The sequence below is a fragment of the Muntiacus reevesi genome, chromosome 6, assembly GCF_963930625.1.
Source record: "Muntiacus reevesi chromosome 6, mMunRee1.1, whole genome shotgun sequence".
Classification (NCBI taxonomy): domain Eukaryota; kingdom Metazoa; phylum Chordata; class Mammalia; order Artiodactyla; family Cervidae; genus Muntiacus; species Muntiacus reevesi.
In genome coordinates, this window is record NC_089254.1 from 110,599,481 (window position 1) to 110,669,504 (window position 70,024).

The following is a 70,024-nucleotide window of genomic DNA, read 5'->3' on the forward strand; positions in this document are numbered from 1 at the left end:
GCGGGGAGCGCAGGGAGATGCAGCCTGCCAGGCAGACCTGTCTGCGGGGTGAGAGCGGGTGGGCGGCGCTGGGGGCGAGGGACTCAGGGGAGCCTCCCAAGAGGGCCCAGCCAGGGACGACCCCCAGGGACCCGAGAGCACTCTCGTAACCCAGCCTGCGTTCTGTGTGCAAAGGCCGTTGACGTTCAGAAGTCAAGCACTGGGAGAGCAAGGAAGAGAGGGCATCGAAGGCGAAAAAAGAAAAAGAAGCTTAAAGGGCAGATGCCTCGTAACAAGGGCCTTGCAGCCCCACAGGTGGTGCTGAGCGCGCGGCAGCTGAGGAGCCGGGAGGAGGGCCCCCTCGGTCAGTCTCCCTCTCCCGTCGCTGTAACCAGGGCCCGGAAGGCAGGCTCTGCTGTCACCAGACGCAGAACGGAAAACCGGGTCACGGTCAGGTGTGCCTTCTTCTTTTTTCCCACATTTAAATGACTGTGGTCAAATATACATAAACCTTACCATTTTAACCACATTTAAGTGCACTGTTCAGCGGTATTAAACATCACCACCATCCATCTCCAGAACCTTCCTAAACTGTAACCCTGTCTCCATTAAACACCAGCCCCTGGTAACCAACATCTTAAGTGTGCTCAGTGTATCAGTCATGTCTGACTCTCTCTGACCCCACGGACTGTATCCCGCCAGGCTCCTCTGTCCATGGGATTCTCCAGGCAAGAACACTAGAGTGGGTTGCCATGTCCTTCTCCAGGGGATCTTCCCAACTCAGGGATGGAACCCGTGTCTCCTGCATTGGCAGACAGATTCTTTACCACTGAGCCCCCTGGGAAGCCCAACCACCACCTACTTTCTACAAATGTGACTCCTCTCGGGACCTCATATAAGTGAATCTCAAAGTCTTACTGTTCTTGTGGCTCTTCACTTCAGCATAATGTCAAGGTCCATCCCCGATGGAGCAGGTGACAGAATATCCTCCCAACTCCTTGTGAGGACCAGTTTGTTTATCCATCATCCATCGATGGGCATGTATGCTGCTTCCACCCCTTGTTATCCTGAAGAATGCTACCATGGACACAGTGAGCAGACACCTGTTCCAACTCCTGCTTTCCCTTTTTTTTCAGGGATAAAGCCAGAAGTGGAATTGCTGAATTATATGGTAATTCCGTGTTTAACTTTTTGACAAGTCATTTTTCTGTTTTCCATGACGATGGTACCCCTGTGCGTTACCACCACCAAGGCGCAGGCTTCCGAGGCTCCACATCCTCACCAACACCGGTTCTGTGTTGTTGTTGTTAATAACCAACCTCGCGGGTGTGAGGTGGCATGTCATGATGAGATTGATTTGCGCTTCCCTGGTGATGAGCGATGTTGAGCCTGTTTTTGGGTGCTCGTTGGCCAATGGTAAGCCTCCTTTGCTTCCTCCATCTTGTATACACGATCCTGTTGAAATCTGCTTGGGTCCAGACCCCCGCGTATCCAACTGCCTTCCCACCGTCAGCCACTTGCTGCCCATGGTCCCCTAGACGTTCACGTTTGACAGTAAACCCACTCCTCCCCTAAACTCCGACCCCACAGCCCGAGCTCCTTCTTCTCCAGGATCCAGAGGCATGAGCTGGATGGAGGCACTGCCACCCAGACCCACGGGGAGCCTCACCCCTTCCTCTGACTCCCCAGGAAATTCCAGGAAACTCTCCCATTAGGCACCCGGGCAGCCTCTGTCCTCCCTGTGTTCCTACCATCACCTACTTTGTCCCCTGAGGTCCATGGCTCCTGTCCTCCCAGCTCACCCCAAGCCTGGCTGGAAAACATGATGCAATTTTTCTACTTTTTCTCTTTTTCATCTTGAACAAGACTGCATGTGAATGTCCCTTTTTTTTGTTTAAAGATTTTGTTGCCGATGCCAGAAAGTGACGAGGGATTAAAAGCAACAAGCAAAGCAAGCCTGAACACTGGAGGCACTGTCCCTAGGCTGTAACTGTCGCTCGGGCCTTTGCATCTTTGGCCCTGATGCCCGGGGTCTCTGCCCGGCCCCGTCTCCTGGCCACGGCTGAGCAAAAGACATGATGCCCCCTCCTCCCTCGCAGACCCTGGACTGAAAGACGACGTGGCAGGGGTCATGGGCTCCGTGCCCCGAGACCTTCCAGCAGGTGGCTCATGCCGACGGGCCACAGCCTCCACCAGCTGCACCCCGTCCGGGGCCTGGAGCGGACAGAGGACACAGCGAACCCCACATTCTGCCCCAGGCTCCCAGATCTCGGCTCCCCTCCGCCCCACCGCGTGAGCCAGCGCCGTGCTGTGGCCCATCTCCCCACACAGCTACTACAGCCCCTGCTCTGGGCCCATCCAGGTCTCCACTCTGACCGTCTCCTGGAGTGAGTGTGTAAGTGTGGCCCCCTCACCCCGGCCCCGAGCTCATGGGACGCCCCGCACCTGGAGAGGCAGGCACCCTAGGGCTGCACCAAGTGTTTCCAAACAGAAATTCAGTTCTGCTGACATTTATCAAACAGGTTGACAGGGGCACCTCCGCTCAGGCAGACCGTCAGGCGCAGGCCACACCTGACGTGACGTGTCTGGGCGCACGTGGTCACACCACTGTGAGGAGCGTGACAGTAGCACCACCCATGTGTATTCAGTCCAGAGCACCACAGGCCCTGCTCACAGCTGTGCCTGTGCGCTGCTGGTTTCCTGGGCCTCTGGGACAGAGACAGACCTGGACGGCACATTAAAAAACAGAGATTTCACTTTGCTGACATAGGTCCGTCTAGTCAAAGCTATGTTCTTTCCAGTAGTCACATATAGATGTGAGAGTTGGACCATAAAGAAAGCCAAACAATTGATGCTTTTGAACTGTGGTGTTGGAGCAGGCTCTTTAAGAGTCCCTTGGACTGCAAAGAGATCCAACCAGTCCATCTTAAAGAAAATTAACTCTGAATATTCATTGGAAGGACTGATGCTGAAGCTGAAGCTCCAATACTTTGGCCACCTGATGTGAAGAACTGACTCCTTGGAAAAGACCCTGATGCTGGGAAAGACTGAGGACGGGAGGAGAAGGGGACGACAGAGGGTGAGATGGTTGGATGGCATCACTGACTCAATCGACATGAGTTTGAGAAAGCTCCAGGAGATGGTGAAGGATAGGGAGGCCTAGCGTGCTGCAGTGCCTGGAGTCAGTATATGACTGAGCGAATGAACAGCAATAGACACCTATCCTCTGACAGTTCTGGAGGCCAGAAGTCTGAATTTGAGGTGCATCAGACCGTGCTCCCTCTGGAGGCCCTGGGGAAGGGTCCCTCCTGCCCCTTCCGGCTGCAGGGGCCTGGGGCCGTCCTCGGCTTCCTGGGCTCACAGCCGCACCCTTCCCCATCTCTTCCATCATGGCCTGGCCTTCCCGGGCGTCTCCTCTCTCTGTGGCTCTTCCCCTCTTCTTGTGAGGACACCATCGTGCTGGGTTAAGGGCCAGCCCTGCTCCGGGATGACCTCATCATGACTAATCACAGCTGCAGTGACCCAGTTTCCAAAGAAATCCTGTATTTGTCTTCTGAGGTCCCAGGAAGGACATGGATGGGGGGGACACTCTGGCCCGGGGCACCCAGCTACAAGCCCACCACCCCCCGAGTCACGGGGGCCTCGAGGGTGGGCCCAGGCCTCCTGCACAGCCACTCCGGCCTAAGCACCTCCATCTCAGAGGAGCCGACTGGCCCAGCCTCCACCTCTCTGACCCCTGATCCCACAGCCCTGGCGACTCCTCTGCACCATGGCTGCCGCCCAGCCCAGGGCCGCTCCGTGACTTGTTACTGTCTTCAGCTGCTGTCCCTCTGAATCCTCCTGTCTGGCTGGAGTCTCTCCTCCTCCAGACTCTTGTGTCTAGTAACGTGTGTGTAGGTGCCGGGTCATGCCAGTGGACAGAGCACAGATGCCCACACGGAGGAGGGAACGCCGAGTTCTCTGCCTGACGCCCCGTCCTGGGAGGGCAGGGGGGGTCACCATCCCTCCCGAGCCCACTCTCGGCTTCCTCCTGGCCCTGTTTGGACTCTGAGACCCCCACAAACCACTCCTCACTGTGCCACTGTTCCAGCACTGAGCTTCTTCCTTTGTTCCACCTGGAAAAGTCCAGCTTCTCATGCCCGGGATGGTGGCACAAAGGACTCACCTAACCACCCTGCAGACCTTGTGGAATCACGTCCCAAAAGGCCAAGGAGGCCCTGCAGGCTGAAACACAGGCTGTTCTCAGCCCAGCAGCTCCTCCCTCCTCCCCCAACACCTCCCACACGCCTGAAACCCTTGAGGGCAGGCCCAGCCGGTGGCCCACCCTCCTGGGGGCAGCAAACATCCTCACCCAACATCCGTCCAACCTCTGCAGGCTCTTTGGGGGAATTGCCCACACTTTCTCCTCTTTCTTTCTCCCTTAGTCTACTGGAATCTTCCATCAGCGCTGAAAAGCGTGTCTCTCTCCAGACCACACTCTGCTCCAGCCTGGTTCTCCCCTGCTCATCCATACCTGCCTCCTCATGAAGCACCAGCCCAACTCTGCCGTCCCCCCAGCCCACATCACTGCGCCCTTCTGCCAGGAGCGAGCCTTTGTCTCTGCCGACCCCCCTCCCTGGAACACACCTCCCTGGATTTCTTTTTTTTTTAACACAGAAGAGATGTCTACAAAGTCTGCGTGTAATCCTTGCTCAGGGGCCGCGCTGATCTCTGCCTTCTCCCAGGTTAGTGTGCACGCTGCCAAAGGGAGTGCCTCCCTGGCTTTCTCAACCATCCTTTCTTCCTTCTGTGGGACCTTCCACCTCAGTGCCCTCTGCTGCCTCCCGGCCTCCTCTCCACCCCCAGGCCGTCGTGTCCTCATCCTTCGTCCCATGCCCCCTGCCTTGGCCCGTCCTCCCCAGTGGCTCCGGTCACCATAGACAATAGTCTCAGTGAGACTCACCAACTTTCCACATCAAAGCCGTTTGAAACAGGAGGGCAGTTGGCAGGGCACAGCTTTTGAAGGAATGACACAACCCGAGGACACAACAGAAACTGATTAGAATCAAGTCTGTCCAAGATGGCAGACAAGTCAACTAGACCTTGATCCTCAGCATAAGCTCCTTGTAACAAACATCAGCAGGCTAAAGGACACGCCCAGAGGTGCCATGACAGTTCCAAGGTCAACCATCAAAGATCAAAAGGGGGGCGGTGGCCCAGTTCCTGGAAGTCTCCACCCCACTCCCAAAATATTATTGCTCCTGTCCTGTTGCTAAGTCCCATCCAACTTCTTGTGACCCCATGCACAAATTATTAATAGTTGGAATAATCCTCCCGCTCATTAGCCTATGAAATCACCCAGTCCATAAAAGCTAACCACACCACATTTTGAGAAGCACTCGCCCTCTGTGATGGCCCAAACTGTGTTTGGGGAGCGTGTTTCTCTCCAAATAAACCCACTTCTTACCTCTCACTGAATTCTCTCTGCAATGAGACATCCAGAACCTGAACCACTCCTGTGATCTCGGGCGGAAGACCATGGTTTTGGCTCAGCGTGAGTCCCGGAACACGGGTTCAGGGTTTCCCGGGTGGTGCTAGTGGTAAAGAACCAGCCTGCCAGTGAAGGAGACTAAGAGACTCGGGTTCAATCCCTGGGTCGGAAGATTCCCTGAAGCAGGGCATGGCAACCCACTCCAGCATTCTTGCCTGGAGAATATCATGGACAGAGGAGCCTGCTGGGCTATGGCCCATAGGATCGCAGAGCCAGACACGACTGAGTGACTTAGCACACATGCTCACGGGTTCAAGTCCCAGTCTGAGAAGGGATTCTGCATCTCTCTCGAACCTTCTGTTCCCTCTCTGAGTGCCTGTGGCCCACCTGGACCTACAGCAGAGCCCTGGCCCCCTCCCACCACTGCAGAAGCTGAGCTGCTCTCACTGTCGGCCTGGACCCTGGCTGCCCAGCGGATACATGGGTGCACTGGGTACCAGTCAGGACAGCAGAGGACACGGTGACTGCAAGGAAGACGTGACCAGCCAGAGAAGGGAGTCATAGGCTAAAAGATACTCTTTCTTTTCTCCAAAAACATGCTTCTTTCTTGCAAAACATGTTCCCCCATAACCCACATGGGCGATGTCGTTGCCGTGACCAGCCCAGGGGATGGGTTTCCCGATAGCGGCAGCCATGCTGGTAAGGCTCTGCCCTGCGTCTCCCCTCTCGCCAGCTCACTCACCTCATCCGCTCACTCTTCCAGGGAGACACTGACAGGAAAGTCTCAGCGCATGAGCTGAGGCGCTCCCCAACATACCGGAATACCATCCTGCTATCAAAACAACACACACACTTCACACCCACGTGGACAGCTAGAATCAAAGAGTCAGGAAACAACCAGCGCTGGCAGGGATGTGGAGGAACCAGAACTTCCCACATGGCTGGTGGGGATGTAAATGGTGTGGCTGCTTTGGAAGAGAGTCCACAGTTCCACCGTTAAAGACAGCTGTCAAAGGCCAGCAGGTCCACTCAGGAGCAGGGGAAAGACGTCCACAGAGACACGCACATAAAAACGCTTGTAGCATCATTATTCATCAAAGCCAAACAGTGGAAACAACACGACTGTCCATCCACTGGTGAATATACCAAATGCAGTGCTTCCATAAAATGGGACACTGCTCACCATAAAAAGGAAGGAGACATGCATATCTGTACAATGAGGATGAACCTTGAGAACGCTGTGCTAAATTGGCAAAAGCTAAACACAAAAGACCAAAGACCACATATTATATAAGTCTATTTGTATGAAACTCCAGAACAGGAAAACCTACAGAGACAGAAAAGAGGTTAGCAGTTGCCCAGGGATGGGTTTTTCTTGGGCTCCAAAAATCACTGCAGATGGTGACTGCAGTCATGAAAATAAAAAATGCTTGCTCCTTGGAAGAAAAGCGATGACAAACTTAGATAGCATATTAAAAAGCAGAGATATTACTTTACCAGTAAAGGTCTGTCTAATCAAAGCTATGGTTTTTCCAGTAGTAAAGTATGAATGTGAGAGTTGGAGAGTTGGACTATAAAGAAAGTTGAGCACCGAATAACCAAAGCTTTTGAACTGTGGTGTTGGGAGAAGACTCTTGAGAGTCCCTTGAACTTCAAGGAGATCCACCCAGTCCATCCTAAAGGAGATCAGTTCTGAATATTCATTGGAAGGACTGATGCTGAAGCTGAAGCTCCAATACTTTGGCCAGCTGATGCGAAGAACTAACTCACTGGAAAAGACCCTGATGCCAAAAAAGATTGAAGGCAGAAGGAGAAGGGGATGACAGCAGATGAGATGGTTGGATGGCATCAGTGACTCGATGAACATGAGTTTGGGTAAGCTCCAGGAGTTGGTGATGGACAGGGAGGCCTGGCATGCTGCGGTTGATGGGGTCGCAAGGAGTCGGACACGACTGAACTGACTGACTGAGAGCTGGGGAGTGGAGGCTGGCAGGGTGGGGTGAGAAAGGATAAAGGGAATGATGTTTAGGCACAGTTTCTTTTCGGGTTGATGAAATGTTCTCAAATTGACTGGGGCTTCCCCGGTGGCTCAGATGGTAAAGAATCTGCCTGCAGTGCAAGGGACCCAGGTTTGATCCCTGGGTCGGGAAGATCCCCTGGAGGAGGGAACGGCTACACACTCCAGTATTCTTGCCTGAAGAATTCCATGGACAGAGCAGCCTGGTGGGCTACAGTCCACGGGGTCAGAAAAAGTCGGACACAGCGGAACGACTTTCACTTTCTTCTCAAACTGACTGTGGTGATGGTTTCACAATTCTGTGGATGTACTAAGTGCTATGGAAGTGTACACTTTAAATGGGTGAATTACATGGTTTGTGAATTTTATCTCAATAAAGCTGTTAAAGAGTGATGACATAGTCAATGCTGACTCAAAGATACTCACAAGCTCCAAAGGACTAATTCCACTGTATATGAAGTATGATCTGTATATGAAGTATGATTCTCCTTGTGTTTTGTTTTAAACACACATACATGCATAGGAAAAATATCTGGAAATACCCCAAGACGTTACAGTGAGTATCTCTAGGTGATGGCCTTATGGATTTAAATGTATATTTTCACATACTTTCTGTATGTTTTATAATAGGCACGTAATCTCTTACTTACCTGGCAGGGGAGATACCATGATCACGAAGGTGGTTTTCCCAGGGCGAGGCTTATCCATTGCACTCCGGATGTGCTGACCCCTGCGATTTCCCCAAATGTGGGAAACTCGACTGCATAATTTGTGGTAGTGGAAAAAAAAAATAATATAATCACCTACGTTATTTTTTTTAATGGATTAAATAGGTTATTTTTTAGATGGCTATTAATGTTATTATTAAAAGTATATCAGGAATAGAGACTAAAGTCCATAGATTGCTCCCTGCATACACAACATCTCAAAGTCCTTAGAACAGGTCCCCCTGCCTGCACCGCCCGCCCCCCCCCACACACACACCCGTGATCCGACGATTTGTCTGTGTCCAGAAGACCTACTCAGCATCGCGCCCTCAGTGACTGGTCTGGGGAGACGGCACAGCACTGGACTTAGTTCATAAGCGACGGTAAACGCCCCTTGTGTAACAGCACATCTATAATTGAGAATGGTAGCAAATGGTACCCTCATGAGCACATTTCCTCAGATACTTAACTCCGAGTCACTGGCTGGGGCTGGAGAGAACAGATCCCATTATGCTCAACAGAAAGACTCCATCAGTAACAGCCTCACTGCAGATGATGGCATTTCAAGCCATCGAAATTCCTGGATATGATTTCTGGTAGCGAGGCTGCAGGCTGCAAGGCAGTCAACTCAGCTCTGTCCATTGCCATTCCTTGGACTGACTTCTTCATTCACGGGCCCAGACTCCAGAGGCTTTAGGCAAACCACACTCCTGGGGGTGCAGTGATGAACGACAGGTGAAGGCAAGGCCACAGACAGCCCTAGCAGGATCTGGCAAAACGCAACCCACGGGACTCCCTCCTGCCTTCTCCCGGATCTGCGGGGTCTCTGTAACTCCAGGAGGCCCCTGGTTCAGAGTGGCACACGGGAGAGGGGATGGAGAGGCAGAGGCAGGGCTGTTTTAACCTCTGCTTGGCTGGAGAGAGAAAGATAACTGAGTGAACAGACCTTGATATACCAATTAGCTAACAGAATTGATAGCACTTTCCCAAACAGCAGAGAGGCAATGCAGGATCTCATACCGTTTTTATAAGGTATATACTTGGTATTAAAACAAAGATATTGGGATAGTCTGAATGTCCAGGCAGAATGGCAGAGGGAAAAAAAGATGAAGGAAACAATCTCAGATCCCACAAGACAGGTACACTGCAATCTGTGCTGTCGGAAATTCCTGTAAACAGCAACTTGGTTGGTAAACACTGACCTGTCACCTCGTTGTCTTAAACCTCATGCATCTGAAAATATCAGGTTTTGAAAGCAGATGTGCGGAAGAGAAGCTTCCTGCATTTTCTGCTGTTTCCCCGTTGAATCCATGGCACGCCTACATTTCAGAGTTATGGCCGTGAGGTACATTCATCTCCTTGAGGTTAAGATCTTGATTTATATCAGTGCTTCCTAACCTATGTGCATGAGACTCGAGTCTCAGGGTGGAGTAGGGGAGACCCAGCATAAGCTTCTGATGGTTGAAGAAGGAATGACTGTCAAGTTACACAGCATCCATCATATTAGCGTGCCATCATTTATCTAGCAAGTTTCCTGTCAGTTGATAACTGGGCCAGCTTCTTGGAACTTCGTGGGTCCCAATGTTACTGTGATGGTATGTATGTGTGTGTGTGTATATACATATATATATATTTAATGTATGTATATATATATATATATATACTACATGTATTTGTATGTATATTTACATGTACTCTTTGCGATCCCATGGACTGTAGCCCACCAGGATCCTCTGTCCATGGGATTTCCCAGGCAAGACTACTGTAGTGCGTGGCTGTTGCCTTTTCCAGGGGATCTTCCTGACCCAGGGATCGAACTTGAGTCTCCTGCATTAGCAGGAGGATTTTTCACCACTGAGCCACCTCGGAAGCCCACAGACATCCTTGTTGTTGTTGTTCAGTCACTAAGTGATGTCTGACTCTTTGCAACCACATGGACTGCAGCATGCCAGGCTTCCCTGTTTTTCACTATCTCCCAGAGCTTGCTCAAACTCACGTCCATTGAGTTGATGATGCTATCCAACCACCTCATTTTCTGTCACCTCATCCTCCTCCTGCCTTCAATCTTTCCCAGCATCAGGGTCTTTTCCAACGAGTCAGCTCTTTCCATCAAGTGGCTAAAGTATTGGAGCTTCAGCATCAGTCCTTCCAATGAATATTCAGGGTTGATTTCCTTTAGGATTGACTGGTTTGACCTCTTTGCTGCCCAAGGGACTCTCAAGAGTTTTCTCCAACACCACAGTTCGAAAGCATCAGTTCTTTGGCGCTCAACCTTCTCTACAGTCTAATTCTCATATCCATACATGACTACTGGAAAAACCATAGCTTTGACTATACATCCCTTTGTTGGCAAAGTGACGTCTCTGCCTTTTAATATGCTGTCTACGTTTGTCATAGCTTTTCTTCCAAGGAGCGTCTTCTAGTTTCATGCCTGCAGTCATTGTCCACAGTGGTTTTGGAGCCCAAGAAAATAAAATCTGTCACTGTTGCCACTTTTTCCCCCATCTACTTGTCGTATGATAATATATATATTACATGTGTATAGATGTGTGTGTAGTGGCTCAGCAGTAAAAAAAAAAAACCTCCTTCAATGCAGGAGACACAAGTTCAATGCCTGGGTTGGGAAGACCCCCTGGAGGAGGGCATGGCAACCCACTCCAGTATTCTTACCTGGAGAATCCCATGACTGAGGGGCCTGGCGGGCTACAGTCTACAGGGTCGCAAACAGTCGGACATGACTGAATTGACTGAGCATATATATAAATATATTACATGTATTAATATATGTATATATACCTACAGAGAAACATACCTCCATGCACTTACCCAAGAACTGGAAAGAATGGCCAGGGTCCCACTAAAAAGTCAAAAGAGCTTTGAACTTTGGGGAACAAAGTACATAGTTGTGACCAGGGCAGAGACGGGAAAGCCTGTCCTGCCCACCCAACAGGCAGAGCAGAAGACGGAAGACTCCTCTGCACACACTCCTGCTTTGGCTGGGTCAGGCTCAAGAAAAGAAAATAAATCATATTATTAGCAAATGCTGTCTTGATTGAACATAACCATTCAAAAGTAGTTTTGGTTATAATCCACTGTCCACAGTCTTTTACACTTTTATAGAAGTAGATTAAGTGAGGTTCATGCCAGGTTGGCACCTTGGACCGGGGTGGGGGAGGCGGAGACGGGGGAGGTGGGGGTGTATGCCATCCACACAATCAGGCTGTGTCTAGTCAGTCAGGTGGAGGAGATGTAGAGAAGCTAGTTCTGACCCTGGGGTAACAGGAAATGTCTACTCAGCACTTCTCAAGTTACCTAGTGAAACATCCTTACGGTCCAGGAGAGTAAACACACCCCCTGAAAGCATTCCTTTTCCTTGAGGTCTCTGGATTATCACTCATGTGAATCCCATCCTCACCTCCACCCCCAAAATGAAGTTTGAGAAATGCTGGTACCTCAGGAAGGCTTTTTTTTTTTTTTTTAGGAAGGCTTTTTTAATCTTCTGGCATTAAGTCAGAAACCCCAGCGTTGAAGAGATCACACAATATGCCGTTTCACACTGCCTAAGCCTGTAGGGTCTCTTGGCTGTGAGCGGATTTGCTATTTAGAGCACAAACTTCCTCTCAATCTCTGCTCACTGGCAGACAGTGGGGAAAGACCAGTTTTTCTCCTGTTGTTCAAGGACATCTTAAATAATACAATCTTGCTCAACGAGACGTGGGTTTTCAGTTGGCATGGGGCCGGCCCTCCTCTTTAGACGGCCACACTCATGTGGCAAACAAGATATAAATACATGACATCAACAAGATAAAATAGTATCTTATTTTTATCCCAAGTGGTTTTGATGGTTTGTTTTCCACTGAGAGACAGTTAGAAACTAGAAGAAAATATTCTATGAGTGAAGATTTCATCATTTACATTTTCGTAAAAGGGGCTGGGGTCAGAAAGGGTTTCTGAAACCACTCTGGTGGCTGGGAAACACGGCTGAGCCCTCAGAGGCGCCAGCACCTTCTGGTCACTGCAGGCACTAACCCACTCTACACCAGCAGGTGCGGTGACCGGTCAGGAGCCTGAGACAGCAGGGCATGGAACGGAACTCAGAGCATCACCACGGGACACGCCGGGGCAGAGAGTGACCATCTGGAGCGGAGGCTTCTGAACCGGTCATGTCTGGGACAGGGTCCGAAGGCTAAGGTCTTCCAGCACCGGACGCCAGGCTCGCGGCTGCCAACTGCTGGGAAACCGCCCTCCCGCGGCCGCCGTCCACCCGAGGCCCCGGGCGCTCTAGGCCAACCCCGTCCGTCCGTCCGTCCGTCAGGCAGTGCTCCCTCCCCTCGGCCGGTCCATCGGTCCGTCCGTTAGTCAGTCCCCCTCCCCCGCTCCACCCTCTGGTCAGTTCGTCGGTCCCCCCGCCTGTCGGCCTCTCGAAGCAACGCGTCCCCTCCCCCGAGCCCGTCGGTCAGGCCGTCCCCGTCATCCCCCACCCCCAGCTAGCGTCCGGCCCCCGGGCGCGCTCAGCCCGCCGTCCGTCCGTCCGCGCTCCCGAGCCAGCGCGCCGGGCGCGGGGCGGCGGTGGCGTGTGATGACGTCATATGGGCCGCCCGCCCGCGATTGGCCGCAGCCTCCTCACCAGACCCCGAACGGACGGGCGCGCGGGCGGGGCGGGGCGCGCGGAAGCCACGTCCCCGGGCGGCGGGCCGGGCGCGGCCACGTGACCCAGGGGCCCCGCCGCCCGCCTTATAAGCGGCGCGGCGCGCGGACCGCCGCGGGCCCGACTCCAGGCGGTCTGGGCCGGTACCCTTCTCCGCGTCCCTCCTCCCTCGGTGAGCCCGCGGGCGGGCGCCCCTCGGCCAGGTACGCGGGGCACGGCGAGGGCGGCGGGGTAGGGGCTCCGGGGCGGGCCGGGCCGGGCCGGGATGTCCGGGTGCCGACCTCTCCACTCCGGGCAGCCGCCCCTCTAGGCCGCCTTCCTTTGGGGGTCCCTCGGGCCTGGGCGCAAGCCCTGACCCCAGCCCCGGTCCCTGCGCTGGGGGCCAGCACCCCCGACCCCCAGGTGCGCCCTGCCGGTGCGCCTCCCGGAGCGGGAGGACCCCGGCAACTTGTTCTGGGGCGACCTGCCCCCGGTCCTGCCTGGCTGAGTCCGCCTCCTGCAGACGGACGGGGTCTGGAAAACTTCTGGACTGGACGGGCCAGAACTTCAGGGCTTCTGTGGAGGGCCGTCGTGGCGGGAGCGCTACGCTCAGGTGCACCCAACCTGCCTGCTTGCCGCGGAAAGCAGTCGGTCATCTGCTTGGCTGGGGCTGTGGGCAGGGTCCTTGCAGCCTCTCCCCACCCCGGGGGCACCTGCCGGGTGTGAATAACTTCCGGAAGGCCTTGGGGGTTTTCCTGGACCTGCTGGTGGTGAACCAGAGCAGAGCCCTCCTTGACTGGGCCTCACTGGACCCGACCTCCTTTGGAAGTGAACTTGGTCAGGGTTCCACCTCCACGCCCCCTTTTCGTTCTAGGAAAGCCTGCAGACGGGTGGCTCATGCCCAGGCTGGACGACCACCTCTGGAGAGGTCCCTGTGCTAAGGGCACGAAGCACAGAAGCCACCCAAGGGCCAGTGCCAGAGAGCTGGTAGCCAAAGCGGGAGAGATGATCAACTCCTCGGGGTCAGGCCCCTCTCTGCTGGCGGCCCACGGCGCCCTGGGCACCGACCCTGCTCATGGGCCTCAGCGCACTGGTGTGGGGGGCCAGGGCAGCAGCAGCCACGTCAATAGCTGGCATCACCACCTGGTGCAGAGGAGCCTGGTGCTGTTCTCTGTGGGGGTGGTCCTGGCCTTGGTGCTCAACCTCCTGCAGGTCCAGAGGAACGTCACCCTGTTCCCAGACGAGGTCATCGCTACCATCTTCTCCTCCGCCTGGTGGGTTCCTCCATGCTGCGGGACAGCAGCGGGTGAGTAGACACCGGAGATGTCTGCTGGGTTAGAAAGTGTGTTTGGCCTCTGAGAACTGTTTATTTGAGAATGGAACCATCCAGAGAGGGGCAGTGTGCATCTCCAGTGAACGTATCTAGAGGAGAAGGGGCGAGGGGAGGAGCCCACATGCCAGGACTCTGGATGCAGCTGACGGGGACCAGGCAGGCGGTGATTGGCTGTTCCTCGCCCGTGCCAGGCTGACCGAGGTCCTTCCCTCTTACTGATCTGGCCCTGAGGACAGTGTTGAGGGGGCCCGCAGCTGTCACCCTGAGCGAGCCGCGCCATTGGCCGCCGGTGGAACTGGTGAGCCGAGGAACTGCCGCGTGATTGGCTGGCCCCGGGAACATGCTACCCGCCGGGCAACCGAAAACAAACCGTCACGTGGGCGAGTGGGCAGAGCTGCCCCAGTGGCCTCCCTGCACTTCCTTTTTCAGGACTGCCCCAGTGAATGTGCCAAAGCCAGGCCTTCTCCCCCACCCCCACCAAAAACAAAAACAAAAACGCTGGGGTCCCTGGATGAAGGAAGACAAATGTCTTATCCAGAGTTTAGATTTTAGTGCACCTGGCCAGAGTCTGACCCAGAGAAAACCTGACCCAGAGTCTGCAGTCTTAACAGACTAGACAGATGGACTGTATCTCTGAGTAAAATTTCTTGGTCATCTGGCTGGTTTTAGGAAAAAACGCTGAACTGATCTCAGCCCAGTAGGGTGCTTAGCACTTCTCTGGTCACCCAGCATTTGCTGTGGCCTGAGGTCTGCCGGTGGTTGAAGTGCAGAGTGAGCAGCCTGCCCCGGCAGGCATCCTGGGCTGGTGGGCAGGACAGGTGTGAACCCGGGTGACGAGGCCGGCTCCTGTCTGCCCCGTGGCTGGCATTTATGGACTGTTTTATATGCTTTGCTTCCCCTGGTCCTTACGAGACTCTGCTGCAGCTCCGTCTCACAGACGTGGAAAGCGTAAGGGGACACGCCAAGTGGCAGGCGCACCGTCTGTAGCTGGATGTGTCCCCTGCACTGAGAATGCAGCAGCTTGTCAGCAGCCTCCCTTAGAGCAGGGGGGAAGCCCCAGGCTGGAGTGGGGAGCCTCATGGGAGGGGTGCTGCGGGGAGGAGGTTCTCATCGTTCTCAGGGAGTCAGGCTTCTGCTGTTTTCTAAGCCCCATCAGTAGGCCCTTTTACTATCCAGACTCCTTTTTGGGCATTAGACCTAGGTGCACACTTCCATTTTTTCATTCTCATGTGATATAGTAGTTCCTTTGACTGAAACACTCAAAACCATTGAACCATTTGGTTTAGGCTTTATTTGTAACAGAAGCTTCAAGGAATTCCAGGGATATCTGATACATGACGTCTGGTACCCTAGCTGCTTTTTTTAAGCCATCAGTCAGGGGCATAAAGGGAAAATGCCATAGTACATTTTCACCTACTTGAATCTGAAAGGCTAAGATTAAGATACAGTGACTTAAGTCATGGAACTGTTTGGGTTCTGTTTTTCAAGACTCCAGAATTATGGGGATTCCCTGGTGGTCTAGTGGTTAGGACCCGGTGCTTTCACTGTGGTGGTCCAGGTTCAATCCCTGATCAGGGAACTAAGATCCCACAAGCTATGCCATGTGGGTCCCCATCCCCCCCCAAAAAAAGTCCAAAATCAGAACTTGATAAAATGTAATATGGAATTGAAATTGTTTAATCGACTCTTGGGCTAAAGCTGTGTTCCTTGTTTCTCTGTTTGGGAGCTGAACTGGGTCCCTCTTCTCTCGGGACCCCAAGGGCACCGTGCATGACTCTCAGGCCTCAGTACCTGGCTGACGTCACCTGGCCTGCCTCCCGGCCAGTCACCACGTGCCCTGGTCCTTCTTGCTTTGGCTTTTTCCACTTTACTTTGCCCTGGAACACCGAGCCTTCCCCCTCTAAATTCTCTGGGAACTCTCAGGCTTTAAAGTCCTGTGTCTGTGAAAACGGTTCCAGGCCAACAGTACGCTCTTCCTCCTGCTCCCCCTGGTTACATAACCCTCATCATTTTACACACGAGGGGACGAACACGAGCACCAGGTTCCAGCGGGGCGAGCGGGGGATGAGGCCTTGTTTCCCGTGCTCCGGCCCTGGTTCGGGGCCTGGATGCAGGGCCAGTGGGGTGAGGTTGTCCTGTGCACTGACCACGGCAAGGGTGCACGGTGCACACGCAGGTCTCCTGCAGAAAACGCTGCAACCCCTTAGCCGTCAGGGGCAGGACCACCCTCTGGGAACGTGGCCTGCGTGACCCAGACGGCACAGTCGGGTCAACACGGCGGTCCCAGGCCTGCATGGTGTCAGAATGGGGTGCCGTGGCCTCCAGGCCCTGCGGGTGCGCCCCTCTCACTGGGCCGGGAGGAGCACTGGGGTCCTCAGGGCAGCCCCCCGCAGAGGTGCGGGGGTGCTTCCCATGTGGATGATTAAATCCCCTGGCTCCATTCCTTCTATAGGGCAAGCCAAAGAGCCGCAGTTTTATTTAAAATTGTACAGAATGACATGGACTTTTTTGGTTTGTATTCAATGAGAACAAAGATGTAACAGTTTAAAAATAAAAGATGTAAAGTTAGTTTAAATATCTGATGGCTGGTAAATCTAGGAAAGGGAATGGTTTGATTAACGCACTAATGATCGCCACATAGCAGTCACGTGTTTCTGCCGGCGCGCTCAGACCCTGCCGCCTTGTCTTCTCCCGCAGCTGTGGTCGGCCTGCTGTACCCCTGCATCGACAGTCACCTTGGGGAGCCGCACAAGTTCAAGCGGGAGTGGGCCAGCGTGATGCGCTGCGTGGCCGTCTTCGTTGGCATCAACCACGCTAGTGCTGTATCCTTCCAGAGCAGCCTCTTAACGTTACTGTTAATGGGTGTCTATCGTGTCCTGGGTCAGTTGAACCATCCTCTTACAAATATCATTTCAAACCATATTGCTCAGTTTCCTCTTGGCAGAGCTTTCGAAATGGTCCTGAAAAGTCCTTTTGGTTCGTTTCAGGAAACAGTTAAAACGACCCTGGGAACAGAGTGGAAATCTTTATAGTCTGTCCCTTTCTTGGTCACTACCTGTTGGATCCTCGGAGTTTGGTAAATTCCATGTACGTTTCTGCCTTCCATCCTTCCGCAGAGCAGACCTGGTTCCTCTGCCGCAGTGAGAAGTGGGGAGAGCTTCACTCTTCGTGGCCGACCCTTCCCGAAGGCAGAGCAGAAGCCCGTCTGCTTCTCCGCCCTCCCCGGCCATGACCAGGGAAGGCCCAGGGCTGATCAGAGGAGGTGGCCTCAGGAATAGGGTTCCCAGTGGAGGTTACCTTCAAGGTCAGGTTCTGGCATCCACCGGTGGGCTGCCTGGGAAAACACAGTGCAGTTTTCAGGAAGATGGGCCATGGTTTACCAGGTCTCAGGAGATTTATGGTTTCTTTCTCACAGAGATTATATTTTTAAATTCTGCAGAAAGCTGTTTTTAGAGTTTCTGCTGCTTAAATCTGCTCTACCCTGATTTTAATGATAAGAACATCAAGAAAAGGTATTACACAAGAGCCTGGCTCTGACGAATTTGTTTTGTCCCCAGTTGATAAAGCAGTGTTGTGAAGGAGGTCAGCTGTGTCTCCATCCGCTGTGACCATGTCATGTTGAATGCCATTCCAATGAGATGTCTCCTTGCAGACATGGAGCAAAGACTGGGCCTGCTCAGTTCAAACTGCTAGTAAGAACAAGAAGTAAAAGTGGGACTGTGGATGACTTACTAGAATGTAGTTGTTTTGTGGTTGAAATAAATCCGACCAGGGTTTTGTGTATAGCTTTTAGGACTTTGACAGGTAAAGTCAAGTTTTCAACGCAGGGATCCCAGAGGCACCCCAGGGCGTCCTGATCAAGTAGCCTTGCATCCAGCACATGCTGTCTGCGGCTCTCCCCGCGGCTTCTGTGGGTGGAGAATTAGGTGGTGCATACGTGTAGGCCCCGGGGCTGGGTTGTGCGTTTGTGACTTTGTTAGAAATTGTTGCACTTTTCCTTAACTTTGCATCGCCAGAAACTGGATTTTGCCAATAACGTTCAGCTCTCCTTGACGTTAGCAGCCCTGTCTCTGGGCCTCTGGTGGACATTTGACCGTTCAAGAAGCGGCCTGGGGCTGGGCATCACCATCGCCTTCCTCGCCACCCTGATCACGCAGCTGCTGGTGTACAATGGGGTCTATCAGTAAGCACGTGCTCTCAAGTGTCCCCTCTGTCCGGAAGCTGTCACTCCACTTTTACTCAGAATACCCACGAAGCGGAGGTGCCGTGTTCTGTTTGTAATTATACGGCATGAGCTTAGACATGAAATCTTCAAAAGCATTGCTTATTGTTGATTCCCATAAAAAGGCACCGTCTGTAGTTTAAGGAAAACCAAGCCATGGTGGAGAGCTTTGCATTGTTCTTCAGTCTCTTAAGCTCTGTCCAGGTCTTTGTGACCCCCACGGGCTACAGCACACCAGGCTTCCCTGTCCTCCACCATCTCCTGGAGTTTCCTCAAACTCATGTGCATCGAGTCGGTGATGCCATCCAAGCATCTCGTCCTCTGCTGCCCCTTCTCCTGCCCTCAGTCTTTGCCAGCATCAGGGTCTTTTACAGAGTTGACTCTTCGCATGAGGTGGCCCCAGTGGGCGGTGAGCGTAGGTGAGACGTGTTCATGTGGCTGGCGTGCTGTGTGCCTGCCCACCATGCAGGGCTCACGTCTTCTTTCCCCCCAGGTACACGTCCCCAGATTTCCTCTACATCCGCTCCTGGCTCCCCTGCATCTTCTTCTCGGGAGGCGTGACCGTGGGAAACATAGGACGGCAGCTGGCCATGGTACGTAAATTTGTCACATTGGCACCTGATGGTAGCTTTCAGCTTGATCAGCTTGCTTTACGTAAGACGTTATCTTTTTGTCAATAAATGTATAGTCAGGAGCAGCAGTTATTCAGATAAGCATGCATTTTTTAAAAAGCTATATCCCCAGGTCATTCTTTGCTAACTTGTAAAGGTTCAGGGGTTTGTAAGCTCACAGTGAGAGCTGCAGAGGAACCGGAGTTCCCCTCACATGACGGGTCTGTCAGCGGCTTTTCTGAACTGCCGCTCCTGTAATGACTGGCAGAGACGAGTTACAGAAATAGCTAAATGAATGATTTATGATGAGTCTCCTCCCCGGCTGCACGGCGCGGGTTCAGGCGACACCATGCTAGGGGCAGGGCGCTGCGCCAGGCCCGTGAGAGCGCAGGCGGGGCTGGGAGGGTGCTGAGTGTCCCTGGGTGGGTGGACTCCAGCCTGGACCCTGTCTAAGGACTAAAGGGAGTCACACTGAGACCCGGATGGAGCCGTTTCCCAAGAGCCAGAAGGGCAGACACAGTCAGGATAACTTGGCAGTTCTGCTGGCGGTGAAAGACTGCGACACTCGAGCGCTTTGATGAAGGAGCGTGCAACATGGACATTTAACTGTTTTGAATGGAGTTCAACTCGAAGGCTTAAATAAAATGAATTTAGAAAAGGAAACTAGAGTCTTATAAGGGCCATTTTTCTGAGACACACTCTGGGACTTCCTTAGAAACTTGTCTTGGTCCCTCATGCCTTTTTTTTTTTTAAAAAAAACACAGGACATTTATTTGTGCCCGCTGAGCCTGACTTGGGAGCCACCTGCTTGGCTGTTTGACAAAAATGGAAGTAACTTAAAAATGAGAATCTGTGATGTTTCCCACTGGCTCCTGAGTCCACGCCATCCTTTCCCCTCCACCCTTGTGATTGTCTGGACCCGCCGCCAAAACAAAAACTGACGACGGTTTGTCTCTGGACCCCTTGTGAGCATGCGTGGCCCTGCCCGGTGACCACAGCCTTGGACCCCCCTTGTTGATCCCCACGCCCCTCGTGGTTCCGGGGAGAGGGAGGCAGCTGTATGCTTGCCGTCTGCCTGGAGATGTTCACTCAGTGCCGTTTAGTTAGGGTTCTTAGTAAGGCTTTCGAGATAGAGGTTGTCTTCAGCTCCCATGACTCTTCACGGAGTTAAAGTTGACAACATTCAGCCAACTGGTTACTACTTCGGGAGGAGGGGTGGGTGCTGTCATACGTTTACGAGGAAGGGTTTTGAATGGATTTTGTAAATAAGCGTCCTTTCGATAGAGGTCGATGCTGCACACCACACACAGGTTCGTAAGCAGAAACGGTTGGCGGAGACTCACAGGAGTGCGTGGTCACATCTTTGGCGACGACACCAAGTGAAGGTGGTTTTAGCAGGTGTCCTTCCATCCTTGTCTTCCTGCTGCTGTTCAGTCGCTCACTCGTGTCCGACTCTTTGCGACACCGTGGACTGCAGCACTCCAGGCTTCCCTGTCCTTCACCATCTCCCAGAGCTTTCTCAGACTCACGTCCATCGAGTCGGTGATGCCATCCAACCGTCTCATCCCCTGTCACCCCCTTCTGCCTTCAGTCTTTCCCAGCATCAGGGTCTTCTCCAGTGAGTCGGCTCTTTGCATCAGGTGGCCAAAGTACTGGAGCTTCAGCATCTGTCCTTCCAATGAATATCCAGGGTAGATTTCCTTTAGGATGGACTGATTTGTCATAGACATTTTCATTTTTTTTTTTTTTTTAAAGGTGTGTCTTCTTTTTTACTCTTCAAAACTGGGAACCATCTTATCTTTGGATGTTACTGTTGTGTCTTGGAACTGGAAGAGGCTGGTGAGCGTTGCAGCCATCAAGGGGAAGGAGCCCCCGCCCCGGGCTCTGAACCAGCGCTCCCTCCCTCTCTCCGTCCGTGCACGTGTTTTTATGTGTATGTTTGGCCGCACCTCACGGCTTGTGGTACGTTAGCCCCCAACCGGGGCCTGCACACCAGCCCCAGCAGGGCGAGCTGCTGACGGGGAGACCGGTGGACTCCTCAGATGTGTGAAGCCGGAGGGGCAGTCACAGCTGGTTTCACAGATGCCCCCTCCGCTGCCAACCACTCCAGGGAGGGAAGGAGCAAAGCCCCTTTCCCCGAGCCCCCAGACCCCAGCAGAGGACACGGTCTGCGTGATCACAGGCAGGGCGGTCCTGGCTCGGGTTGCAGCTGTGTTTCTGGGTGAGTGGGGGAGAGAATGAGGCAGTGTTACTTCTGTTACAGCTACTCGGGGCCCGAGAGTGGGGCATGGGGTTCAGATGGTCTTAAAGGGTCGGCCTCTACTGGCAAGGCGGGCAGTAGTGAGGAGCCGGCTTGGTGGGGGCAGGCGGGGGGAGCGCTCTGCAGGAACGAAGCGGCCACTTCTGGCAAGTAGCTGCTTGGGGTTGTTCTTTTCTCTTTTGCAACTTTAAAGTTTACCATTGTTCTGCAGTTGACCCTTGAAGAACAGATGGATTAGGGGCACCAGCCCTCCGAGAAATTGAAAACCTGACTGTATTGGATTAATCCTATATTAATGGATACAGCCAACCAGGGACCGTGTTGAAAAAATCTGCCTAAGTGAAGCCTCGCTGTAACTCTCATTGTTCAAGGGCCAGCTATACTTGGTAACCGCAGCACTGGCGGTGTGCAGGAGCTCGTGGCTGTGGCAGCGGGCAGACCTGTGTCAGGAGGGGGCAAGCCCGTCAGCTGTGTCCTGGGGAGGTTGTCTGTGGGGCGGTCCCCGCAGGACTGTGGCCCTCTGCCTTTGCACAGCGCCGCCTGTGCCCTGGGAGCAGAGCCTTGGCTCTGGGTTGTAGGTGACAGGAAAGCAAAGAATCGGTCCCCCAACCCCCTGCAGAGCCCCCGGACCCTCACCCCCACTCCGGCCTTCCCTCCCCAAGTCTGTCCAGCCTGGTCCCTGCCTTTCTGTTTGTCTCTTCCATCCTTCAGGGCATCGTAAGTGAAGTGAACTGAAAATCACTCTGTCATGTCCGACTCTTCATGACCCCATGGACTACACAGTCCATGGAATTCTCCAGGCCAGAATACTGGAGTGAGTAGCTTTTCCCTTCTCCCAGGGTTCTTCCCAACCCAGGGATCGAACCCAGGCCTCCCGCATTGCAGGCAGATTCTTTACCAGCTGAGCCGCAAGGGAAGACCAAGAATACTGGAGTGGGTAGCCTATCCCTTCTCCAGGGGATCTTCCTGACCCAGGAATCGAACCAGGGTCTCCTGCATTGCAGGCGGATTCTTTACCAGCTGAGCCACAAGGGAAGCCTGAGAATACTGGAGTGGGTAGCCTATCCCTCCTCCAGGGGATCTTCCTGACCCAGGAATTGAACCAGGGTCTCCTGCATTGCAGGTGGATTCTTTACCATCTGAGCTACCAGGGAAGTCTTCTGTAAATGACTGTCCCCTGAAAGCAGTAGGGAATCTTAAAAAGCCCTGCTTTGTCCGGCAGGAGTTACACGGCCTTCACAGCCTATCAGTTGACCTCTGAACCTGACACCAACCCCTCCTCTTCACAAACCCTCCATCCACTTCAGCCTTTCCTGCCATCTCCATGGGATGGCAGACCGCCTTTCTAGAATGTGATGTTGCAGGAGCAAAAAGCTAAGTGTGTGAAGCCAAAATTGTATTTTTCATGCAACTAGAATTGGAAGTTATATTTGCTTCGAATTGCACCAGGGCTGAAGAACGAAAAATATATTTATAATAAGGTTTGTCTTAGACATCTGTGACTACCCGTGACTTGACCATCCCTGCCGGAAGGACCTTCTGCTTTCCCCACCACCCAGCAGCCAATGGCTCTGATGGGCTGGAGCAGGGGCATGGCCTCTGCCCTCTGCCCCTGCCTGACCACCCCCCGCCCAGTCCCAGTCCCCCAGAGAAGTGCTGGGGCCAGGCACAGAGGCTCATGCCCCCCAGCGCCCTGGGGTATGCACCCTGGCGGCGTGGGTTTGCGTCTGTGGGTGCCTGGACAGCGCAGCACCTTGCTAGATTCTTTCTTGCCTAAGTCTTTAAAAACATCAAGTTAAACATTTTTTTAGAGAAAGAGAATATTCTAGCTAGGTTTTTCTTTTCTTTCTTCAAAGAAAGGGGAAAAACTTAACAGCTGCTATGTGAAGGTGAGCTTACTCTTCGTTTAGAATTTGCAAGCTCACTTCCAACCCAGGAAAGGACTCGGTGCCTTAGAAACGGGGTCGGTCGGCACCTTGATGACGGTCCTGTTCGCACGTCCGTGGCCACCGTCCTCACTTTCAGAGCAGCCTCCTGCGGTCGTCGGACAGAGGACACTTCTGAGACATACTCCAGCGGCAGTGTTGCAGGATGAACTTTTGGTTTCAAATGTCTCCAAGGGAGGCTTTGTAGTGGAATGTGACGAGTGCAGAAGACAAAGGGCTGAGGGCGTCGACCCGCGGTGGGCACCTGTCAGCGCGGGCCAGGGTTTCCAGTGTGACGCGCCTACAGCCCCCCGCTCCCGTCCGCTCGGTTCTGCCCTTACACGTGCTTCCTGGCCCGGGCGGCGTGCCCCAGAGCCACAGGCTGGCTTTGCTCGAGTGTTCAATGGTTCCCGTTGCTTTTTCTGTGCGGTATTTGTTGTCCGCTTCTGTGTTTAAATGAGAGTCTGTAGCATCATTTTATCGAGTTCATGTCTGTCGTTTGCAGATGAAAGTCTCTTCTCGGGAAAAATAAGGCTTCCCACTGCCGCCTGAGGAGCATGACCTCGTTCCCAGAGCCCATGCCCCGCACGCTGGGTCTCCAGTGCACTTCCCCGGCCAGCGGGGCGTGGTGTGCCTCTCCCGTCTGCGATGCGGCGGCTCCTGGCCGTCATGGCGGTGGTGTTGTCGGGCTGGCGTCCATTGGCACTTGGCCGAGTCCTGCGGCGGCGGTGTGGGGGCAGGACTGTCAGCCCATTTTGGAGATGGGGGTCGGAGCCCAGGAGGCTGAGTGACTGGCATCTGGTACAGAGCGGGCTGGCCCGTGTGGCTCGCTCGGCCTCTCGGCAGGGGTTAGGATGAGACGCAGGATTCCCGGCTCTGGCGGGAGGCAGGGGCCTGTCCTCACACAGCCCCGTGACCTCAGGAAGGTCAGCCTCTGGTCTCGGACCTGCTCGCCCAGTGGGGTGTCTTGTCTTCAGTTGAGGGCCCACCAGGCCTGGCCCAGACGGCGGCCGCAAGTGCAGGGTGCCCTCCCCGAGTGTCCGCGCCGATCGGTGAGGAGGCGCGCGCAGACACGGCTCCTGGGCAGCGGTGCTGCCTCTCGTCCGTCTGCTGCACCCCCGCCCTGCCTGAGCGGGACAGACGGGGTCTGCTGAGACCCAGCTCAGGGCCCCGAGGGCATCGCCGTGGGGCTGGGGGAATCCGCCTGCCGCCTGCCTGTTTGGTCTCCACTCTCACCTCCGGCGCAAAGGAATTCTTCGTCTCTCACTTTGTAGGGTCTGCTTAAATTGCTAATTAAAACGCACACATCCAGCGCTAATGTGCTCTCTTTTTTTCTCTTTCTCTACGTAGGGTGTCCCCGAAAAGCCACACAGCGATTGAATCTTCAGACCCACGGATCCTGAAGAGTGGCGAGGTTTGGGAAGAAAATCTGTGATACTGGGTAGTGACGAAGACTATCTCTTTTCCTCAGTAATCTTTTCAGATGGGGCTGACTGTTCCAGTGACTCCTGGGAAACACTTTACCTGTTTCAGAGCAGCAGCGCGGGTGGATGGCCGCTGGTGTTGGCACCTTGCGGGACGGCGTCCGGGCCCGCGTCCGCTGGGGGGCTCCGCGAGCAGGCCGGCCGGGCACCAGGTCCCGAGGACTCACTCTCCCGTGTTATTAAATGCCAAGTTGCCATATTTCCCAGCCTCGAACTAAAGCCTAACTACCAGCTCTGGTTTCGTATCAGCGCCCCGGGGATGGCTCGATGGTGCTTACAAAGATGAAGTGTGGTAAAATAGGAATATTACTGATCCAAAAGATTTTAAAAATAGGGCTGTGTTGTGAAAGAAGAGAAGGCGGTGGTGGCCACAAGTACAGGGCGGCCGCGCCGGGCGGGCGGGCACAGCGTGCCCCCGGTGGCCGTGTGGGGCTCCGCGCAGACAATCGTGCAGAGAGGAGGCGGTGCGTGGGAGGTCGTGGCTCTGCGCTGCGGTGGGTTGGACTTTCCACCCCCGTATTCACAGAGTTTGCCCAGAATCCGCATCGTCTCAAAGGGGGCACCTGCTGGCCACACGTCTCCGTCTTGGCCCAAACCGTGAGTTTTCTTTGATACTCGCTCGGGAAGAAGAGACCTTTTTCCCCACAGCCCTATGGGATTTGCAATCTGTGATTGCCTTGTGAAAAGGAGTGCGTACGTCACTGCATTAAACATTCGGTGTTTCTAAATACTCAAAAGACGTGGTGAGCACAACGTATTCATTTAATGGCATAGACCATGTTGGACCCGGTCTGCAAGTCTTGGGTCTTCAACTTCAAGTGCAATGTATAGGAAAACCAATCTGAGCCTTGTATTCTCTTTAAATATTTATTATTATTTTTTAAACGTATGAGATGTTAAAGAGGGTTCTCCATTTCAGTGCTGCATGGAGGCAAAATTCAGCAATAATTTCTTTTCAGTTGTGAAGTTACTTTGTTGTCGTGCCCTCCCACTGAGCCCCAGTCCTTTGAAATACTCCCAGTTTGGGGGGTTTAGTAAACTTGTAATTTTTACTTAAATATTCACCCTTTCTATATTTTTCAATTGAAAATATTTCCGTTGTTTTGAATCCTGTGAATGTGGCTTGATGGTAAGATTCCTCGGACAGCCGGCAGTCGGGGGGCTGGGGACGTGGGAGCCCCTGCCGGCAGCCGTGGACTCTCCGCGTCCCCGGCTTCTCTCATCCAATGGTCCCCGTCTCAGTTTGCTTTTGTTTTAAGGAAAATATCCTGGAGTAAATTTTAGGTTACTATAGTGACTTTGTTTTAGGGAATTTCCTTTAAAAGAAAATAGGACCATTTTGAACTTTGCAATGACCCCCTTATGACATTTTCCGAAAACGAGAACCATCAACTATGTGAAGAGATTTTTCAATGAGGATGTCAGCGTTTTTGTGAAAAAAACCAGAAGTTATTAGATGAAAGCAGTCATTGAATCTTTCCAATATACTTGATCATGCACAATGAGTATTTTTCTCTCTTAAACTGGAAATAAATTTATGTCTGTTAGAAGCAGTGTAGCCAAAAGATGTGAATCTGAAGAATTTCATTGCCAATATTTTCTAGCAAGTATATGAACCAAAGTCATTTGAGTTTGTGAAATTGTTAAATAGTATGAGCAGAATTTGCACTATACCAGATTGGAACATCTAGTGAGATTCACATTCATGCTGAGTTTTCAGCATTGTGTTCTTCTGCATTCATTTTTTTTACTTTTATTAAAGGTTCAAAACCAACCGTTGGATTTATGGATTTTTCTTTTAAAGGGAGGAGGGGGAGTTCCCTCTGTAGGATAGTCACATTTGGAATGGAAGAGTATTTTATAGCTTTCCAAAATTTACTAAGTTGCCACACAATCTCTCGGGAAAAATATTTTTTCCTCGTGGTGGAAATGGACGTGGTGCTGGGCAGTGGGACATCTTCAGCCTGCCCACCCCCAGGAATGCTGTCCTCCATCTTGACGTGAGGGGGCACTTCTCCCTGTCCTAGGACACGGGGTGTCTGGACACCCAGGAAAAGGGCAGAGGAAGCCTCCAGGCCGTGAACAGCCAGTGCGTCCGGGGCCCTGAGTGAGGGCCCGCGTGGCAGAGGTCCACTGTCCCCGGCGCCTGCGGGACAGGGTCACCCCTGATCATGAAGGCGTTGCGGATGCGCTGCATGCACACACACCTGGTGTGAACACCTGCGCTGCCAGGACTGGGTGCTGGGTTGGACAAGAATCAGAACTGGCGTCAGAGGCGCTCGTCCCAGGGTGAGAAACACAGACCCCTGGGCCAGGCTGGGGAGGGCGCAGCGCTGCCCACTCTCTAGAGAAGTGACAGCTGTGTGGTTGGGCGCCTAAAGCAGCCAGAGCATCCTTCCCACATGACCTGCATCCACCTGAGGGCAGGGCTCCTGTCCAGCGCGGTCCCAGCCAGGACTTGGCACAGCTGGCTGCGGCCCAGGCTGCACACACTTCCAGGAAGCAGCCCTGGGCCAACAGGCCGCCTGGGCGCCCACCTCCACCCTCCAGCGGCCACACCGTGCTTGACGTGGTTTTACAAGGTTTATTTTCAGTTGTGAAACAGCATTACAATGATAGAGAAAGCCCTTACCTTCTTATACTCAAACCCAATACATGTACAACATAGTCCAAAGCCATAGCTTTCTCCTACATGGAACACAGAACTGTTCATGTATGGAAAATTGATAGAGCCGTCCCACCACAGGGACTGGAAGGTTTTGCCTGAGATTAATCCAATCTATGAGAATCCTGGGCTTCCCTGATAGCTCAGTTGGTAAAGAACCTGCCTGCAGTGCAGGAGACCTGGGTTTGATGCCTGGGTTGGGAAGATCCCCTGGAGAAGGGAAAGGCAACCCACTCCAGTATTCTGGCCTGGAGAATTCATGGACTGTATAGTCCATGGGGTGGCAGAGAATCAGACACGACTGAGCGACTTTCATTTTCACTTGCACTATAAGACTCCCAACACAGAGTAGCAAGTCCCCTACCTAACAGGGAGTGGTGTTCCAAGAGCGAGTTTGTGAAGGTCAATTTGTTCTTAAGTCCAACAGAGCTAGCCTAGGTACCCAACTAACAATCAACTGTACAGTACTGTACTATAATAGGTTTGTAATACTTTCCATGCAAATAAGACATAAAAAACAAAAAGTAAAACATTTTAAATCTTACGATACCTTGAAGAGTACAGTAGTACAGTACACCAGGGGCTTCCCAGGTAGCGCTTGTGGTAAAGAAGCCACCTGCCAATGCAGATGTGAGAGACTCAAGTTCGATCCCTGGATCAGGAAGATCCCCTGGAGGACGGCACAGCAACCGCCTCCAGGATTCTTGCCTGGAGAATCCCACGGACAGAGGAGTCTGGCAGGCTACAGTCCATGGGGTTGCAAAGAGTTGGAAACGGTTGAAGCAACTTAGCACGCACGCACAGTATGGCAGCTGGCATCAAGTGAACAAGAAGAGTGAAAATTTGTACTTAAAGGTTCATATGTAGGGGACTTACTGTGATGCCTGCTCTGAACTAGTCTAAGCCTGTGTTTTAGAGTAAAGTTTGGGGAGTGAAATGTTTTCTGGAATTTTTCTGGTCTGTGAGCAGGTGGTTGAATTACCCCAGTTCACTAAAGGTCAGTTTGTGAGTCAACAAGGATTTCCATGTCCTATCTCCACAGCTGCAGATGTGAGGCTGAGCAAACAGGAGCTCAAGATGGGGATATGGGTATTGTGTTTATTTAGCCAGTTTCCAGAGTCTCCTGAGATCCTACCCAAGGAGTGCTTCTGGAAGTTTGTCTAAAGAACAGGATTAGACATAATCAAGTCGTGTGGATTATAGACAATGCCTTTATCTTGGTGGTGAAAAGTCAGGAGTGAAAGGGCCAATTTAAATCTAAGCTTGCCTTTTCTACTTCATGTTTTAAAATAGACCTTTTGCTAAGAAGGTTCACCTGAGACTTTCAGATGATCTCTTTGTAATACTATAGCTAGCAGATAAAGTCTTAGAGTTGGAATATACCTTTGAAAAGTATTAATATTGTTCAGTCACTAAGTCATGTCCAACTCTTTGTGACCCAGACTGCAGCACACCAGGCTTCCCCATCCTTCACTATCTCCAGAGTTTGCTCAAATACGTGTCCATTGAGTCAGTGATACCATCCAACCATCTCAAACCCTGTCCCTTCTCCTCCTGCCTTCAATCTTTACCAGCATCAGGGTCTTTTCCAATGCGCTGGCTCTCTGCACCATGTGGCCAATATCACAAAGTATTAATAAAGATATTCAAGCTCAGCTCTAACACATCATATCTTACACAGAAGCTGGCCAACTACCCAGTTACCTACGATCACACTTGCTCCTGAAGAGGCAGCAGACTAACCAACAATAAACTAGCCACAGGGGGGGTTTGATCCCAGAACATGGCCAAACTATGCGAAGAAAGATGCGTGAAATGTGCTTCCAAGTCCTAGGACCCGCTTGGTCCTCTGTCGGTTTTCTGAGTAAATCTTCAGAGACACAAATGGGAAGAATCTTGTCCTGAACAATTGTTAACCCCGAGTGCCTGGCTCAAGGCTACAGCTCTGCTGAGACGGTGTCCTGGGTGTGGGGGTTCCTGCCTACGTCTGTAACTTGGCAAGACGGTGGCATGTGAAAAGCAGTTACCACGTTTTCATTCATTAGCCACCATTTTTCCAGTGCTTCGGCTCTGTCTTATGAGTTCTCTACGTAAGAAAGACCGTGTTGTCCCCTGTGATATGTCTCCCCCAGTTCAGGGTATACGACAGTCAAGGGCGATGAGCTGAAAGTTCACTAATTTTCTCATTAGAATCTGGCTCCTTGTGTTTTTTCTGTCTTCTCTCAGGTAGGTTCTCTATTGAAAATTTTAGAGTTTAGCTTTGGTGGAAAGTGGCCTAAGTTCAGTTCAGTTCAGTTTAGTCACTCAGTCATGTCCAACTCTGCGACCCCATGGACTGCAGCATGCCAGGCCTCCCTGTCCATCACCAACTCCTGGAGTTTATTCAAACCCATGTCCATTGAGTCGGTGATGCCATCCAACCATCTCATCCTCTGTCGTCCTCTTCTCTTGCCTTCAGTCTTTCCCAGCAGCAGGGTCTTTTCCAAGGAGCCAGTTCTTCACATTAGGTGGCCAAAGTATTGGAGTTTCAGCTTCAGCATCAGTCCTTCCAATGAACACTCAGGACTGATCTCCTTTAGGATGGACTGGTTGGATCTCCTTGCAGTCCAAGGGGCTCTCAAGAGTCTTCTCCAACACCATAGTTCAAAAGCAGCAATTCTTTGGCGCTCAGCTTTCTTTATGGTCCAACTCTCACATCAATACATGACCACTGGAAAAACCATAGCTTTGTGTTGGCAAAGTAATATCTCTGCTTTTTAATATGCTGTCTGGGTTGATCATAGCTTTTCTTCCAAGGAGCAAGCATCTTTTAATTTCGAGGCCTCTAAAAATGGTTCACTGTTCACTTGACCCAGAAAACCCCACGGAATCATGCAAGTAAAGAGGTTCAAGCTCCGTGTTCACTTTAGGAATCGTCATGACGCAGCCCGGGCCGTGAAGGGTGCGTGGACACTGTGACTGGCCCCGGGGCGCCCCAGCTGCTTGCTGTCCTCCTCGCGTGCTGGGTCATGTGTCTGCCGTCCCGCCGCCCTTCAGACTGCGTCTCATTTGCCATCTGACGGCTCCCAGGCCTGTCGTGACCCTCCTTCCCTCCCAGGGGCCCGGTGACCATGCCAGTGGGTGCCGCTGGGATCACCCTTTCCGCCAATTCAATCTCGTTAGTTGCAAAAGGACCCAACTAGGACGGTGTTGGGGGGTGGGGTGGGTGTGAGCAGATAAGCTCTGAGGGAGTCTGAGATGAGGGGGCGGCTTGACAGGAGCCCCTCCAGCCCAGCCCTAACGATCTGCTCTGTGGCCCCAGCCTGTGCAGGCAGACCTCCAGCCCGCCACGTGACCAGCTGTCAGCCCATTCCGGGGTGGGGGGGTGCACCCGCCGACGAAAGGTCAACATGCCAGCAGGTCCCCGGAAAGCTCCCCAGGTCCGAGGCGGGATTGTGCACTTCACTGCCCTCATGGGATCAGAAACGGCCCTCGGGTCCTCTCAGAAACCTGGGGTACATGGAGAAGACCTGTCCGGGGGCTTCTTGTAAAGGAAACCCTTGTTTCCTAACATCCACAGACAGCTCTTTGCATCTGTTTTAAGTGGCCGTCAAGAAACAGAAAAAATGTTCCTGAACCCTCGACCGACGTGCACCAGCAGGTGCAGCGCGCGCACCGCCCGGGTGGGTCAGACTCCTGCCCTGACGCCGGGGTCCCGCTGTCCACCCAGGAGGTCCAGTTTCCGCTTCCAGACACACACAGCTCTTTGGGGACTTAATCCTAATCCTTCTCTGTAACAGGTTTTCAAAAGGAATCTGAGAAGGAGGAAGATGGGTAGGTAGGTAGGGTGTCAAACACTCAGCTACTGGTCAGCATGAAACCAACTTTTAACTTAAAATAGGCCAAAGTTTTCAATCCAACACCTGGACCTAGCACTTGGCTGTCCGATAGAGGCACTGGAGGACCCTGGCTCTCCACTGAGCAAGAAGAAAAGTCAGGAAAAGCTTTCTCTCCTGAAACAGCGTTGCCTCCTGTTTTCAACCCAAAGGCTGCTTCCTCACAGAGCCCAGGGGTCTCTTCGCCCTTCACCCTTGTGTCCTGGACGACACTGTGTTCCCCAAGAGAAGCTACGTGGAAGGCCTAGCCCCAGCCTCAGATGGGACCTTACTTGGGAAGAGCCTTTGAGGATTTAAGCTGACCAGCGGGATGAGGGCTCTCATCAGAAGGGGAGCCGGGGGGAGTTCCCTGGTGGTCCAGTGGCTGGGACTGGGCACTTTCACAGCTGGGGCCCCGGGTCCAAGCCCTGGTTGGGGACGGTGGACACAGACCAAGTGGAGGCGGCAGGGAGGACTCCTCTGAGGACAGAGGATTGGCCCCGAGGAACGCCAGAGGCTGTCCTGCGCACAGGAGCCCTGGGCCTTCGGAGGGAGGGTGGTCCTACACCTGGACTTGAGTTTTCTGGCCTCCAGAACCGGAAACAACAAATTTCTGCAGTTTTTTTTATTTCCTACAGCTTTTACTTCTCCAGGAGCATAAATGGATATCCTATGTATTCAATCATTTCATCTTAACTTGGAGAGCTTCTTTTTCTGTACAGTATGTTGAAATCTGGAAGTCTCTTGTGGCTCAGCGGTGAAGAATCCTCCTACAGGAGACACAGGTTCAATCCTGGGTCAGGAAGATCCCCTGGAGAAGGAAATGGCAATCCACGCCAGTATCCTTGCCTGGAGAATCCCATGGACGGAGGAGCCTGGCAGGTTATGGTCCTTAGGCTCACAAAGAGTTGGACACGACTGAGGAACTAAACCGCCAACCCCCACCATGTTAAAATCTGATCCGAGTCATCCACCCCACCCTAAGAGGCGCTATCCAGGCTGCACTGCAGATGGCTGAACACGACAGAAGTATCTGCCACAGAATTTCTTACTTGGAAGTCTCTCTTGTGTGGGCCCACTTTATTTCTCAGGGAGGGAAGAGAGACGGGTGGGAGAATGCCACCCAGTAAATCAAGTGGAACTAAGAGGCTCTACTTAGTCAACAAGGGAGAGTTTGCTGGTCTTTGACAACATAATTGGTTGAGATTAAAATCTGCACTAACCAGGTAGAATTTCAACACCCAGGGTGGAATTCTCCAGCTGAGAAGCTCAGTTAATCTCCTCTGTGCAGCTGGCCCTTAGGCAGCTGACTTGAGAAAGGAAAACAGGGAAACAGAGGCCAGGGCTCCCTGCCCTGGGGGCCCTCACCGTGGGCTCAGTCCAGACTGGAGCGCCAGTCCCTCTCCTCCCGCCCCGCAGCTGCCCAGGGGCCCGCAGACGCTGCGGACCGTGGGGACACAGGGCTGGGATACTCCTTTATTACTGGGCACCTGATCACGGTAAAGAGGGGAACATCTCAGGAACCGTCCACACCCTCCCCGTCCCCACCTCCACATCACAGCTGAGGAGCTGACCGCCCAAGAGGAGGCGGGGCTAGCCGAGCCTGTCTAGCCAAGATCCCTGGGACCTTCTCAACCCAGGGGCTGAACCGAGTCTGCTGGGTCTCCTGTGTTGGCAAGCGGGTTCTTTACCACCGTGCCACCAGCGCTCTCCCCGGCTGGCTGTTCTTTCTGCTCACTCACTCAGTTGCGAACCCATGGACTGTAGCCCACCACGCTCCTCTGTCCCTGGGGATTCTGCAGGCAAGATTACTGGAGTGGGCTGCCATGCCCTCCTCCAGGGGATCTTCGTTTGTTCTTTGGTTGTGACTATTTCTCACTTGTAGGGCCTGCTTGTGTATTAAGATGCTCACTCTGTCTTTCTGTTCAGGAGACTGTATGTTCTGGCTTCCTGAGACAGTTCCAGCTCCTGCCTCTTTTCTTAGCATAATTACTAGTATCTCTCCCTTCATGCCCTGAAATGTCTGAGTTGGAGGGACAAACAATATCTAACCTGTTCTGTCTCTCCCTGGGTTCCCGAGTGTTATTTACAAAGGCGAAGTATTAATATGCAACAGATTGTCTGTAAGTTGATGAAGCTGTCTGTCACTGGAGGTAAACATTTCAGTTCTTCCTTGGAGCAGCTCTTAGTTTTAAGAAAAATCACCAGGACAGACCCTTCAGCGATATAAATACAATGCACTATTACAGCACTTAGCATAGATAATCTGTCTAACCTCCGCAGAATCAATGAGCAAATGGATGGAGGAAAGGAGCAACAGGGTGTTTCTGTTACGTCTTTAGCTGAAGGCGAAACAGTGGGAACACACCAAAGAAAAATCAGATCTAAACCAAGGCTCCGGAGGGACTAAGCAGAATGAAGCACCTCTGACCTCCCCTCCTCCTAAGTGTTCTGAAGAACAGAACCAGACTGGGACCGTGCTATCAGCCACATGCTCTGTTATGCAATCAGCAATCTCAGAGGAAGCAGAGAAGCCACGAGGTGCATGAACAGCTTGGTGGGTGGGGAGCCAGGGCCTCCTCACCACTGAGCGCCCAGGGACACACGGGCGCTTGCTCTGGAGCCGGACAGATACGCACGCTGAACATGCTGCTGATGAAGGCCCTACCTAAAGCCGCGGGTTACCGTGGAGTGGCCAGCACAGCGGTCATAATGACCAGCGCGCTCACAGAGGGTCTCCTGGGGCCTGGGTGTGTGCCGGCCACTCCTAGCACTTGGTCTGTGTCGTCTTGTTTAACCCTCGTAATAACCTGATGCGTTTGAACTGCGTTGTTGGAGAAGACTCTCAAGAGACCCTCGGACTGCAAGGAGGTCAAACCAGAGCATCCTAAAGGAAGTCAGTCCTGAATATACATTGGAAGGACTGATGCTGAAGCTGAAACTCCAATGCTTTGGCCACCTGATGTGAAGAACTGACTCACTGGAAAAGACCCTGATGCTGGGAAAGATTGAGGGCAAGAGGAGAAGGGAGAGTCAGAGGATGAGATGGTTGGATGGCATTGATGACTCAACGGACCTGAGTTTGAGCAAACTCCGGGAGATAGTGGAGGACAGGGAAGCCTGGTGTGCTGCGGTCCACGGGGTCACAGAGTCGGACACAACTCAGCAACCGAACAACAACCACCTGATAAGGTGGAGCCTGGTCCCATTTCAAGATTAGGGAACAGAGCACGGGGCAGTCACGCCACTTGCTTAAGGAAACACAGCAAACGTCAGGGCCGGGGTCAGAATCCAGACAGTCGTAACCACAGGTCCAAAGAAAAGTAGGTAGAGCACCTCAACAGATGAAGACCTGGGAGTCAAAAACAGAACAAAGAAGACAAGTGAGTGCCTGGACTAAAAGCTTTGAAGGACTGACTCATGGCCCGGTTTCACGGAAATGCCTCTACAGATTGCATCTTCTAAGTCATAGTAACTTTAAAGGCAGCCTTCAGAACCCAGGCCAACCTAAGTCAAGGAGTCCTTAAGCCCTAGAGCTCAGGGACCAGTAATCAAGATCGAATGCCTGGAAACACTCGTCAGCTGCTCAAGTGGTGCCCTCTGGCCGTCCGGGGCGGGAGGTGGCGTTTCCAGCCACTTGGCGGTAGTCAGTGGCCTGACGTCAACCCCATAATCCTTGACTCATTCAGAATTATATCCAGGAGTGGTTTGGGGGTTTTTGCTCTGTTTGTTTTTTAAGGTATTGAGGTTGGCCAAAAGTTCATTTGGTTTTATCCATAAGATGACTCTAGCAGCGCTCAGTTATCTCTAACTTCATCCGGAACAATTTTGTTAGACTGTATTGTGACAGCTGTCATATCTGCACTTAAAAAACTTATCAGAAGTGGTGAATTTTTGTGTGGCCATTTTAATTTAAAGACAGACGGAAGGAAGAAACCAACATTTTCAGCATAGTATGCTTTATTTTTTCACTAAAGCTAAAAATGCAACTGAAATGCAGAAAAAGAAGCTCTGTGCAGTGTATGGAGGCGGCGCTGTGACTGGTGGAACACGTCAAAAGCGGTTTGCAAAGCTTTGTGCTAGAGACTTCTCACTGGACGATGCTCCAAGACTGGGTAAACCAACTGAAGTTGATAGCAACTAAATCAAGACATTGATTGAGAACAATCAAAGTTATGCCACATGGGAGATAGCCCATCAAGAATATCCAGAACAAGCACTGAAAATCACTCGCCCCAGCCTGGTCGTTCATTGCTCTGATGTTTGGGCTCCACATAAGTTAAATGAAAAAAGTCACCTTGATTGTATTTCCGCATGCGATTTTCATTACGGTTTTGAAACAAATTGTGACAGAGGTAGAGCTGGAAGCCGGTTCTGTGTCCTTCCCTCAGTGGACCTTGCTTTATGGGGATACCCTCTGGAGAGAGTCCCAGCCTCCCCAGTGCAGAGGAGGAGGGCCTGAGCTTGTTGGGAGGGCAGAGGACCATTCTATCCTGTAGCAGCGGAGATGTGTGGGTTCCACTGGGCTTCAGGCCAAGAAAGGGGGCTTCTTCCAAAGGGGGAGCTCCAGAGCGAGACCCCCTCTGCCCGCTGACCCAGGAGGCCCTCTCCAGCCCCCACTGCTGCTGGCCTGGCTCCATCCCACAGAGCAGGGCCAGCAGTGGGGCTGGCCAGCCTGGGTGATCAGCGCTCAGACCTCTGGGGCCAGGCTGACCCAGCTCGAGAGAGCCCCACCTGCCATTCAGGACCTACAGCTGAGACCCCCACAACCAGGCTCCCAACACTGCCCGACAGCTCACACACAGACCCCTCGGTCCTGGCCACTGCACAGCAGTCCAGTTCAGTTCAGTCGCTCAGTTGTGTCCAACTCTTTGCAACCCCATGGACTACAGCACGCCAGGCCTCCCTGTCCATCACCAACTCCTGGAGGTTGCTCAGACTCACGTCCATCCCGTTGGTGATGGCATCCAACCATCTCATCCTCTGTCATCCCCTTCTCCTCCTGCCTTCAATGTTTCCCAGCATCAGGGTCTTTTCAAATGAGTCAGCTCTTCGCATCAGGTGGCCAAAGAATTGGAGTTTCAGCTTTAGCATCAGTACTTCCAATGAATATTCAGGACTGATCTCCTTTAGGATTGACTGGTTGGATCTCCTTGCAGTCCAAGGGACTCTCAAGAGTCTTCTCCAACACCACAGTTCAAAAGCATCAGTTCTTCAGTGCTCAGCTTTCTTTATAGTCCAACTCTCACATCCATACATGACCACTGGAAAAACCATAGCCTTGACTAGATGGACCTTTGTTGGTAAAGTAATGTCTCTGCTTTTTAATATACTGTCTAGGTTGGTCATAGCTTTTCTTCCAAGGAGCAAGCGTCTTTTAATTTCATGGCTGCAGTCACCATCTACAGTGATTTTGGAGCCCAGAATAACAGTCTGTCACTGTCTCCATTGTTTCCCCATCTGCTTGCCATGAAGTCTCACCGGATGCCATGATCTTAGTTTTCTCAATGCTGAGTTTTAAGCCAACTTTTTCACTCTCCTCTTTCACTTTTATCAAGAGGCTTTTTAGTTCTTCTTCGCTTTAGGCCCAGTGACTTCAACCAGTTTAGGGGCTACATGGTGGGCCAGAGAGGGGCTGCCCCCAAAATGTGGATTCTGCTGGGAGTGGTCATCCCCGGACAGGGGATCACCTGTAGCCCTTTCCACTGCCAGTGAGGGCAAGACAGGGCCTAGTGAGGGGGGCAGTGGAGAGGCAGAGCGGGGTGAGGGGAGGGACGGGCAGGGTGACCACGAGGTTCTCACCCGTTTCCATGACGTGGGGACAGAGGCTCAGCCAGACCCTGTCTCATACCTCCTCCTTGGGCTCCAGCTTGGAACCCTGCTCACTTCCTGGAGAGCGCCAGTCCAGGGCGCCTCGGGCCAGCTTCCCCAGCCCAGCGGCCACATCGATGGGCCTGCGGCTGATTTGTCTGAACAGTTTCGTCCCGGGTCCTGCATCAGGGCCCGGGAGCACAGACCCAGAGTGTCTGAGATGGAGGGACCTTCCCTCTGGAGGTCTGCATCCAACAGTCCGACTGTACAGAATGCCTCGTTTCCTGACAGGGACCCAGAGGGCACTCCTCTCGCCCAGCCTGCACAGAGCAGTTGCCCATAGGTACCCCAGGAGCGAAGGCTGGGAGGGGCCCAGGCGGTGCTAGAAGAGGGCAAATCCAGTGCCCAGAGCCGAGGGGTGAGGGCGCTGTGCCCCGTGCCCAGACGAGAGGAGTCTGGAACGCGGCCCTGGTGCCCGCCCAGCCCTGGGGACTCAACGTCAGGACACCCTCCCCGGATCGGGGCTCCCTGGCCTCAGCACTGGCCATGGGGGCCAGGGACCCGTCAGCCGTGGGCTGCCCTGGGCCCTGCACGGTGCTGGCAGGCATCTCAGGCCTCTGCCCAGCCCCTCCCTTCCAACGAAGAACGTCCCCAGACGTGCTCCGGGTCCCGGGGGCTACAGCCTCAGGGACGGAAGCACAGACCCGCCACCTGTGTACCCAGCAGGGCCGACCCCACACCAGGGCCCCAACCCTAGGCCTCCCCTATCTGCACCCCAGCACACACCTGGGGAAGAGAAGGGGACCCTGCTTCCTCAGAGCCCGTGTTCCAGAAAGATCAGCCCTCCCCCGCTGTCTCCTACCAAGCCCTCTGGATTTCTGATGACCCGGGACCCACCTCCCCGGAAACCACTTCCCGCTGCTGCAGGACTGACCTCTGCTTCTCAGATCGCCCGCGGCTGCCCCCAGGAGCGATCCTGCTTTGTCGGTGGTCAGGGAGCTCCCTGGAGCTTGGGCTTTCCCGGACACCCGGGGGGCTGCATTTGAGGAGAAAGGAGTTCCTGTCCAAGACCGCCTCCATCACTTCTCACCCCTGCACCCCGCCTGGAACCCGGCCACCCCCACAGACACATCCCCCGGGATCCCTGCGGAGTCTGAGTCACTGGCGGGAAGGCCCCCGGGTAGAGGGGCGGGGCTCATCCCGGATAACGCGGAGATTCCCGCTGAGCGGCGCCGGGGCCCCCTAGTGGCCGCTGCGGCGCCTGCGTCCTCCCCTGCATCCCACCCCACCCCACCCCACCCAGCCCACTCCTCATCAAAGACCAACTGGAGGCTTAGAGGTATTTTTTTAAAGGCAAATCTCCAACTAATAAAATAATATTAAAAAATAAATAAATAAAAATAAATAAAAATCAAAAAATAAAAATAAAAAAAAATAAAGGCAAATCTCAATGGGAATTTGATGCTGGAAAAAAAAAAATGTGGTACATATCCTATTCTGTTTCTTAAGCTGCACGCAAACTGGATGGATCTTTTGGCAATTCATTCACTGAGGTTACAGGGGCTGGGGCTGGGGCTTGGGGCTTGGCTTGCCAGATTGTTGAAAATGAGAGTTTGAGAAAGGGATGACATGTCAGCGGCCAAAACGTACACCAGCAGAAAGCCAAGTTCTTAATGCAGCGGAAAGAACCGCTGGATCCACCCAGACCGCAGTCCCGCCACCTCACGGCCTGGGGGTTTTAACCAGCTGCCGCACCACGCGGTGAACTGACTCCCTCCTGTGGGTTCCCAGGGTCTGAAGGAGCCCCACAGGAAGCTCCCGGCACCCCTGGGTCCCAGGAGGAAAGGGGATTCTCACCTAAGCCCTGCGTGGAGGACTCAATCAGGAGGCATCAGTGCAGCGGGCATCGCCAGGATTCAGTATCGAAGGGAAGGGGCACCGGGGCCCCCGCCAGGTGTGCGCACCTGCCTTCAGGCGTCTCGGGCTGCCAAATCCGGCTGTTTGACCTGGCGGGGGAAGGGGGCCTCCACTAATTCCCAGCAGCTCCTGCCTGCTGTCGACACCCGGGAAGTAAAAGTAGACGCTTGTGCACGACCCTCTGAAGCCGGCAAGGTAAGAACCTTTGCCCGTGGGGCCCAGGTAAAAATGGTAACAGATGCTGCAGCCTCTGCCAGAATGAATCCTAAATGAGTCGCTCTGGAAGCAGGCACATTAATGAAGGAAAATGACTTGTTTTTCATTCATGGAGGCAAACAGCTGGAGATAATATTAGTAAGGGGGAAACCCAGAGAAAAGGCTGGGAATTCTTCCCGCACACCAACTGCGGAGGGGGCCCCGCAGTGCCGGAGGGGAGGGGATCACGCCGTCTGCTCGGCACCCCCAGACTCCAGCTTGGCTTTCCGCTCACGTTGCTGCCATGTCACTGCACAGCTTTGCCCTTTGTAGCCAAGGACAGACCGGGAGCAGGGGGATGACGGAACCTGGCCAAGCCTGACAGGGAACGGTGGCTCTCAGCCACTGGGGTCCACAGAAGCCCCTGAGGACACAGAGAGAGCTCTCTGGGAAAAGGCACAGGGTCCCCAAATGCTGTCTACAGGCCCCAGGAGCCTGTCCTCGGTGCCTCTCCTCCTGCCGGCAAAGGGTCAGCTGCCCGTGGGCAGGGACGAGCTCCCTCCAGCCCTTTCCGATGGGACCCTGGTCCGAGGGAAGCTCAGCGAAACCTGGTATTGGGGTGTGACTGAGCAGGGGGCGACGTCTCCTCAGGAGCGGCTGCTGGACAGTAGCAGCTCCTCAGGGGCTGTGGCAGAGATCACTCCCCACCCCCAGAGGCCTTTCCTCCTCTTAGAACCTTCTAGAACATGGGCCGCACCTGGGACACACTGCAGATGGCCTCACTCTCCGGATCGCCTGCCATCAAGTGGATGCTGAGAGCTCCCCAAGGCTAGCGGGTGGACACTGAGCTTCTGGGCCAGTATTTCCAGGAGGCGGCTCCCCTGCTGTCCTCTGCAGGGACTCAGACGCCCCGCCAGACCTGGGGAGTGCTCTGACCCTGGGGGTGGGGGAACAGTCTACGCAGGGCCCGCACCACAAAGGCTGGGGAAGGAGAGGGGTTTTCTCTCTAACCTGAACAACTGTGATGAGTGCTTCCAACATAGCAGAAAGGCGAAGCCGTTCATTGTTTTCTCATTAAGTCTAAATTACAGATTGGAGCAGGTGCGATATTATCATTTAATTTGTCTCTATTCCATTTTTCAGGCTGCAAGGGCTCTCCTGGGCCCTGGGAGGTACCAGTCAGTTCAAGTGCTTTTCACAATTTCAAAGCAGCGAAATAGCAGAGCCTCCCACCACCAAGACAGTGAAGCCACTGGACAACACACTACAAGATGTTACTTAAAAGAGCGCTTCATGTGGACACAAACGCAGGTCCGATCTCAAAGGAAGCCACAAAAACAACCTTCCCTGGCGCACGGGCAGTCTCGTCTACAGATGTTAGGTGTTCAGGTGCAGGTCTGAGTGCTGACCTTTGGAAAGGGCCCTGGGCGTCCCTGCTCTGCCTCTGCATTGGGTCCAGGCAGTAGACCGCAGCCAGGCTGGGCACAGTGGACCCCAGAGACCACCGCCCAAACCTCCTGGTGGCCTGATCTCGCCAGCCACTCACAGGGCAGATGGAGGGGTATCCCGGGAAACGGGACCCCGTCCTGGGGCCCAGTATATACCTCCCAAGTGAAGGGATGTGCCAGGTGTCCTGACTCAAGGGATGGACCTGGGGGGTGGGCTGCTCCCAGGAGAGGAGCAGAAGGGGGGCCCACGTGGGAGCCCCCCATACACACCTCCAGTGACGCGGTGCCTGTTGTATGTGGAAGGCAACCCCCACCTTTTATTAGATTTTAATCAAGAATGATCCTCTTAAATATTTCAGATTGCCTGCTGAGGCTATTTTTAAAGGACTACGTGATGAAGAGAAGAACACGGGAAGCATAAATTTTTAAAATTCATTCCCTCCATATAATAATCCACGGGGCGTTCGCGGCCGCTCCGCACAGGGAGAGCCAATGACTAGCGTCTTTCATGTGGCCAATTACTCCCGCCCCTCCGGCCCCGTCCACCCGCCCACCCAACTCTGCAGACAGCCACGAACCAACCCAGACAACCAACCTTTGTAAGAGGGCCTCTCTGCAGCCCCGCCAAACGCACGGCTTCTCCAGGGGAACTAAAGCCTCTCTCTGCTGACGCAGGAAGGCCCAGTCAGAGTACATGCACGCGTACACACACACGCGTGTGCCCGCATGAACACGTGCACGTGAACGGGCGTGCACACACAGCCTCCCCTCACAGGCTTCGTCCTGCATCCTTGCAGCTTCGCCACCAGCAGAGCCCATTATCAATGCCTGAGGGATAAACATAAGAATCTGGGTAATAAAATCTTTTTTTTTACATATATGTGTGTTTATATATAAGCAGTTTTCTTCCTGGTGTTTCCTGTGATACCACTTGCTCACAGCGGGCCGCATGCAGACGATCAGAGTTCCTGTTAAGAAACGGCTGCCTGGGGCCCGCACTTAGGGCCGTGCGCAGACACACTGCACACGGCACCGTGATTCAAGATGGCGGCGGCGGCGGGCCGTGTGCAGAGGCGCGGGGCCCCGCCCCCCGCCCCCGAGAGCCCCGCCCCCCGCCCCTGAAAGTGAACGTGTTGGTCGCTCAGTTCTGTCCGGCTCTGTGACCCGATGGACTGTAGCCCGACGGGCTCCTGTGTCCACGGGGTTCTCCAGGCAAGACTGCTGGAGTGGGTTGCCACTTCCTTTTCCATGGGATCTTCCCGGCCCAGGGATCGAACCCAGGTCTCCTGCATTACAAGCAGATTCTTTACCATCTGAGCCCCCAGGGAAGCCCTGAGCAGACCCGAGAAGGCCGCCTGCTGCGTGCCTGGAGGGATAGCGAGTGCCCTGGAGCCTGACTAGCCCCTCCCGCCCTTCCATCAGAGGACGGAGCTGTCCTCTGCTGCTGACTGAGCTCCGGCAGGAGGGTCGGTAACAAGAGCAGGACAGAAGGGCAGGAACCACAAAGGGTCCCTGGCTCCCGTCTGGGTGTCCACGCTGGAACCCAGGGACCGCCTCCAGCTTCCTCTCCTACCGGGCAGGCAGGCCTCCGACACCCCGTTTATCCACCAGCCTCGGCCACAGAGGCACAGACGCAAAGACACGCCACCCGAATTTGGGGACACCTGCGGTCGGCACCCCTCCTGGCCCCACCTTTCCTGACGGGCTCTTCCTGCACCACGGGTGTCTCCCTGCAAACACCGCTGTTCAGACCTCATTTCACCCCCGGTTGGCAACCCTGAGCCCCCTCCAAGGTGTGACAGGCACCCAGGACAGAGAGCCAGGACCTCGGCCACGCTGATTCAGGGAGCATTCCCTGGATGCTGTCCTGAGGGTTTAGTTGGAGGGTGTTTGTCTCCCAGGTGTTGTGGTGGAATGCGGGGTCGGGGCGGGGGGGTGGAGGGAGGATGCACTGGTGGTTCTGCACCTACTGCCCCCCACCACACGGCCTCCTGGCCTCACCCAGCTGAGAGGGGATCAGAACCGGGCCTCTGTGAGCAGCTGAGCCCCCGACAAACAGGAGAGCGAGTCCACCGTCCAAGGGAGAGAGGCTGTGTCCAGGGAGACGGTCCCTGTCTCCACCACACTAAGAACATGCACGGGCCTCTGGGTGATCGCCACACCACAGGACACAGCTGAGAGAAGAAAGACGAAGGCCCATCTGCACTTGAACTTGTGACTCAGAAAGGAAAAACCTTCCTGCTCCCAAACTCCAAACGGTAGGCTTGGGGAGCTGCCTTGGAGACCCCAAGGGCAGCCGGGGAGAGGGAGGGAAGCTCGTAGGTGGACACACTGGAGCCGCACCCCCTCACCCCTCCTCCAACGGCTGTGGCACGTGGCTGAGACCCTGGTTGTGCTGCTGGGCTGGGCCAGACTACCTTCGGCAGCCCCAAGGCACAGGGGGGCAGCGAAGGGGAAGACAGGAGGCGGTCCTCTGCTGCGAGGCAAACACCCCAGGGCCTGTGGGTGGTGTGCACAAAGCCTCCTGCCCACACCAAATTTAAGCACTATCAGTGGGCTAGTCATTTACACATTAGTATAAACAAGCTCTCCATTCTGGTCATGTAAGGTGATTTCAGGGAGCGGAAAGATGGGCAGAATCACAAGGCGGGGGATATGAGCAGGTTGAGGAGAGAGGACACCTATAGGGAAGAAGTGGCCAAAGCGTGAGGTCCACAGGCAGTGGATACAGACTCTCCTCCATCACTTCCCCTGGGATCGACCCAGACGGCAGCCCTCCAAACCTCTTGGTGGGCCGAGCTAGTCGGTTACAAGGTCACAAAATGGAGACGATACGCCTGTTTGATTTGCTCTCAGACCATTTCCCATCCACATTGCTAAACAGGATTCTCCCAGACAGTTGCAGACGCGGAGGTTCAGTATTGCTCCCTGGGGAAAGATACCGGGGAAGATGCCTGTCTGTTTACATAAAACCACATGGGTGGGTTCACCTCCAGCCTTCTCAGAGCCTTTACTCTTCGTACAGGAGGAGACCCTGACCACTTCTTCCTTGGAAACCTCCCCCTTCCCTTCTGCAGGACAAACAGCATCAACACCTGGAGAAACCGGTATTCCGAGGGAAACCGTTTGGGAAACACTGACACAGAGGTTCGGTCTCCGCAGAAAGTTCCCAGGGATCCCGAGGAGGCGCCTCACTGCGGAGGTAATTGGGCGCAGGGAGGCCTAAGTGAACACCGGCTCCAAGTGACAGTTTCAATCATTCTGATGGAGACGCTGCAGGCCTGGAGCCACACGTCAGACAAAGACATGCACGCTTTGGGGAAAAAAAAAAAAGGAAGCAGACAGCGAGTCGTGACACACGGGAGGAAGGAAGGAAGGGGGCTGAGGGACGCGGTCGGGGCGGTGGGCCATCCTGGACGCGTCCTGGGCTTGTACACCGGCCCACCCTTCCCCCGGCCCCTGCATCCCGACCCCCGCAGCGCAGCAGTGGAGGGACCTTACCCTCTTCCCTGCCTGGACGGCACCTGGTCTCATCCACATATTTCCTAACAGACGTGCAGCCAGACCCCACCTGCCCCCCAGAAGGGCGCCTGGCATGTCACAAAGCTGTGTCCCCCTTCCAAGGTCACACAGCCCCAGCTCCTGCCTGCTCTAAGCAAAAAGCCCACAGAACGCTGGGGGGTTGGTGGGCAGCGGGCAGCAATGTCACATCTCCTGCGGGCTCCGCCACGCCACGACACCATCGGGGACGCCGGGGCAGGCCGGGCGGGAGCTTCAGGTGGGGCCTGGGGGTGGCCGGAAGGAAAAGGCAGAGGGCTTTCAGGGTGCTCAGAGCACGCCCTGGAGCCCGGAGGGCCCGGCTCACCCGTCACGGGCACACAGGGCATCAGTGGGCAGCAGACCACAGTGCCGTCACGGCCAGTGGGAGGGACCCCGGGCCCCTGGCCTCGCGGCCGCCCACCAGCCACCTGCCTCGTCCTCTCCTGCAGGGCGTTTCAGCCTCACGTGGGGTTTCCTGTGGCAAAGCCCCGCGGGCCGGGCGCCTGGAACAGCAGTAACGTGCTCTCCACAGCTTCAGGCTAGAAGTGCGGGGTCAAGGTGTGGGAGGGCCACGTGCCCCCGAAACCTGTCAGGCCTCCTCCGGCTCCTGCGGGTGCCACGCCGTCAGCCTCCTCAGCTTGGATGAGCCCCCCCAGTCTCTGCCCCCACAGTGCCCAGAGGCTGCGTCCTCCGGGGGCCTCCCTGCATCCTGTGTTGTTCTTGTAAGGACACCAGTCTGTGTATTTAGGGCCCACCTACCTAGTGGGATCTGCAAAGGCCCTGCTTCCAAGTGAGGTCACCTCTGAGGTTCGGGGCAGGACATGACTGGGGGGGGGATACCACTCACCCCAGGAAGAGCACGTTCAGGTCGAGCCCCCACTCCACCAGGAGTCCTCGCGGGCTCCTCCACGGGAGGGACGGTTAGATGCCACACAGTGGGGCTGGAGCAGGGCCGGCTCTCCCCTCGGGCCGCTGGGAAAGGAAAAGCTGCGGGGGCAGATAACCTATCCACTTCCCTCCAGGCCCCAGGCTCCCACTGCACCACCCGAGGGAGGCGGGCGGCCGGGCCGCGGTCACGAGGTCTGCTGTGACAGGGCATGGGTAAAACCCGTGCCTGGCCCTGGGCCAGTGCAGGCTCATGGTGTGGGCTGCCTTCCCTCCTGGCACCCCGGGCCTGTCCCAGCACCCCGAGCCTGTCCCAGCACCCTTGAGCCTATCCCCTCCCAGTGCTCATCCCTCCTCTGAGATCCTCCACCTCGGATGCATTTCTGTTCTCTGGGTGTGGCCGGCAGTCGTGCTCCTGCCGGTGGGTGTTTGCAGAATGAAGACACAGCAGGAGAGGAGTGAACCGGCCACTGCAGGGAGGCTGGGGGTCCTCCCCCCGCACCTCACAACCTCCAGGGGCCAGGGTCCCACTGGGTCACAACTGTCCACGGACACCGTGGCAAAGCTGCCTGGCATCCACTCACTGGACTCCGGACAGGACGGGATTACCCCACAGCCTGCGGCACCCGCGCCTACGCCCAGAGCAGCATCGCAGGAAAAAGAGGCCACCGGCTTCCAGAAGCAGGGAGGCCAGCACACGGCCCATTTCTCCCCCGCCCGTCTCGCTTCTGGCCTTTTTGGTTTGTCCTCATGGGCTGTTTCCTCCGAGCGCCTGGGGATGGGTTCAGCACCTAGATCTAGATCAGCAAGTCGTGGGTGTTCACCGTCAAGGTCTCCAGCAGGCGAGAAGAGTCCTGCGGACGTGCCCCACAGCTTTTCAGAAGCTCCAGAAGCCGAAGCAAGAGAAGGTGCGCGCGTCTCCAGCTAAGACCATCTACCTGAGCTGTCGCCGCTGGTTACAACCAAGCCCTCCACGTGCAGACGGCACAGGGCATGACAGGTCACCAGCGCTTCTCCAGGGACGTGGGAGCTTCATGCCTTGTCGGCCCATCGTCAGACAAGACTGAGGGGGGCCCTGCCCTCAGGAAGCACAATTTCCCAGGAGTTGTTGGAGGTGTGGCGGCTGTGTGTGGGAGCCCCCCAGGTGCCGTGCGAACCCCCAGGGGCACGTCTGAGACCTCAGGAGACACTCTGCACCAGTAGGCCGGGTTTGGGTTTCAACACCCTCGTGGGATGCTGAAGCAGTGCTCCGGGGCTCCTGCTGGGGGGACGACCCTGGGGGAGAGGGCGGAGGGGCGGGGCACTTTGGGGCTCAGACTGGGGGCGTGGGTCAGGGGCAACACCGCCCCCCCGGGAAGCAGTCCTCCTGCCCCCCGACGGCTAGACTTCAGCTTCTCACACTGGGCACCCTCTCGAGGGATTTGATTTTGTCTGAATGACGGTCCATTTGTCCACCTGCAAGGTGCACAAGCGCTCAGCCCCCAACTTCAAAGGCTCCCCCCACCCCGTCCCAGCCCCCAGCCCCACACAGCCCCCTCTGCACAGTGAGAGCTGGGCCCCTTATAACTTAACTGTAATTTCCCATCAGGATGCAGTAGCTGTTGTCAGGGTTTTTTTTTCCAGGAAAGGTCGTGGGAGGCTGGGTGAACGTGACCAAGGGTTTTCGTTTCTTTTACACGAAAGTGAGACTACACAGGCTGCAGAGGCGGAAGCAGGGGTGTGGGAGCTGTTCCTCGGGGCCCCCAGCCCCGGCTGCACCCCACATGCTGTGCTGCTCACCAGCGCCTCCTCCTGGGCTTCCAGAAAAAGGCCACGAAGGGGAAATCCGAGCTGCCCAGATTCCCCTCCAATCAGAGGTTCGGATTCCGGCCCGGCCACATCCCCCGGGCCATTTCAGATACAGGAGGGCTGGTCTGGACCGGGCTGAAGGAAAACTCGCTAGAAATAGGTCCTCTCCCTGAGACTCACCAAGGTTCTTTCCATCTCGGGCGGCCTCTGACTTTGAAACCTGGAATCTGAACGGAAGCGCAGTTTTGTTTTTCAGGCAAGTAGGCTGCAGCTGTCCAGCCAGCAGGTAAGGGAGTCCATCGTGCGTCCTCTGCCCGCCCCTGCTCCTCCCAGGCCCACCTCTCTCTGCACCCTCTCCTCCCCTGGCATCCGGGCCTGCTGGGCCCAGGTCCTGCTGGAGCATAAGGACTGGCAGAGGACTTCCTTGGTGGCCCAGTGGCTGAGACTCTGTGCTCCCACGGCGGGGTCCCAGGTTCGATCCCCGGTCAGGGAACTAGATCCTATATGCCGCAACTAAGACCTGGTGCAGCCAAATAAGTAAAAAAAAAATATTTTTTTAAAAAAGTGGTCCAGAGGAAAGTGGTGACAATAGGTACCGAGCCCAAGTATTTCACAGCGACCCCTGATTACTGCTCCTGTCCCACTTAACTGTGGGAGACTCAGACAGGGCCACACAGCTAGTGAGGAGCAGGGCAGGTCTCTAAACCACATCTGCTGGGCCCCAGAGTCATGCAGGGCGCCTCTGTCCGGGAAGCCTCCTAAGTCTTCATTGCTATTTTCAACTTTGGGGTTGAAAGCCTTGAAATGAACTAGAGCAAAACGCTTTGTTTTCTCGGGGACCTAAGTTTTCTAGAGTGAGTAAGTGAGTGAAGTAGCTCAGGTGTGTCCAACTCTTTTGCGATCCTATGGATGTAGTCTGCCAGGTTCCTCCGTCCATGGGATTTTCCAGGCAAGGATACTGGAGTGGCTTGCCATTTCCTTCTCCAAGAGTCTCATAAGAAAGCGCCTAACTTTTAATATTATTTTACCGCCTTCAGAGGAAATCATCGAATCTGTTATTAAACACACCGCCTGGCTCCTCTCTGCTGTGTATTAAATATGCTTGACTTTTTCCTGACTGTTTAAAGGACATTTACTTGGGGAGGCGGGAGGTTTGGGGAACAAGAGTTGCCGGTGGGAACAGGTGTTCAGGCCAGAGAATCCCAAAGAGGCCAGCGTTGCTGCCTGGAGAGTGGACGGAAACAGATGGACAGAGGCCGGGTCATCAGCGGGGATTAAGACTCATCAGATCAAAGCTGAGGAGGAGAGGAAGCGGGAGCTGGGGTCAGCGAGTGGAACCCCTCCTGGCGGGGGTGACCAGACTTGTGGGGCCAGCTGTGTCCCTTTGTCTGGGAAGATTTGAGGCATCCACCCTCCCAGACAGGACTGGGAGGCTCTGAAGATGACAGGCCAGCTCCCGGCAGCTGGGTGGATTTCTCCTGCCCCTGCTCACTGATGGAGGCGGGGCTCCTCCTGGGGACAGGGCTGAGAGGTGACGCTGCGCAGGGCCAAACTGGGCACAAACGTAGGCTCCACCACTTACCAGGTGGGGGGCTCTGGGGCAAGTCGCCAGAGCTCATGGTGCCTCAGTTTCCTTGCCTGTAAAATGGGAAGAATGAGCACAGGCCCCGTCTTCTGGGCTCGTTGTGGGGCTGGACCCATGAGTGCAAAGATGAGTTGTTCTCCATCCACGGAGCACGCACCTATGTACATGGAGCGGTGGAGACACGCTTGTCTCCCAGGCCAGACACAGCCTCTGCAGGTCCAGGGACGCGGTCCCCAGGGACCAGGACTTACATGCGGACTGGGGCGGGGGGAGGTAAATCCACCCTGGGGCCCTCTACCTGGAGAGGCAGGACTCACTCCCAGAGAGACTGCTCCAGGTGGTGCTGCGCTCAGACCCCGTGGGAATGGAGAGGGTCTGTGTTCCCAGGAGGACCGGCCCCTCACTAGTCCTTCACTCACTGGTACGCACAGGAACACTGCACCCCGACAGCTGCGGTTTCACTGGACCAGCCACGTAGGGGAGAGAAGCAGCCACCGATGTGAGACGCAGGCAGGCCTGTTTGGGAGGTTCCGGACAGGCGGTGGGGGCCGTTTGTGTCCGATGTTGCTAGGAGGCTCGTGGGGTGGGGGGCACCTCCTGTGGGAACACAGAGGCTGGAACAAGCATGGGGGCTGCCCCCCATCACCCTGCACCCCCCCGACACCCTGCACCCACCCCCCTCCGGAGTGTGCCAAGTGCAATATCGGACCCACGGCGGGAACTTAATGAAACCTGTTGGTCTCGGGCACCAGAAACCCCGGGGGTCCAGATGGCTTTGCCCACAAGACCCCAGCTCACCCTCCCTGTAGTCACCCCAGCTCTGAGACTCCCCAACTGAGATTCTCTGATGACATCAGTAATTGAAAGCTATCAAGGTACAAAGTGCTGTCTGCAGGGGGGGGGGCCCGGGGGCCCCCACTGCTCCAAGGGGGATGGTCAGGACCACTGCACTCACCCACATCCTGTCTGACCCACCCCGGGGCGAACCTCATTGGCTAGGACAGTTCTGCTTCTGCAGAGTCTGGGCTTCACTCCATGATGAAGTCAGCAGGGTGGACGGGGTCATCGTCACGTCCCAGGCCGGCAGCCTGAGACCCCGGCAGAGCAGGCCCCGTTGTGAGGGGTCCCTGAGGGCGTCAGGGGAGGAGCAGTTCTGGAGGCCAAGTCTTGCTCAAATTCAGTCATGCCTAAGCTGCTCGGCCCGGATTCCTCAGAGGTGCAGGGGAGACAGTCACCTACCCACCTCAGTGAGTGTCTGGAAAACTTTAATAAGTCGTGTGGGGAGGAGGAAAGCAAATCAGTCTGCGGTGAGCAGGAGGGACCCTGGGGACCGCTGTCGACGCCGGGGGCTCCCCTTTCCCCACAGCCCCGGAGGGAGGCGCAGACCCCAAGCCCCGAGGACGGCCCTGTGTTAGGCAGGCTAGGTACTTTTTGCCAGGGTTCTGCAGGGGCTCTGGCAGGCTCAAGGGGACAGTTTGGGGCCCCAAACGAACATGGTCGGGATCCGCGGAGGGGCCCCTAACCCAGCAGCCCCGAAAACTGCAGAGGGGCGCGGGGACCCCACCCGACCTGGACGCTCCTGGCGGGCGAGCGACCAGGTCTTTGTCAGCCAAACAAAGGAGCTTCTCTGCTCCTGTGCGCGGGGGAACGCGGAGTTTCGAGGAGTAAATGAGTCGTAACCCGAGCGGCGGTTGTTGGCGGAGAGTTGAACAAATTCCTCTTGGCGTCTTCTGGCTCCGTGATCGTGGATGATAGGGCGAGACGGCAGAGCAGGAAAACCACCCCCGTCCTCCCCTCGCCGCATTTCGGCGGAAGACGCTGCGCCGGTGCGGGCTGCGCGCGCTCCGCGCCCCCGGGGCACCGAGGCGGGGCGGGGTTGCAGCCAGGGCCCTGGGGCGCGACACTCCCCAAGTGCGGGGAGCGCCACCTGGGCACCCAGCCCGCCCTTTGCGGGGAGCCATCAAAGGCGCCAAGGCCTTGTCAAAGGCTCCGTGGCTCCCCCAGAGGTTCTGGAAAATTTGCGCCCTTGCCGTTCCGGCCTCCCCAAGCGGGAGGCGCCCTCTCTGTGGGGCCCGCCCAACGCTTGAGCAGGTTCAGGAGGGCAAGAAAGGTCAGGCTGGGTGGGACAGCGGCGCCAGGCCACGCAGGAGCCTCTGGGTGCCCAGAGTGCCCCGCCTCCCATCCTCCTCTCCCAGCTGCCTTCCTCCAGCTTTACCGCCTTCCTTCCTCCGGCTTTACCGCGGAGGCCCGGGCTCGCGGGAATCGGACTAGGTATTCGTTTGGGAGTCATTCCTGAACATTCTAGAGAGGCGGCAGATCCTCCTCTAGATTTGGCCCGAATTTGGCCGAGAGTTTATGTAAGGAGTGGCAGTAGGGATGCGTGAGTGCCCCAGAATGTGTGTCTGGAAAGATCCGGGATGTGTGTCTTGGTGGGGCCCTGGACCTAGCACATTTTCTTCCCATCCTGGGACAGCAGAGCAAGGGAGCTGAGCTGCCCTGCTTGCATCACCAGCTCAGTGCCAACTCCCTGGTCCTGCCCACGACTCCAGCCAGCCCACCTTCCCCCCTGGGGCGCTGGGGCGAGCACTCCCTCCCACAAATCTGCGGGAAGTGACCCATGGGACAGGTGCCCATGCGGTTCGGTAGAAGCACCCCCCAGCCCCCAGACCAGGAGAGAAGCTGGAGGCTCCCTACCCCAAAGGTGGCCAGCGGGGCTGGAGGTCAATTGCATGCAGTCAGGGCATAGCCACCTGCCCTGGGGAGGCCTGGTTCCAGCTGCAGCGAGGAGGAAAGCGCATCTGTTACCAAAGACTATTTGGTTTTGGAACAAAATCTCCCGAACTAAGAAAAACAACAAACCAACCAGGTGGGAGTGAAGCACAGTCAGTGTTTCCCCTTAAGTGTCCATGGGCCAGGGGGGAAACGTTTGGTCAGGGGGGAAACAGCTCCTGCCCAGCCCACCTCCCCCAGCAGAGCTGGAATCCTCTTGTGCTGGCCCACCCTACCCATAAATCAGGCCTCCCACTGAGTCTACTGCTCAGACAAAACTTTAGGACTCAGGGCATCTATAAAGTGTGAAACTTCAATAAATTAGAAAGCAGAAACTGACTTTCAGAGGCCACCTCGCCTCCAAACATCGGCCACACCAATGGCCTGCTCCCTAAAAAGGGCCGGGCTGCTCAAGCAAACCGACTGGAATCTGTAACTTGGCAGGGACAGGTCCACAGCCCAAGGCAGCAAAGATCTCACCATCATCTCACTCCTTACACTCTAGGCAGCAAAGGAGAATCGCCGCCACCGCTCGGAGTTTTGCAAATCGTGTTTGCTGCATTCCCTGGTGTTTCTTTTGGAGAGCCTGTCCCCTAGACCTCTCCTCTGTGCCCACCCCCCCAGTCCCCCCAGCCCCTTCCCAGGGAATAATCTGCTCGGAATGCTTGCACTCAGGGACCTCCTTCAGGGTCCTAAGTCCCCTGGAAGACCCCTGGGGCGCACATGGCCTCTGTCTGGTCTCTGAGGACGCTGAAAATCGCGCCGCTGCCGGCCTCCCAGCGCGGAGACCTTACTCGAGGCCCGAGTCCAGCTGCTCAGGCTTCCTTGCAGCCCTTTCAATCCTCCGAACACAGATTCATTTATTTATGTTTTTTAATGTAGTAAATGGACAGCTAAATGAATTGCAATTTGTAATTTTTATGGTTAATTTGAAATCTCGCTCTTGCTGGCTAATCCTGTTAGTTGGTGGCAAAACCAGGAGAAACTCGTGTAGCAGCAGCAGTAATTCTAATAGGCATTTTATGTTAAATTACGGCCACCGGCCAGAACAAAAGGCACGGCCGGACTTTCGGGCGGAGCAAACTCGCCGGGTTCGCGCGGCCTGCGTGCGGCAGACAGAGCGGAGCGCTCGGAGCGCGGAACTCGCGCGCTCCAGCCAAACCGGTCCTCCCCGACTTCGAAATGAAGCAGCCAAATTCGGCATCCGATTGTGTTTGTGAATAGCCTACGCGTCCCAAATCCGCGTGTCAGAGCCTCCCCAGCATCGCACTAAGCGCGGGGCGTTTGGGGCGCGGAGGCCCAAGGGCGGGACGCACGCCAAGGCCCCTCTCCCCTCCCTCGTCGCCTCTTTCCCTTTCTCTCCTTTCTCTCTTCGTCTTGGTCTGTTCTTCGCTCGGGTCCCCACCGGAAGCGAACTGGGAGCGCGGCTATTGGGGGGCGACGTCCTTTCCCCGTCTCCCCGGCACCCCAGCCCCGGACTCGCCAAGAGCAAGCGCCCGCCCGGTTTGCTACAGAGACTGAAGCGAAGGGCACGGGAGCGGGGGGCGGGACGCGGGGGCCTGCCTGCGTCTGGGGGCGAGCCCGCGGGCCCCAGCTCTTTCGGCGATCGGCGCGGGCAGGGTGGGGTCCCGGCGAGCAGAGCGCGCGTGGTCGAGGGCGCTGGAGCGCGCGGCTCGGCATGTTCGCGCGTTGTCGCCCTCGCCGCGTTTCTTGTCCCTGGCGCCTGCTCGGTGCCATCCCAGTGAGTTTGATTGAAACGCGGCTGCGAGAAGGTTCGTCGAGCGGCGAACGCGGGTTGCCGGGCGGGAGGGGCCCGGAGCGGCTCCGGAGGGCGGCGGCCGGTCACCGCCGCGCGGCGCTGCTCGGGGACTGCTATTTTGAAATCGGGCTGCTGTCCCCTCCAGGGCGCAGGATGCAAGGGTCAAGTGTCACTTCCTCTGGCAGTCAATCTCCAATATTCCTTGTAATGTTTCTAAATGGACGAATTCATTACTCAAGGACGGGTGAATGGGGGAGAGGCCGCCGGCGCGCTCGGTCAATAGCGTCCGCTAATGGTTCATTTTGCACAGCGGAGCGCGGCCCCGTGGAACCCAAGGAAGAACCTGATCAATATTGTTTCCTTCCTCGCCGCCACGGGCGTAAAGGTCACTTAGGGAAGGCGGTAGAGTGCAGGCACCCCGACAGGTCCTAATTGTCTCTTCTTTCCCCTGGACCCGCTGCCCCTTCGACCTCTTGCACCCTCGCCCGCCTCTCAAACGCAGCCCGAGGCTGCTGCGCCTGCAGGAGCCGGTCTGGACCGCGGACGCCTCGCACGGTGCCCGTGCACACGCGTCCCCGTGCACACGCGTCCCCGTGCACGCACAACGCGCCCACGCCCGGACCCACGTGCTGGCAGCCAGTGCAGCTCGATTCAGCCAAATCTCACAGCCGCGTTTCTAGCAGTGTAGGGAACGGGGTCGCTTTGTACAGTACAGGGGCAGCTCTTAGCTGAGGCGAGGGCAGCCGGGATGGAACGCTAATAGGGGAGCTCTCTGTCTATCCGCCCACCTCTCCGCTGTCTTTAACAGGCAGCATCAAGCAAAAGTGAAAGGGAGATACCCCCTTGTCCCTTCCTTTCCCACCCCTTTCTGTCACCAGCCCCACCAGGGCAGGAGCGAGCCAGGAGTGGGAGCGCACAGGACTTGATGAGTCTCCAGTAAAATCCCTGGGAGGAGATTCACAATGATGCTGGAAAGGGGAAGTCTGCCTTCTCCGCTGTGTGCCAGCGAGGGCTTCCCCAAGGTCGTCCTAGATCTCAGAGAGAGAGGGGACCTTCTCTTGGTACATTTAAAATGGTGTTGGCTACAGAGTAGATTGTTGAACGAATTACCTGATGACCTGCTAAATCCCTGAGTCTGGTGAAAAGAAATGACCCCTAGAAGCCCCGCCATCCTTGCCCACCTCGGAAACCTGAAAGCTGTGTCTCCCTTTCCTTTCTGCTCCCAGGGTGGAGGGGTTTCGTGGACTCAAGCTGCTAGGGGCCCACAGATGGTTATATTCGACCCGCTAGAACCTACGTAGCCCCGGTTATACACGGCCACCCTCTCCAGCTGTGCGTCATGCAGGGGACATGTGGATGCCGTAAAGGGCAGGCTCCACGTGAACCCTGCTTGGCCGAAAAGAGAGGTAGGCAGTTCAGTTCACTCTAGGAGGTGCAGGGGGCATTTGATTCAATAGAGTTAACACCTGGTCTAGGGGAAGAGCGAGGCCTTAGTGTGCGTTCCACAAGAAAGGAAAACGAGCTTCCCCTCACAGAAGTAGGCAGGCGGCATCTTTGTTTCCTTAAGAATTGGAGGATAAAGCAGAGACCAAATAAATAGCTCGCCAGTTAAGACAGTTATTACGTGACTGTCGTGTGCCCAACGCTCATCTCTCTAAGCGTTAGATGCATGTTTCCCAAAAGGGCCCTTTTTAAAAAGTCAGAAATGAAGATGTGGGAATACTGATCCTTTATGATGGATCCCGCCTTGGTTTACGGTCAGACGGTACCTCTTCCATCAGCCGCGGATGTTAGTTTGAGCAGGATTTTTAAACTGTTTGCAGTTTGATTAGCCTGGAAACACCCCTCCGCAGAGAAGACAGTTCTCCGCGGTTCCACTCCCAACAATGCCCAGGTCAGGTGGGAGGTTATTTCCAAACCTACGCATATTCTCTGTCACTTAGTTGCACTCAGCGAAGAGCGATTTGCTAATTCAAGAAAGTGACATGTACAAATAGGTAAATGAAAAAAATGCCACGCAGCTAAAATATTTGGCAAATTAAACCCTGAAATTCTTTACAAAATTCCAAATTTACTTATCCAATCTTGTATTATAATATTGAAAAGGACAACTGTTAAGAGGACTTTGGTGCCAATATTTTCTGTGAAGTAAGCCCTTTTGCAGTTTTCCACAAAATACATTCTTTTACATAAACTGCTCTATAATCAAGCTACTCAAATAATAATATGAATGCCGTGTCCTCTGTGTCCTGCCTCCTGGACCAAAGTACCCTGAGGTCAAGCACTTGCTCTTTATTTGTACACATTCAAATTTCTTCTAAGAATGGAGTTTTAAAGCACCGTGTGTCAGGGCAGGAAGCAAATGCTGTTTTAAGGGAAGGTTCTAATAACAAGCCCATTTATGCATGCACATTAGAGCAGAAAGAATCATTTCTGTTAGTTAACATGTTTGAGCCAGAAAATTAAAAACAAATATTTAACTTCTCGATTTGGAATTTGGGCTGGCATTTGACTGTGAAACTTTTACAGTGCATACCCGATGAGTTAAAGTCTTTACAAGCCGAATAAAACTGCCTTCAAAAATAAGTTTGAATGAACTGAAGGGTAAATAAAATGCATGGAGACACCCAGGGAGAGAGCTGGTGTGTGTGAGCTTGGCCAAGAGACAGCTTTTGGACTCTGCTCAATTCAGGGGGTGGATGAAGACACCCAATGAAGCTATATTTGGAGAAGACTAATATGAAATAAGCATATGTACTTACACACATTAATAGTTTTTGCTTTGTTCACTTCAAACCTACTCTATAGCAGTCCAGTGGAAATGAATTTGCCTTCTCCAGGAGTGGCAGGTTTCCAAAGCTCCCTGTCTCTCCCTTTCAAATTGGGGCTCCCCACCTGATATAGGGTTCTGTGATTGTGCGGGAGCTTGATCTCATTCCCTCTAAGCCGCCTGCAGCAGGAAGCGGGGCTCGCGGGACTGCCCGAGCCTCTCTGTGCTCAGTGCCCATCCTCCAGGCCTGCAGAGGAAGGGGGTTCCCAATGTGGGGGTTCACCCCAAAGTGTCAACCCTGCAGACCCAACGTGGTGTCTCTCTAGTGCCCACAAACCTGACCCGGGCTTCCTAAAACCTGGCTTCGCTGACCTCCTTGGCGCTGGGGCTGGATTCTTGCCAGCATTCTCCTCGTATTTCCCCTAGGCTTTGCAAGCATGTCATGTCTCCAAAACCCCTCTCCGAACAAAAACAAAACCCCTCGGAGCTCAGGCTCAGGCCTAACCATGGTTTGGGCAGCCATGCTCCTCCAGGGCCTTTGCCAAGGACAGCCGCTGCGACTCCTAAAACCCAAGCCCTACAGTCATCTGCAAGCACCCAGAGCCCGGAAGCAGAGTGAGCTCGAGGCTGCCAGTTCCAAGACCAGCCAAGGCACACAGGCAGTAGCCAAGGGCCTGCCCACCTCTCTGGTGTGTGGGGGGGGGTCATTATCTGCAGTATCTGTGGGCTGGAGATGGAGAGGCAGGCGGTGCAGGCCAAAGGTCCTGAAGGGAGTTTGGGCTGTCCTCTTTCTCCCTGGAGGATGCTCCATCTTTACTTTTAATTTCCAGGTAAAAGAACAATGCTGCTAGTAGGAAGGAGGATAATATCCCCCTAAAAAATACATCTGCTGGTTACAAACCAGCTCGCGGGAACTGAAAACCAGCAGAGGGGTCTGAATCCCAAGCTCAAAGACGGGTGTGCGAGCGAGTGTGCGCGTTGATGCTTCCTGCACGTCTGTCAGCACACAGCCGCTCTAGAACTCTCCTTCTGTCCTTCTCTTCTGTGGGGACATTTGTACAACGTGTTCCAGTCTGGGAACCATGAGCTCAAGGCTCCGTCACCACGAGGCAGAGGAGGAGGGTGGGGAGGAGGGGAGTGGACCACAACTCCTCCGGGCTGCCTCTGGGCTCGGGTACTGGAGCTGACATCTGGGAAAATGGAAACCTCACTGACAAGTATGGGCTCTGGGGAAGAACGCCCTTGAAAGGTGTTACAGCCTAAAGATAACGAGCGAGAGGAAGAGGCAAAAAGGTCCGGACCCTCCAGGCCTTTAGAATCATCTGCCATCGAATGGAAATAAATAACTTTAAAAGTGTAGGTACTGGGTAACCAGAGCAGAATCAGGACTCAAAAGGTGGTGAGTATTATTCCCACCTAAGAGAAAATTACAGGTCCTGGACCTCGGCGGCCTCTGCATTGAGCTAGATTATTGATCAGTTGTAAAAGAGGCATTCGTGCATGAATCTGTAGACTGAGCCATTAAAACAAGGAATCAGCGAGATCTGGCCTTGCAAAAGTTCATTCCTTCTCATATACACATATATCTGCATTCAACCCAAAAAAAGAGGCAGAAATTTTAAAAAATACTGAACAGAACAAACCCAGACTCTCTTTTCACTAATCAAAATGGAATTATAGACTTCTTGGGTTTACTAAACGCATCACCCAGAGAACACTATAGAAACACACCATCAGGAATTCTCCAGCTTCGCTGCGGGAAGACTGCAGGTAACAAGGCAGGTCAGAGCCAGCGCTCAGACATAACAAACTTCTCCGTCACTTCTGCAGAGCTGATGGGAGCCCAGAGTTCCAGCCCTGCCTAGTTCTCTTGGCGACTCTGTTCTGTCTCTGGAGATTCACGATTCCAAGCCATGCCTTACCGCCTACGATAAGTCTGAAATGGAGGCAGAAATCCTGTGACTGTCCCGGCCTCCTCCAAAGGGGGAAACGCTCATCAAGCAGAACTTTCCTTTCCTTTGGCCTTGAGCTTTCTCAAACACGGTTCCCTCTCAGACAGAAACTCGAAAGCCTCTGGGGTGGACTCTTTCTCCTCTGGGGTTCTGTCTGCAGTTCGTCTTGGAAAGGACCTTCAGAAATGCCCCAGGGCAGCAACTTCCTTGGGGAGACTACCCAGGGAACCACAGCCCGCTGCCAAGTTTATTGCTAAACGATCTGCAAACTGAAACAATGATAAATGCCCCCTTGCCCTGCCCCAAAGAATTGCATGAATTTATGACAGACGGAGGAGCCTGATTAACAGATGAAGACAAAATCGGCACGTGACAAAATGCAGGGCAGATATCTGTCTTTCTAGTAGTACAACCAGTCTTTGCCATCAAACTCTTTGCTCCCCTGGCTCTGCGATCGCCGGTCCCTGTTCATAAGTGTTTAAACACCAACTTGGGGTATTTAAAAAGTGGCTGGGCCAGCAGGCATCTCTCCCCAGTTGCCTGCGGGGACGGAGCCGGCAGGCAGACGCTCTGCTGCAGCGCAAGGGGGTGTCCTTCCATCAAAGCGACGCCAGGGGGCAAGAGGCGTTAACAAAGAGCCGTCGTCGGCACTCTGCCTTTATCTGCCCGAGCGTGTCACACTCTACAGGGCGAAATGTCATTTTGCAAGGTTATACGTTTCCAATTCCACACAGAGCCTTATCGCTCGTCGTCTACCTCTTGGGCACAAACAAATAGCCTCTTTAAATAAAACCAGGGAAGGGAAACATACACCTTTGTAGAATTAAAAACTGCACAGGAACGCCAAAATGTATTGAACCTTGCTGTTAATCCGACTTACCTTGCTGATACTTTCGCCTAATCCTATTTTCTCCTCGCGTTAGCATGATTCTGGAAGGCCTGTTTTGTTCTTCCAGAGGACAGCTTCCCCGGACAGAGGGCGGAGGGCCGCGCAGAGGCCCAGCCTGCTGGACGTCCGAAAGCGGAGCCTGCTCGGCGAGACAGAAAGCAAACGAAATCACTCAAGGGAAACTTGGCTGGAGACAAAACACATTCAATTTCCTGACTCCTCTGCTTTCTCTCCCGAATTATTTGCTTTTGCAGAGGCACGTTAAACAAATTAAACACTAAAAATGGAAGCTCCTTTGCTCCCCGGCTCAGAGAAGTGTGTGTGTTTTTAAAAGGATATAGTAATAATAATAATAAAAATGAGAGGAAAACAATAGCACTCTAGCTCTTTAAAATAAACTCATTTTGTCACCTAAAGTAACAAATGTCACCTAGACCTTGACAAAAATCTCATCTTGCCGGGCAGTGCAGACAATGGGACCTTGTGCTAGTGGCTGTGGGCTTTGCTAAGAGTCCTGGAAGCTTCCACGGTGCTTATTTGAGCATCTTTTCACACCTTCACCTGCAAACGGCAGCCCCTGGCGACGCTGACTCCATCAGCCCGGCTCCCAGTGCAGTTGTGTCTTGAGAAAGGGACTTGGTCTGAAGGGCTCTGAAGGGGGCCGCAGAGGAGGACCGGGGCCAAGGAGTCAAATTTTGTTATCTCCTTTTAGGATTTTGTTTCTCCTGCCCACCCCACCCTCTCCCTTCCCACCCCCAACTCCCAGTATCGTTTCTCTTTGAAATGTCATGAACTTGGCGCTTTCAGACCAAACCGCTGGGCTCAGGCCCCAGACAATGGGATTGTCAGAGGGCCAGCGCGGAGCTTTTTCTGCGTGTTCACCGAGCGTTAAGCCTTTATCCCACAAAACGGCTGTCTGACCAGGTCAGACAAAAGCCAGCTTCCATCTTCCGCCTCCAGGGGATCTGGGCAAAGCCGGGCGCACAGGGAGGGGGCGTCGGCGCGCGGGCCCCAGCGCCCCCACCCCGCCCCGCGCCCCGCAGGCGGAGGCCAGCCTCGGTCAGTCCTACCAGCCCTCGTCTCTGCGGGCACCCGCTTTTCGCGTCCCCTGCCCGAGGCTCCGGGGTCCCAACTCCGGCCCCTGCCTCCCGCCCGCTCGCGGGATTGGAGGTGGACCGGCCGAGCTCTCTGCGGCCGCCGCCCCTCCGGCCTCGGACTCATCCCTTCCTGGAGCCTCGCGGGGAGGCCTGTGGACCCTCCCTCCGCACCCCAGGGGCCAGGGCCTGCGGTCCCCCCGCCACCCCGAACCCTGCCTCCGGGAGCCAGTGCGATGCTCGGGGCGCGTGTGCAAGGGAGCCTGTGTGTGTGCACGTGTGCGTGTGTGCAAGGGGCGGGCGGCGAGCCAGGCGGAAGGCTGACTCCGATCCGACACCGGCTCTCAGAGGGGAAGGAAGCCCCCGGTTCCAGAAGGAGCGCCTGCGGTGAGTGTTGGGGCGACCCTCCTTTTCCGGCCCCGCCCCTGCTGGCGGGCGGTGGGTGGGGGCCGATACCCTGCCCCAGCCCCGAGCGCGCCCAGGGACCACCCGCTGGACACGGCTTGGTCCCGGCTCGCGGTCGGATGTCCAAGACCGCCGAGGCGAGTGTACGGGGCCCGACACGGGCCGGGGTCGCGACGGGGTCGCCGACGCCGGCGCCTCGGAGCGGGGTGAGCCGGCGGGAACCGCAGGCGGCGGGCGGGAGGCTCAGGGCCGCTCTGTCGTGTCCCAGGCGGTAAGGAGGCAGGGCCTGGCCGTCTTTCCCCCTCCTCCACCCGGGCCTTGAGTTTTTTGTGATGGGCCAGGGGCGGGATGCAGGGAGTGAGAGGCGTGAGCTAAGACCACCCGCCCCCACCTGCAAGGCTACTTGGATTCAGGCTCGGTCCCAGAGCCACGTCTGTAGGTACGGACTCTGGGAAGGAGAGGCGGGCAGGCTTCCTGGAGGCGGCGGAGGCGGCGGCGCTGGGACGTGGAGAGCCCTAGGCTGGAGGTGGGGGCGGGTGGGCGGATGGGCTGGGGGCCTGGTGGCAGGGGGCAGGGGGGGCCGTGAAGGAGCTGGAGAATGAAAGGGGCAGATGAGCAGGCAGGAGAGACCTGCTCCTAGGGGCGCCCGGCTGTCACCAACCAGCTGAGCGTGACCCCGTGACTCTTGGCGTGACCTTGAGCAGGTCTCATCCAGAAAAATCCTGAGTGCGTGTCCACTTCTCAAGTTGCTTCTGGGGGGAGCATTTTGCTTTCCGTGCAAAGTCAATCTGCCAGGAAAGACTAGTGCAAACATTTTGCTTAAACCCCATTGCCCCGGGGGGAGGGGGGCCCTTCTGGAAAGTTCCCAGAGACCTTAGATCCCCACGTGGGGGATGGACCACCTAGCATGACCTGGGGTGGGGGAGGGGCTCGTATAAGAGATGATGGAGTGAAGCTAAATCAAAACAGAAGTATTTCTCCAAGTGAAACAATCAGGGAGAGTGGGCGCAGGCTGGAGGGAAGGTTAGAGAGCCAGTGTGGGGTCCTGGGGCCATCCCCTCCGTGGAGTGGTCCTGGCCAGGCAGGACTGGGCAGGCGAGTCATAAGGCTGCATGAAAATAAAGATATACTTTGTCCCAAGCTCCTCCCGTCCCCACCCCAGAGGCCAAAGCCCCCTCACTGTCTGGCTGAGCAGCTGGTTTCATTTTGGGAGGGGGTACCCCGGCGCTGCTCTCAAATCTCTCAGGCTTCAGTGTTTCCAGGCTGGCATGGGAAGGGGGCCAGGGGTCACGTGGGTGCCAGCCAGTCCAGGGGCAACAAACAGCCACCGGCTTGTTCTGAGCCTCTTCTGTATCCCAGACACCCAGAGCGGGCTGGGGAGCCCAGGAGGGCAAGGGTCATCTTCTGGGGGCTCACACCCGCCCTGCTTCCCAGGAGGGAGCCCCTGCCTCAGCCCTCTCTACCCTGACGCCCTTGCTGGGCTGTGCCTGCCTGTCACACGGGGTTATGCACTTGGGCACCTCTAAAGTTCCCCCCTCCTCCGTCTGTCTCCCTGCACAGCCTCCCTGCAAGTGATGTGGTTGCTGGAGGCAGCCTGGACAGTCTACCCTGGCCTCCCCACGGTTCCGCCCAGCGGCACTGTACCCATCTCTGTTAGCTTCCTGGGGCGACCATGACAAAGCCCCGCAAACCCACGGTTCCGCCCAGCGGCACTGTACCCATCTCTGTTAGCTTCCTGGGGCGACCACGACAAAGCCCCGCAAACCCACGGTTCCGTCCAGCGGCACTTTACCCATCTCTGTTAGCTTCCTGGGGCGACCACGACAAAGCCCCGCAAACCCACGGTTCCGTCCAGCGGCACTTTACCCATCTCTGTTAGCTTCCTGGGGCGACCACGACAAAGCCCCGCAAACCCACGGTTCCGTCCAGCGGCACTTTACCCATCTCTGTTAGCTTCCTGGGGCGACCATGACAAAGCCCCACAAGCCCGATGGCTTGAAACCACAGACAGGAAGTTCTGGAGCTGGGCGTCTGAGAGCCTCTTCCAGGGCCTGGGGGTGGCCCCAGCGCTGCTTGGCCTGCGGGTACAGCACCCCCAGACCGGCTGCCTTCTCCCACTGAGCCTCCGAGAATCATTTCCCCTCTGTGCTCTGCTCCTCTCGGGCCTGAGGGTGACCACAGGGGCCCCTAAGAGATGACCGTGTGTCCTAGAAGGCCATGAGGCCCTGGCAGCACAGAGTGGGGCTCCTGGCGGGCCCCCTCGCAGCTCCCGGGGAGCAGGCCGGCCTCCTCCTCGGCCCCCTTTCCTCCAGGAGACCCAGGATGCTCGGGCCACCACTGTCCCTGGAGCCATCGCCCTAGCCCCTCGTCCCTTGAGAGCCGGCGTCCAGGGGGCGCCAGGACTAAGCCTGGCAGCCCAGGCTTGCAGCCCCCTCGAGGCGTCTGTAATGAAACAGCTCATCCCGGGGGGACGCGGGGCCCTGTGGCCCCCTCGGAAGCAAGGGGTCTCCCGGGAACTCACAGCTGTGCCCTTGGCAGCGGCTCCGCTGCGTCCGGAGACACAGCCAGGACCTCCGGCCGGCGGGGGGCAGGCTCTGGGCTCGTGGACCCTACCCCACGCCTCTCATCACATCTGTGATGCTTGACAGGGTCCTTGGCCCCCGCGAATCGACCTACTCTCTGAAACGGGAAAGCCATCCTCTGCCCCACACACCCAGCAGGCTGCACACACCAAACAAGACACCGCCAGAGTGAGCGACGAGGTCTTCCTGTAGACACAGGGGACTACATTCAATATCCTGTGATAAACCATGGTGGGAAAGAATATAAGGCAAATGAACATATATATACCATAACTGAATCACGGCTGTACAGCGGAAATTAACACAACGTCATAAATCAACTAGACTTCAATTTTTTAAAAAAATGTTAAAATCTAAAATAAACCTGGACACAGGATATCCGGTTTTGTGCACCAAGCTCAGGTCTCTGGATTCCAACACCTTCTGGCTGCATGCGGCGCCCCCAGGGAGCGTGTTAAAGCCCTTCCGGTGATTCTAAGCAGCACCAAGGTGGAGACTCTCTGGTTTACTTTGGGGTCTCTTCCCCCTAAGTCTGCCCCTGCTAGCTAGTGCCTGGCAGCAGGACCTGGGTAGCCACCTTCCCTCAAAGCCCCGGGAGTGGGAGTATGCCTGGTGGGGCCAGGCTGGGGGACCCAGGAGCGGAGGAGCCACCTGTGAGCCACACCTTTCACTTCCAGAGCGACTGTTCGTTTTTGTTTCTTTAACTGTCAAAACGTCCTGCGCACAAAGGTCTCTTTCAGTTCAGATTCTCGGAATCTGTATCATAAACCAAAGCTAGACGCCTCCCCGTGAAGTCCTCCTCCGAGTACTGCTCCCCAACCGGCTCCCCATCCAGGCTGGGACGGGCCCGGCCCTGGGCCTCCTTAGCACCAGGACCACGGTCTGTGGCGGCGTGCCCCCCAGGGTGCCGTGGGACGGTGTTTCCCGGCCTGTCCTGACACCGAACCTCGCTCCACCTGTAGTCCCAGGTTGGCAGGGCCTTTCATAGGCATGCATTCGTAGCTGTCTAATTAATGCAAGTACAAGCATTTCTGGGCTTCCCAGGTGGCTCAGCTGGTAAAGAATCTGCCTGTAATGAGGGAGACCTGGGTTCGATCCCTGGGTTGGGAAGATCCCCTGGAGAAGGGAAAGGCTCCCCACTCCAGTATTCTGGCCTGGAGAATTCCCCAGACTGTATAGTCCATGGGGTCGCAAAGAGTCAGACACGACTGAGCAACTTTTTCACTTTCTCTTTTTCACTTTCACTACCACCTCTTTCTCTGTGGGGATATAAGCGGCCTTTTACTGACTTAAGCCCCTTTGCCTGGAAATTGTGTCCCAAGAAGACAGGACTTATGCTAGCATCAATTCAAACATTTTTCTACCCTAAGCTCTGGTATACAGGGAAAAGAAAGTCTTGTTTCCATATGGAAGGAGATGACGCGGATTAAAACCTGGACAAGTGGTCCCCAACCCAGAAAATTCAGGGTTCCAGTCTGCGTGTGCTGGAGTTCATATCCTGCCTGGGCAGGGAGGTGTCGCAGAGGGCGAGCAGGTAGACCAGATGGCTGTGGTGGCTCTGTAGCCAGGACTTCTGCACCCCTGGCAAGTGACACGCGAGGTCAGTGGCTGGAGTGAACATGAGACTCGGCCACAGCTACAGGTTGATGCCTCAGGCCAAGGAAGTGTTCTGATCTCAGACAGAGCACCTTCACCTCCCAAAGAGCCCACTGCTTCCTCCAGCCTGCGGAGGAAGCAGATGCTCTTCCCTGCCAGCTCATCATCTCCCCAACCTTGAGCACGGGTAGAATCGTAGGGACAGTGGGGCATGCACAGCAGAATTCTGAGTGAGTGCTTGTCCAGAGCTGAGATGCTGTCACCATCACTCAGACCCTCAGGCAGCAGGCACTGGGGACCAGCGCCGTCCCACGCACACTCTGCAGACCAGCTCACACGGTCCTCGTGGCAAGTCTGTGACGGTGGCATTTGCATCACTCCCCGCTTTCTAGAGCGAGAGGCAGATGTGTGGGGGTCAGACGGCACCAGGCCAGCGCCTTCAGGAGCGTCAACTCTGCTGTCGGGGGTGAGAGGTTATCACAAGCCACTGCCCAGGCTTTGATGCCTGGGCGGCCCTCTCAGCCTGGCTCAGTGGCCACCCCTGCCGCCGCCTCCTGCCTCTGAGACCAGGCGCTGGAGTTCCCCTGGGGGAGTGTCTGCACAGAGTGTGCGGGTCGAGGCGACCCACCCGGCCAGCACAGGGCGTTCTGCAGAGCTCGGGGAATGTGCCAGAAGGGGCCGGGGCTGGGCTGCTCGGCCTGCGTCCAGGCGTGGAAGGGGCATTTCCTCTCTTCACACGGTCTCAGGCACGCTGTTCTGTCACCGCAGAACGAGGCTACGAAAGCCAGCTCCGTGGGTTGTGAGATGCCTCGACAGGAACACGGAAGGGACTTTGAAGCGTGTTAAGCGGTGTCCCAAGGCAGCCATTTGCCATTGTTATGGTGTGCCTTCTTGGAGGCGTCCTCACAAAAGAGCAGACGACCTGGGGCTGCGGTTCTGGCTTCTCGGACCAGAGCGCTTGGCCTTCCATCCTGACTCAGGGAAGACAGAGCTGCTCTGCGGGCCACATCACTGTGTTTCAAAGCCTTTTGAGTTTTCTGGTCTGTCCAAGGGCATTTTAAGTTAGCTTACTTTAAGGTCTCTTTTGGGTTTCCCAGGTGGTGCTAGTGGTAAAGAACCTGCCTGCCAATGCAGGAGACATAAGAGACATGGGTTTGATCCCTGGGTGGGGAAGATCCCCTGGAGGAGGGCGTGGCAACCCACTCCAGTCTTCTTGCCTGGAGAATTCCCAGGGACAGAGGAGGCTGGTGGGCTACAGTCCACAGGGTCACAGAGAGTCGGACACGACTGAGTGACTTAGTGCACAGCACAGGGTCTCTTGGAGGAAAAACTGTTTGGCATTTTTAATTTGGAGATGGGGTTGTGGATATACCCTCATCAGAGCGTGAGTGCCATGGGGCTATTGTGCTAAGGGTGGTCAGTTAAACTCCATTTCATCCGTTCTCTTTCCTTCAGTTCCCCTGTGTCTAAAAAACAATGCATTCTTTTCTTTTTTTGCTGCAAGGCATGAGGGACCTGAGTTCCCTGACCAGGATTCGAGAACCCTCGCCCCTGCATTGGAAGCGTGGAGTCTTAACCACTGGCCACCAGGGAAGCCCTGGCGATGCATTCTTACTGGGGATGCAGTCATGGTCATGGAAAAGCCTTTGGCCTAAGATTCCTGGGGCCACAGGGCCGTTGGATAAAGGAGTGTTGGGAGGAGGCAATCTGAACTGTGATCCAGAACAAGATAAAAAGGACGATTAGCTCTAGGAGGGAGAAATTCAGACTGGAGGGGAACATAGGTCCAGCCCCAGGGGCTGCCACCTCTGATAAAAGGTCAGACACTCCTCCAAAGCCACAGTTTCTCAAAGAAGAAACTGAGGTTCTGAGTGGTCCCATGATACCTCAGACTGCCCAGGTCGCAGGGCCAGTGCAGAGGCCTCAAGCCAGTCTGCCTCTTCCCTGGGTCAGGTGAGAGCGGGGTGGGAGTCGCCCTTACAACCCTCCAAGGCAATGAGAGAAATCCCAGGCCGGAAGGTCAGGTCCTGGCCGAGGCGCCCAGCCAGCAAGGCATGAAGGCAGAATTTCAGCCTAATGTCTTGAAGAAAGAGCCTGTCAACGCTCCGTGATTCTGCTGAGTTGACCTTCAGCCCAGGTGCAGCCCCCGGCATAGGAGGCTCGTGACGCCCTTCTGAGTAGAAGGAGGCAGCCCCCATATGCAGGAGGGTCCAGAGGCCAGCCGAGCAGGGGGACCGTGAGCTGTCTGTGCTAGGGGGGCAGGTGGGAAGGGGGCTGCTTCCAGGAATGTGAACGTGATGCTTGCCTTAGTACCTGGTCTGAGATCAGGGAAGGATTTGGCAGGAAGGGGCATGAGAACCAGGTACTGGGTCATTAAAGGTGCTACCAGGGTGATCCAGGCAGAGACGGGCCAGTTTCGGCCAAGGAGCAGCCTCGGGGAGGCCAAGAGGAGGTGGACGTGGCCTGTGGGTGCTCCTGGAGGAGGTGCACCCTGGCTGAGGTCAGCATGGACGGGTGGCTTGGGAGAAGCTGGTGGAGAGTCGCACAGTTGTGTCCGACTCTCGGTGACCCCATGGACTGTAGCCCACCAGGCTCCTCTGTCCATGGAATTCCCCAGGCAAGAAGACTTGAGTGGGTTGCCATTGCCTTCTCCAGGGGATCTTCCCCACCCAGGGATTGAACCCGAGTCTCTTATGTCTCCTGCATTGGCAGGTAGGTTCTTGACCACTAGCGCCACCTGGGAAGCTATGAAAGGGTGGGCTACACCCCAAAGATAACACGCTGTCTGTGAACGACTTTGAGTTAATCATCAGATGGCAGGAACTGCCAGCCCCTTCCTAAGGGGGAAAACGGAGAAGAGTGTTGAGATGTGGCTTTGGTGTGGGGAGCCCAGGTGACGGTGTAGACGCTGTGCCGGGGAGCCGTCACCACCAGTAACCTGAACCCCGAACCTCGAGGGCGGGACAGGGGAACAGGCGGCGGCCCTCGGGGACCCTGCAGACACCGCTCACTCGCCTCCGCCTCTGGCTTCCGGCTGGTCCTCTCGCTGCCCGAGCCCGCCCGGGAGCCCAGGGCGAGGAGCTCACTGGCTGTCCAGAACGTCCGTCCCGGGCTGAGAGCAGGTGGAGGAGGGCGGAGGGCGCAACAGGGCAAGGCGTGATGCTCAGCCCCCAGACCCCTGCCCCTGTGATGGGGAAGACTGCACACCTCGGCCCCCGTCATGGACAGGGAGGAAAGTCCTGGGCCATTTACTCACTGGCTGTGGGAGTGACCGTTCTGCAAACCTTCAGTGACTCATGGGAAGAAGACAGTCCGGAGCCGGGCCCCCTGTGGGGTGGGGGGCTTGTCCACCCCATTCCCCCTCCCTTGCCCTGTGCGAGGCTCTGTCCTCTTCCCCCGGTCACCCCTGCTGCCGGTGGACAGGCAGGCAGGCCGGTCCCTCCACCAGTGCCGGGGAAGCACAGAGGTGTGCTGCTCAGAGTCTTGCTCTGCGCCCGGGGTGCGGGGCGCCCCGTGTTTAGTGGAGGGAGCACGCTTGTCTGAGGGTCGCCACGCTGAATTCATCACCCCCCCAAACCCCCGCCATCAGCCTCCAAGGGGACCCGATGCTCTGAGCCAAGCCAGGGAGACCCGGGCTCCAGTCCCCCCGGGAAGCTCCTCCGTGTGTTTCTCCCGCACAACGAGAAGGGGAGTCTTACAGACAACCTTGGCTTATGCTCAGGAATCCGGTCCCGGAGGCCACGGTGCTGGGTGTTCACGGGCTCCGTGATGTGGACAGAGAGGCTGAGGAGGACGGACAGACAGATGGACAGACACCAGGCCGCCTCACGTGGGTCGGGAGTCTACTCTGGGGCCCAGCACCGAGGCGGCGGGGCCAGAGGTGCCTCTCCACGGGAGTGAACTCCAAACCAAAGCACACCCAACATTATTTCTTGCGAACAGGGAGAGTTTCTTCCCACATTGTGCCTGTGTGAGTGGGAAAAGCATTAACCCTGCAGACTCACAGGATGGCGGCTCTTGGAAAACGTGGCAGAATGAAAAGAGGAAAGCGGGTATTTTCCCAGTTTTATTTAAAAAAAAAAAAAAAACATAAAACGGCTCTGACAGCCCCTGTGTGTGAGGGCAGAGGGCCAACCTGCGGGCTGGCGGGCTTGCAAGCTCCCCATCCCCGCCGGGGAGGACCCTCGGCCGCCGGAGCCTTTAGGATGTCAGAGAACCACTTTCAGTACGCAGAGCCCAAGACGGATGCCGCGGGATTAATAATGCACGGCCTCACGGGAACAGGTTCCAATGCTGCCTGAGGGGTTCAGAGAAAAGCAGCGGGTGAGGCCCGAGGAAGCGGCCTGCCTGCAGCCCAGGGTCAGCATTTACAGACCAAATGGGACGAGAATCTGTGAGTCACTCAGGAACCCAGGTGTCTTGCGTGTCTGTGCCTCCATCTCCGCATCTTCAGGGTGGACGGCTGCGGGACCAAAACTGGGAGTCCACGGGACCTGTCTCCAAACCCATCCCTGGATCACAACTGAGTTGGTACCACTGGGACCCCATCTCCTGGGGAAGGGGGTGCTTTCTCCATGTGGTCGTTGGCGTGTGCCCGAGTGGTGAGGATGAAGACACAGGAGAGAGGGCAGGGGGCCTCCAGGGGACGGAGGGGACAGGGGTCCTGAGGGCGAAGAGACCCACAGAGCAGAATGCTGCTGCCTCGCGGGCTGCGGAAACAGGAAATGGGCGCACTGCGGAATTCGTCAAGGTTTTGGGCATTTTCATCCTAAATGTTGGAAAGAAGTTGTAAAAACATAAAAATATGCAAAAAAATCAACAAATGTTTTTTAAAAAAATAGAGTGGTCCACCACTACTTAGAGTAGATGCATTTGTTTTCTGTGGAAAGAATGAAAACAAAAAAACAGTTTTGGGTTTTTTGGTTTTGTTTGGTTTGGCTTCAGGAACTGGGCTTCTGGAGTTAGGCTGGACTTTGAAAGCTGGAAGAAAAATGAAAATCCTATTTTAAATGAGTGATGCTGTCTCTAGAATCTCCATTCTGAGCCCATCGCCCTAGCCACGCAAGAGTGTGTTTTCCTTCCGTGTCAAGGTAACCGCTTTGCTCGGAAAGCCAGGCACCGCCCTCGGAGAGTTTAGGGCAGCCTTCTCCATGTGTAGCAGCAACTGCTGGGGGCAGCCAGCCTGCCGTGTATCCGGGACAAGGTGGGGAACCGCAATTTGGTGCAGACTGGGTTTGAAATGCGTGCTCCAGGCTTGCTTTTGGAAAGGGCCGGTTTCACCTTCAGAAGATCTTGGGCTGAGCGAGACCGCGGCCCTGAAGAAGCCCTAGTGGTTCTTTCAGGGCTGGACACCCCGGCAGGACTGGAGGGGGCGGCCTGGCGCTCTGGCCTGGGTGATGAAGCCTGGTCAGCGGCCACCAAGGCCCAGGGCGTCCGGACCGGTGGGGCCTGCCTCTGCCCGCAGCCTGGAAGCCCACCCTCACGGTCCTCACACTGCGGCTCCGTCTCAAGTTGTCTTCCGGGCACGACGCGGACTGGGATGGGGGTCTGGGGAAACGCGTGGATTCTGGAGCGGGCGTCCTTTTCTATCATGAGTGTTTTGCTCTGGCAGTTCGGGGCGGAGGGCTTGATGCTCCCCACCCCCGAGAGCCAGCCCCGAGGAGCACTTGTCCGCAGGTATGGATCACGAGGACGGGCCCACAGCCCCACTGAGGACGTGGCTGCTCACGCAGTCACTCCTTCCTCCCCAGACACCGCACGGCCGCCTCTCTGAACACTTTGCTCCTCTGACTGCTGTTTCGAACGCACAATATTTGATTTTTGCTTGACGAGAGAAATGACCCCTGCCTGAGGAGTGGCTCACGATGGCAGTAATTGAGCAGCAA

At 55.3% G+C, this 70,024-nt stretch overlaps 1 protein-coding gene and 1 pseudogene across 1 annotated transcript; both read left to right on the forward strand.

Annotated features, from left to right (window-relative positions):
- The first annotated feature begins 8,108 nt into the window (after nt 1–8,108).
- Nucleotides 8,109–8,284, forward strand: LOC136171323 (U1 spliceosomal RNA; annotated as a pseudogene).
- A 4,617-nt stretch (nt 8,285–12,901) lies between these two features.
- INSIG1 (insulin induced gene 1) lies at nt 12,902–26,409 on the forward strand. The gene is made up of 6 exons (XM_065939556.1): nt 12,902–13,024; nt 13,675–14,106; nt 16,831–16,955; nt 18,150–18,316; nt 18,849–18,948; nt 24,502–26,409. The coding sequence occupies exons 2-6, from the start codon at nt 13,698–13,700 to the stop codon at nt 24,529–24,531; spliced, it is 831 nt and encodes a 276-aa protein (XP_065795628.1). The 5' UTR covers nt 12,902–13,024; nt 13,675–13,697; the 3' UTR covers nt 24,532–26,409.
- Nucleotides 26,410–70,024: the final 43,615 nt, after the last annotated feature.

What these genes read in the sequence shown, in the direction of transcription:
- INSIG1 (XM_065939556.1), top strand. Translation starts at nt 13,698, where the DNA reads ATGCCCAGGCTGGACGACCACCTCTGGAGAGGTCCCTGTGCTAAGGGC. An exon ending in ATGCTGCGGGACAGCAGCGG is followed by an intron (nt 14,107 to 16,830) that starts GTGAGTAGACAC and finishes CTTCTCCCGCAG; the next exon opens with CTGTGGTCGGCCTGCTGTAC. An exon ending in GTGTACAATGGGGTCTATCA is followed by an intron (nt 18,317 to 18,848) that starts GTAAGCACGTGC and finishes CTTTCCCCCCAG; the next exon opens with GTACACGTCCCCAGATTTCC.